Source organism: Dipodomys ordii, unplaced genomic scaffold, assembly GCF_000151885.1.
Source record: "Dipodomys ordii isolate 6190 unplaced genomic scaffold, Dord_2.0 Scaffold3, whole genome shotgun sequence".
Classification (NCBI taxonomy): Eukaryota; Metazoa; Chordata; class Mammalia; order Rodentia; family Heteromyidae; genus Dipodomys; species Dipodomys ordii.
The window spans coordinates 27,279,316-27,351,404 of NW_012267219.1; positions in this window are offsets into that span (position 1 = coordinate 27,279,316).

Sequence of the window (72,089 nt, forward strand, 5' to 3'; positions counted from 1 at the left end):
TCAAGTAAAAAGAAGCCATTTTCCCTGTCAGTGGTAACAGACTATAGCAAATCATTCCGAGAAGAAGTCTTTGCCTAACATCTATCTGCTGTTCCAGATGGGTGACCACTTTTCACATAAACAAAAGCATCCTTTAACCTCCCTGCCCTTGCCACTTTGTGATCCCAAGCACTGTCCACTCATTTCCATCACTGTCCTGTTAGCTACCCTCCTCCTCCCACTAGTTTGTGGATTGCATAAGCACAAGGTGAATCTTCGTGTCCCCATATCACCTTGGTGTCTGGTACAGAATATACACTCCATAAACAGTTCTAAATCCACAAGAATAAGAGTCACCAGACTCCGATTCAGAATGACACAAATAAAAAACATGCCCCCTTACTAAGTTGTAGCAAGTTTTATACAAGTTCTTAGGCCAGTGGTTGGGCCCTTCTCTCTAATTCTCATCAGGAAATAATTCCCAAAAGGAGTTAATTAAAACTTCTTAACTCCACATCCAAAAGGTCTGATACAAAAAGAAACTTCTGGAGATCACTTAACCTGACATAGGTGGCTTCTCACAGGACAACGTGGAGATATCCTTCCACTCAGAGTACATGCCAGTGGTTGTCCTTGCCAGGATGAAATTCTTAGAGTACCCCTACTCCCACCTTGCTGGTTTTAAGTTCCTTCAATAGGAACTTAAACATTCTGAAGATGAGCACAGTTCTGGGAGAATTTTGATCTTTAATTATAATCTTGGCCTGGTGGTATTCACTTAATCCTGTACTGTGAGGCTAAAAGCAATTGATGGATTTGAGACTAAATCTTTAAGGGCTACTGCCAATATATCAAGATTTAATTTCTCTTACGATCTTAGAGAAGTCACTGAAAGCAAAGAGGAAATGTCGGTCTGTCTTTTCTATCTGAGGAAAACCAGGATTTTATTATAGTGAATATTCATAAGAACATTAGAGCTTGTGAGACTCAAGGACTGGATTCACCTCAAACCTTCATTTGGATGTTTGCATCCAAATGAAATCTATTATGGGATGTCCTGGAAATGTCACTTTGGAACTCTTTCCTCTAATGAACAGATGAGAAGAGGTGCGTAGTCACAGAAGGACCATTTTTCTCGCCTACTGCCTTCCCATAAGGACACAAATGTGCTCAGAATATGATGTGGAAATAAAGGGACTATTTTGAAACAGAGACAAAAACATTTTGACTCATGCAAGGAATGCCAGTGATGTTTGAGAATTTCTTTTAGAAACTGCTTTAAAGAACTGGCCTTACTTTTCACTTAGGAAAAAAGAAATCTCAGTAGTTAGTTATGAGTTTCTTTTCTACCAAACTTTCACCTTTTTGGATTTTCTAGTACTAGAAATTTGAACTCAGAGACTTTCACTTGCCAGGCAGAGGTTCTACCAGTTGATCAATGCTCTGATTAGGACTACATTTTTGCCTGAGCTGGCCTAGACTACAATCTCCTGTTTATACTTCCTGAGTAGCTAGGATGATAGGTTTGCCATCATATTTAGCTATATACTCAGATGTGGTCTTGAAAAGTTTTGCCTGGATTAGCCTTGAGTGATTCTTCCAGTCTCAGCCTCCAAAGTAGCTACAATTATCAACATCCACTTCCACAGCCAGACAACCCAATTTTATTCTAATTGGCTTTGCAGTCCTCCCTTTGCCTCCCCTGGCCACTCCCATTGCACTTTCTGGGTACATACTGTCCCATCAAGTCATCTCATCCCTTCTGTACAATCACTTTCATGCTCTGCTCATGCATTTATTCACTCAACACGTGAACTGTGGGTCTACCACTGGCCAGATGTGGTGGATTTAGACACAGAAAGAAATCTACTCTCTCAAGGGACTTTCCGTGCCATGAGGAAGCTTTTCAGAAGCCATCTGGCAACAATACAACCTATATTAAACTTAAAGGTTGTATTCAACTTCTCTGGAGCTGTATCATTCCTCCATGCTGGAAGGTTCTGCTTAGCTGACACATTTTTATTACTGACTTGGTAGATGTTCAAAAGGGCATCTGAAAGCTAAGGGAAGATGAACAGAAGTCTGGAAAGTCCAGCAAAGAACAGGCATACATTCACAGGAAAAAAAAAAAAAAGAGGTGTGTTCTCCTCTCCTCTATTGTGTTAAGATATCTTATTCAACTCATTACAGGATTACCTGGAACAATGTACATTCCCTCCTTGGAGACACTCCCAGGCCAAACTAACCAGGCTTAGCATCAGCCTTCCAGACCCTCATGTGGCTCCCACAAACCATCTAGTTACAGCCATCCAGTGGCTCAATAAGAAACCAATTTCCTCCTGCGGTAAATGATTCCTGAAACCAAGAATGTTTACTCCCTTTGTGCTGGCTGCGAAGATGTCAAGTCATACAGAAGCCTACCGCTGAAATACTGAGCATAAAAGAGCATCCTGCATTTCATTTCTCCCTCAAGCCTACACTTAAAGTCAGCATCTGTGTAATGCTAATGATTATTAAATCAAAAGGCATTCCTTTGATGGAGTCATTTCAGGATCAAGCAGTAAATTGCCTCTTGCCATATTGCTTTGGGCACAAAGTGAGTCAACTATAGTATCTGTGCCTCTGCTGCCGGGCTCTGCCATGGTGCTGGGCATCAGGAGTCCTGCTGGGATTGCTAGAAATCTGGTTCCACTTTTCTTGCCTAGCAGAAAACAACTTTGGCCCAGAGGGGTTTACATCCCTCCTGCCCTGTCCAATCACTGTGTATAGAGAACCACACTGGTCCTCAATACAGTTAGGAGCTGGGAGTTGTAGATCTCACTCAGGTTAGAGGCAAAGATCATCATTTAGCAGTTATTCTCCAGGTTTAAAGAGAATGAGAATCTGTAGGGACTAGAAGAGCAGGAAGAAAGAGAAAACTCAGCACTAAGCCCTTGAGACAGGACAATTTGGAACATGTTAAATTTAAATTTAATAGCTGTGGCCTACAGCTATTCACACAATTTCCCCAGCTAGGCGCAACAGCTACCAGGCATTGTCTCACATGATAAGCCAGATTCCACTTAGAACCTGAATGTAGAGAACCTCTTTTTAATCTCACCACAGCCCTGTGGAGGGACACTATTATTGTACCCATTTTACAGAGCCCTAGTGGATTTAACTAGGTTGACTAAGGTCAACTAGCTAGTTAGTCTAACTGTGACCTTAAATTCAAACTCAAGTCTGCTTGAGTTAAGCACTCAATTTCTTTAGCCACATTGCTAAATGGTTGAGGGTTAATGCCAGTTAAAGAAACTGATTTTGAATACTAGTAAGAGTGTTAGTGCCTGGCACCAGTGGCTCATACTTGTAATCCTAGCTATTCAGGAGGCTGAGATCTAAGGATCACAGTTCAATGCCGCCCTGGGCAGGAAAGTGCCTGAGACTCTTATCTCCAATTAACCCCCCAGAAAACCAGAAGTGGAGCTGTAGCTCAAAGTAGTAGAGTACTAGTCTTGAGCAAAAGAGCTCAGGGACAGCACCCAAGTCCCAGTTCAAGCCCCATATGACCAACAACAACAACAAAAAAGAGTATTTGTGTTGGGCACCTGTAGATCATACCTGAAATCCTAGCTACTCAGGAGGCTGAGATCTGCGCATCGCTGTCCGAAGCCAGCCCAGGCAAGAAAGTCTGTAAGACTTTATCTCCAATAAACTATTCAGAAAAAGCCAAAGTGGCTAAAGTGGTCGAGTGATAGCCTGGAGGAAACAGCACAGGGACAGTGCTGAGACCCAGAGTTCAAGCCCCAGGGCAGGCAAATAATAATAGCAACAACAACAATAATAATAAATAAAAATAAAAAGAGTGTTTCCTTTAGTTCCCTGTTTCTAAATTTGGCTACTAATGGTTAGCATATGATCCTCCTTACAATGGATCATTGTAAACAAATTTTTCTGTTGGCTTTATAAAACCTGAAGCTAAGGAACCATTTCAAGTGCAGCTACACACAAACACTTGATCTGCTACACCCTACCAGAAAGGTAAAATGGCTAACACTCAGTATCTAGACAGTACAGATGCATACAGAAGCCAAGGACCTCCGCAAAAGTTCTAGTTACCCTGCTATGTGAAATACTAGCTCTAACACAACATCCTACCAGGCAAAAATCAGAAAAGAAGCTCTCATTCATATATTTCACTCAGCATGAAGAAATTATTAAAAATCCTAATTGTTCTGGAACTCTGGGAGTCTATGGCAAAAAAAAGTCCTATCCAGAATTTACTAAAACTGTAGGTATTGTACCAATGAACTCCTTGGGAACTTTCTAGCCTAGCTGTGTTAGGAACTTGCATCCAGTGGTAGACAGGCAGTCTCACTCAGCACGCAACCTCCCTCCCCGTGGTTTCTGGGCCATTAACTTTAACTGGTGCTTTTAATATTCAGTTTGTACTTTCAAACTTTTAAAGCCTTTATCAGATGTTGTTTAAAACCAAATGCATACCATTAAAATGCACATGTTTCCAACAGGATCAGATTTCTTTTAAATCTACTCTCAGGACCTTGAAAGGACAAACAGTGTATTTAATGATAGGAACTGCCATGGCGCCAGTAATGAATGGTTTTGTTTTGCTGATAATACCCAAAACTAAAACAATGGTTTTTGTGAGCCTTGGTTATTTTTTGTTTGTTTTTGTTTATGGTGGAGGATTTTTTTTTCTTTCTTTTCCTTTTTTTCCCCTTTGAAATAGGGTCCATATATCTCAGAATTTATATACCTCTGACTTTTAATTCTTCTGCCTCATCTTCCTATGGGCTAGGATTACAGGTATGCACCACCACTCTAGCCAAACCTTGTCTTATTTTAGGAATTTATGGTAAAGCACTTCCACATATATTATCCTATTTAGTGGGGTGAGTTTTATTATTCCCATTTTAAAATAAGAAAGCTATGATTGAGGGCATTTAAATGACAGATCCAGGCTTACATAACCAGTAAGTGACAGAGTCAGAGCCAGAATTCCTGCCCTTTGGTTTCTTGCCCAGTTCCACTCAGCTCTTTATACCACACAATATAACTTTTATTTGTATGTGATCTCTGCAAATAAAGGTTGCAAGTCCTATTGGTCTTTGGTTCACGGGCACCTGACTTGGGACAAATAAGAGTTTAACGGTGGACCACAAATAAAGACTTTTTGTTCTAACTTCTGATTTTCAGTCATTATGATAAGGTTATAGTGTTAGGTAATTTGAATATGCATGGGGTAGTGGGCTTTCATTTACTTCATGGTCACACAGAGGCTTCCTAAACACAACCAGTGACCTTACTAACCTATCTCAAAAGGGACCCAGCATGTGTAGGGATATTGGTCCACCGTACTACCTTAAATCCATCTTCCACGCAAGGACCAGAATCATCATATCCATAACTGACTTCTCAGAAATGTGCTCACTCAGTCTTTCTAGCAGGAGTCTTTGCAAGGTCTAATATAGTGATGGCCGTGATCTGTTTCCAGTGATTCCTCCCTGTCCTCCACTCTGACTAATTAGAACTGAGCTAGTGCTTGACCCAGCATTTGGCCTAATTCATTCTGTCAATGAATATTCAAAACCCTTTCAGGCCGTATGCACAAACAGAAGTGATGGGAATTTACTAAACCACTCCACTATTCCTTATTAGGAATAATTAAAAAAAAAAAACATAGCTGGGCACTGGTGGCTCACGCCTGTTATCCTAGCTATTCAGAGGCTGTGATCTGAGAATCATGGTTCAAAGCCAGCCTGAGCAAGAAAGGTCATGAGACTCTGATCTTCAACCAACCATCAGAAAACTGGAAGTGGCACTGTGACTCAAAGTGGTAGAGTGCTAGCCTTGTGTGAAAAGCTCAAGGATGGCAACTTGGCCCTAAATTTAAGACCCATGACTGACAGAAAAAAAAAGGAAAACAAGAAAAGAACAGGGAGATTCGGATGCAGAAACACTGTTGGTAGAATACCAAGTCAGGGAAGGTAGATGCCTCCCACTTGGGTTCCACAAAGAAAGATTTTAGTTAAGTTTGTACCATGTACATAAAGTTGATAAGACAGTCTTGATTTTCTCTTTTTGTTTTTTTGAAGGATAAAACAAGAAGGAATTATACCAGAACATAATGCTTTCAAATTTTAAGTAGTAAAGCCATCGTTTTCAAAGTAATTACATTCAAAGGCAAGAGATATCCTGCAGGCCATCATTTTAATATCTTAATTCCCAATCATAAAACTCCTGTATAAAAAGCCGTGCTTTAATGCATATCTTCAGTAGCTGGTACTGAAGGACATGGCATGCATGTTGTCATACAGCAGATTTTTCCTGTACAGGTCACATGCCCTGGGGTTATAAGGAAAAGAAGAATACATTCACCCACAAAGCACAACTTACGAGAGCCCACGTGTCTCAGTGATTCCTCATGGGAGCCAGAGACAGGCAGAGACACTGTGTTTCTATACAGAGAGTGCAAACTTCTCTCACTGATTGTTTTAAGGCCCATTAACAAGAAATCTGTGTTTGCCAGGTAGCATAGCCAAACCCTAAAAAAAAAAAATTATTCTATTTTTTTCTACCTCTTGAATCATTTAGCTTATCTAAGTATTATATCTTATTTGTATATAATAGTTGTATAAAATAATGAGCTTAAGCTGAGCATTAGTGGCTCATGCCTGTAATCCTAGCTACTCAGGAGGCTGAGATCTGAGGATCACGGTTCAAAGCCAGCTCTGGCAGGAAAGTCCGTGAGTCTCTTATCTCCAATAAACCACTAGAAATCTGGAAGTGGCTCTGGGGCTCAAGTGGTAGAGCGCCTGCCTTGAGCTGAAGAGCTGAGGGATAGCGCCCAAGGCCTAGAGTTCAAGCCCCTTGATGGACAAAAAATAAATAAAATAAAATAATAATGAGCTTCACTGGAACTTCTTTGGGTTTTGTTGTTGCTGTTGTTTGTTTGTTTTATTTTCAAACAAGTTCTTGCCGTAGCCCACCATGGCCTAAAATGCTTTATGTAGCCCAGGTTGGCCTCAAACAAAATCCTCCTGTCTCAACTTCCCAGGTAAGAATCAAAGGAGGGCCCACCACATCTGACTCACTGTGATAGTTTCATACATGCAATGTTTTTAAAAACTTCTTTTTAATGCTACACACAGAATATGTCTGTTGTATTCAGCATGTGCTTAAGATATGAAACAGTGGGGGCAGAAAACCCAGCACAGTTCCCATATCTGTTATATGCTGCAGGAAATGTCTAAATCTCTTAAGGAATTCCTTTCATTCCTTCTATATGCAGGAAATTGGGCTCCAGAGAGGGAAAGGGGCTTGACCAAGGCCATACCTCCTGGGTACCACCGAGCTGGCATTTGATCTCAGAATACTCAGGCTTTAAAGTCTGGCTCCTAGCCTCTTGAAAGCTCTCCTGCAACATGAGATCATGCCGAATCACCTGCACACTGCAAATCATGTGGTAAAAACCATTCTGCTTGAAGCCATCACTTGTGCAGAGTGCCATCTGGGTGTAACTGCACCTCTGGCCCACACCAATTTCAGTGTGTTATACATACAGACGGATTTTAATTAATTTGGTATTGTGAGCTTCTGAGCTTCCCCTTCCCCATTAGAGATCTGGGCCAGGAAGTGAAGTAACTTCCCCCCACTAAGGGGGAGGGCAGACAGTGGGTCAAAACAAGGAAGTAACTAGCAGTAGGCGGGCCAAGTTAAAGATCAGAAAGATGTGACATAAAACCAAAAGGTAGTGTTTGCCTGCTGTTGTTGTTGATGATGAAACCCAGGCCCTTGTCATGCTAGAGCATTTGCCCTAGCTCTGTTGAAATAGGCAGAGAGAAGTAGATCCAGAATAGAGACTTGTTTTATGTCTCTCTTGCAGGATGATCTGGGGTCTGACCCACAGTTTCAGGGTTTTGCTTTTTGTTTTCTATCTTTCCGTTGTGGGGCTTGAACTCTAGGCTCTGAGTGCTGTCCCTCAGCTTTTCAGTTTAAGGCAAGCACTCTACAAGCGTCACTTATAGTTTTCTGGTTATTGGAGATTAAGAGTCATGGACTTCCTTGTCCGGGCTGGCTTTAAACCATGATCCTCAGATCTCAGCCTCCTGGAGTAACTAGGATTACAGGCATGAGCACCCAGCTTCAGCTTGTTGTTGTTGTTGTTGTTGTTTACCTTCATCTTGCAAATGCCAATGCCAATGCCTGCCCTGCACCTACCATTCTAAATTGTTTTTAACAACAGAGCTGCCAGCTGGGTGCTGGTGAGTCACACCTGTAACCCTAGCTACTCAGGAGGCTGAGATCTGAGGATCCTGGTTTGAAGCCAACCTTGGCAGCAAAGTCCCTAAGACTCTTATCTCCAATAAACCACTCAAAAACCAGAAGTGACTCGGTAGCTCAACATGGTAGAACACTAGCCATGAGCAAAAAGAGCTCAGGGACAGAGACCAAGTCCTGACCAAGTCCTGAGTTCAAGCCCCATGACTGACAAGAAACAACAACACAATACACCACCACCAACAACAAAAACAGAAATGTTTCACACCTTTGTGCAGGCTCTAGGCACAGAGGGGACCTCTCTTTAGGCACACACAGAACCAGGACTAAAGGTAAGACCCTGGGATCCATCCAGCCCCAGGACCTTTATCTGATCATGGAAAGGTAATGTGTACATCCACACCCCGAACCCTACCTACCCCTGTGCAGCCAGCTGTGCAAGAGGAGTCCTAGGCGGTCATGGCCCCATGCACTGTCCCACCCACATTCTTTGCTAGTTCAGACTTTGATATGCTGCTGCCCAGGATTAGAACCTAAGAACTTAAGAAAGACTCCAGAAAGACATAGGGTGTTCTGTTGTTTGTTTTTGCTTTTTTTGTGTGTGTGTCTCCACATCAAGTAAACAGCCCAAGCCATTGGCTTCTAGCAGGTGACAACAGACACTCATGGAGCAGCAATTGAGGAGCTGTGTTTACATGACACTTAATACCCATGAAGGCATTAGGTATGTGGGGATGCCCAGGGCCAGGTAACCCAACCCCATGGACTAAGACTGGTGGGAAACATGAGACAATTTCCATCTTTGCTGGGCTGTCACCACTTCACTGTGAGAGAGGACCAGCAGTTCCAGTCAATGACCCCCAACCTCTGGAATAGAAAAGAATGTTGTATTATATGTTATCCAGCTAGTAATAGAGACAGGAGGTCTTAGCAAATACATTTAATGTTGGAAGGAAAGACAAAGCATATTGTACAAGACTATTTTCGTACTCATCAACAAATTAAATGACCAGAATTGAGGGATACAGAGAAAAGAACGAGCAGCCTGCTAAACTCTGAAACTTCTTCATTCTAATACCTATTGGGGAGTAGCTCACACGCCTATACTGCTTGAGGCTCATAATAAATATCTGATTAGCCTTCATGATAGCCATTCTCCGGCCTGAACTAGCTACATGACCTTGACAATCATTAACATCCCTCGGTTTTTCCTTTTCTAATGCCAAGGCCAAAGTTATCAATATGTATGTGGAGATCCTCAAGGATGACATCAAGGAAAAGACTAGATGGGAGCTGTGTTGGGGGGCTAAGGAGGAGAAGAGAACTTTTGAAATACAAAGGGAAGGCAGGGAGGTAACATAACTAAGTAGGAGGCAATCTCAGGAGAAAAAGAAAAGCAAATTCAATGAGTAGTTTCAAAGTATGAGCTCAAAACAAGGGTCTCTCTTCTTGGTAATATTACTGTTTTGTGCAGACTTAAGAAGCTAGACTATCTCCTGTCTGCTTCCAAAAAACAGACAGGATAACAGGAAACAGTTTTAGATTCCGCAATGATTATAGCTACTTAAGCTTGACTTACCAGATACTGTCTCAAACAGATGGTATGCACCATTTGATTAAGGGCTTAGCCTGCAAGCCAACAGGGAAAATTTCTTACCCCTCTGAATATGAAAAACATGCAGAAAAGAAGAGAACTAAGCTGACAGACGTGCCCACACCTCATGGATATGGCTTTGCCCAGTGTTATGAATTTCTTAAAGCAAATCTATGCTTATTTATTATGCAACTCAAACATAAGCTACATAATGTCAGCACCATGGAATTGAAGGATATTGGAGATCATCTAGTTTAAGCCTCTTATTTTCTAGATAAGGACACTGAAACGTAGGGAAGATAAGCCCATGTGTCCAGTCTTATTGTTAGTTCTCCTAATGCTTGCTCTGGCATTCACACTGGTCTTTTTAATGTTTTATAGAGAAGAAACATACAAATATGTTAACACAATTATTACTAAATTAGCACCAATCTATGATGAGCAATTATCAGAACTTGAAGCTGATGGGTAATGCCACTTGAGTTCAGTTAATGAGCCAAAAGCTGAGTTCTTCAAAATACTTAACATTAATCAGCATTTGGCTTCAGTTTGTGACAAGTGTTTTCAAAACATCGCAGACAATTAAAATATTCTTAGCTTTGCCTAGTGTAAATACACAATGAAAGAAAGTCAGAATCTCATAAATGACGGTCTCCAGAATGGAAATAATGAGTTCCACACAGAAAGGGTACAATGTGTTCATCTCTCTAGCAGGCCAAATGTAATTTTGGAACTAATGAGGTCATTGGGAGATTACAAAGACTAAGACTTCTTCTTGGGGAAGATAAAAAGTCCTATTTTTACAATGGCAAAGAAAAGCTCTAGCAAGCAGGATCAGCACTACAATGTAGAAATGGAGGAGTCACCCCAGGAGGTATACTCATCTCGGTGGTGTGGGTAATATCACCGAGGAAGGATTCCCTTAATAGGTACTGAGATACTAATCTGTGTATAAAAGCAGCACATTGAGAAGAGATGGGATCTTATCACATATTGCCTGGAGCAGAAAAAGTAGCAGGGGGAAAGAAAACCAGCAACTTAGGGCTGAGGATGAAGGCTTTAGCTCTTGGCTGCGAAGTTTCAAGGACATTCTCATGGAATTCTCCAGATTTCCTGAAGCAGGTGGATTGGGGACATACACAAAGCCTACACTGAGCATAAAAACAGTATCACAAAATCAAACAATGTCACAAGACCCACTTAAATTCAAGGAAGGGACAAAGGAATCCACCTCATAATAGAAAACACATGAACACAAGTCCACCATCCAGCCTATCTTCTATACAAGTGATACTAAAAGAGCTCAGGAAAAACTTAGGAGGGTCTGGGAATATAGCTCAGTGGTAGAGTGCTTGCCTAGCATGCATGAAGCTCCAGGTTCAATTTCTCAGCATCACATAAAAACTAAAAGCTGGAAGTGGCACTGTGGCTCAAGTGATAGGAGTGCTAGCCTTGAGCAAAAGAAACTCAGGGACAATGTGCAGGCCCTGAGTTCAAGCCCCATGGCTGGCAAAAAATAAATTATTATTATTATTAATAATAATAATCTTAGGAGGCAATCATTATTGCCAATTTCCATTCCTCAGATGAAGAAACTGCAACCTAGAAATGTTAAAAACTTGCCTAAGATCTACAACTATTGATGATAGAAGCAAGACTGAAGCCTCCAATCCCTGATCACCAGTCCATTGTATGATTCTCTCCAGCCTGGCTGGAAGCTTTCATTTTGAGAGAAAGTATGAAATATGACTACCCCCCAAAGGAACCTTATAGCTTCTTGGGGATATGTACCAAAAATCCACAAAGAATCAGTAATACAGGACACTAACCTACACTTGATAATTGCACTTAAAATATTACTGGGGATACATTTCTACAAATAACAACACAAATCTACAAAGAATAACAAAACAGTCACTAATTTCTAAATAAGAATAAGTAACAATACATATCATGTTTTCTACATAAGAAGTAAGGATAAAGAGAGCCAACACAGAAGTTACAATAAATAGGGTGAAACTGAACTGAGCTTTGAATGATATGGACATTGAACAGCCATAACGACATCCTCTTTACCTCCATGTACAAAGTACAGGTAGAGAAAATTAAATTTCTTTAGGAAGGCATTTAGGATTTCTAGCATATGACTATAGAAGCTAGCCGTTTATTCAGCTGCAAGCAACAGAAAGCCAGACTTCTAGTGACTTTGCTCAAATCAGGAATTTGTCAAGCACAACAACATCAAAAAAATGTAGGGCTTCACATTAGTACAACAATATTATTGAGGAATCCCAGATTCTTTCTGTCTTTTTAAGGGGCTGCTGGGAAGAAAGAGGAAATCTCCTCTACTCTCTTAAGGACTTCAGCTGCTCCAAAGAAATTGTAGTGATATCTCTAGGAGACATACTGTCGGATGGTTCTAGTGGAAAATGAAGGTTATTTTAGGAAGTTTGTTTGTACAAATGCATTTCAAAGTCCATTCCCAGCCTTCTCTTGCTGGTACATGGAGAATAACTGCATCTGCTGCTTCTTGGGTGCCCACAGACTAATCAACCTGACAGAGTGGCATATTTTGTGGTGGCTTGTCCTGCACTCCCTCAGAGCAAATGACTGGCTCAATGGTAGTATCATCAAAAAGACCAAGAGGTCACTGAATGCTGTTCCAGACTTGTTCAGTATGAGCTGATCACTGAACTCTCAAATAGAAAGTTAAAAAAAAAAACAGCATCTGGTTTCAGAAGAAAGGTCAGAGTTTACATTGTAGATTCCATGCAAAACAGAGAGGGTAGAGGATTTCATGCACTGTCTAAAAAGACAATGTAGAAGGGAAGGGTGGGGTCCAAAGGACAAGTATATGTCAAAAGCAGTGCTGTGGGCTGGGAAGGTGGCTTAATGGTAGAGTGCTTGCCTTGCATGCATGAGGCCCTGGGTTTGATTCCTCTGCACCATATCAGCAGAAAAAGCTGGAAGTAGAGCTGTGGCTCAAGTGGTAGAGTACAAACCTTGAGCTGAAGAGCTGAGGGACAGTGCCCAGGCCCAGAGTTCAGGCCCACAACCAACAACAACAAAAAAAGCAGCGCTATGCACTGACATGGATCTGACATCACAGAAGCTTGTGCCAGACAGGGGGTCCTGGCCAACAGCTCATCCAGGTTTCTGTGTCCTCGTGAAGAACAGCGGAGATCAGAACTAAGCAAGTATACTCCATGTAAACTCTAAATTTCAGACTAGCTCTGTATGGACATAGCCATATTTACTACTATGAACAAGTAACAGACACATGTACTAGTCTAATCTCCTAACATTGCAAATTTAAGAATCTTAACTGAACTTGGCTTGAAGCTGGCTTATGAAAACAGAATCTGTTGGGTCATGAGAAAGGAGGGACAGCTTTGGTTTCATGTACGGTTGGATTCAGGGTCCAAGGAATCTCCTTAGGACCCTGCCTCCCTCTGCCCATCTCTTACCTTTTTTATTTTTGGTACTTTCTTAATATTAGATTCCTTGCTTATTACAAATGGCTTTACCCAGGCATCCAGATAAGAGGACAGAAAGTAACTCCAATCTACTTTATTGGCTTGTGATCCCAAACTGAAGAAGACCTCTTCTCTCTCACTAAGCACCTTCAGAAAACTGGGTTGACTTTTCTGTGTTTTCCTGCATTTCTCCAGCCAAGTGAGTGAGTTATTTTGATTGGTTGTATTTAGGGCATACTCTAAGTTCTATGGGAAGTTAGAAAGTTCCTTTGATAAAAATAGTTCCAGTCACAAAAGATGACGACAAGGTTATTAGATTAAAAAAAAAAAAAAAAGGACCCAGGTCTTCCTTAATAGGATCTGTGACAAACAGACTTTAACCATTTGAGTGCTGTGTCCTATTAGTGGATCCAGACATATGGAACCTATTGATCATTGGACTGTGAAGACTTGTTTGACTCATGGGTCTGTTCAGCCAGCAGACAGCCTCATTACCTTACAGACACATCCCAGGCAGGGGAACTGGTTATTTTCAGCAACTGGCTTCTTCCCTGTAGCCTTATAATTTCATCTTGTCTCTGCTCTTTCATTGAATAGCCACCTGTATTAGAGCCAGTTACAGTGAGATCTTGAGCTCTGTTCAATTGCTAACACTTCATACTCCTGAGTGGTTGGTTGGACCAATCTGAGTAATCGCCAAAGGATGGTTCAGTGTCTGTGTCCCAGGCCTCCATGGCCAATCTCCAAATGTGACAGCTGCTACCATCCCTGAAAACATTCCTTAGCCTCTAAATGTACATGGTAACTAGACCACATAGACAGCATTTGTGTAAGCATCTATACGGTGTTTATTGCATTATAAACATTTGATCTGCTCTGTGGAGCCACATGTAAGTAGGAAGATTCCCAACTCTCATATTTCTAGGCTACACTTTGTCACCTAAGCTTTTAAAGAGCTTATATTGTTGATTAACTGGGCACTGGTAGCTCATGCCTGTAATCTTAGCTGGTCAGGAGGCTGAGACCTAAGGATCACAGTTTGAAACCAGCCCTGACAGGAAAGTCCATGACCGCTTTTTTTTTTCTTTTCTTTCTTTCTTTCTTTCTTTCTTTCTTTCTTTCTTTCTTTCTTTCTTTCTTTCTTTCCTTTTTTGTTGGTCATGGGACTTGAACTCTGGGCCTGGGCACTGTCCTCAGCTCTTCAGCTCAAGGCAAGAGCTCTACTTACTTGAGCCACAGTACCACTTCCAGTTTTCTAGTGGTTTATTGGAGATAAGAGTCTCACTGACTTTCCTGCCTGGGTTAGCTGTGAACCACAATCCTCAGATCTCAGCCTCCTGAGTAGCTATCCATGAAACTCTTATCTCCAATTAACCACCAGAAAACAGGAAGCAGTGCTATGGGTAAAAGTGATAAAGCACTAGCCTTGAGCAAAAGAATTCAAGGACAGCACCCAGGCTACGAGTTCAAGCCCCAATGACCAAAAAAAAAAAAAAAAAAGTACTGGATCTCTCATTAAACAGATCTTGCCCTTTGTTCTTGAGTTTGTTTTTCCATTGAGCTCAGATCTAGACAGAGAATAGTTACCATCTGGCCCTTCTATTTTTTCCCACATCTCTTTCTACATTCTTACACATAAAAAAAATCCCTTTCCCTTTCCCTCAGGAAAAGTGAAAAGAACCCATGCATATGAATGCATACAAATAGACTCTTTTAGGTCTGCCCCATTAACTTTTCAAACATGCCTGGACATGAACTAGAGCAGAAGAATAGACCTAGGTTCAACTTGAAATCACTGCCACAAGAATAGGCATGTTACTGAAAGACTGTTTCCCTGACCAAGTCCACAGAACCAAAACATTCTTGGTTTGTGTACTGGATACCGTTCTAGCCCCACGTCATCTGTCCCCTCCCTACCTCCCCTTATAGCCACTGCTGTGGCATTAAGTTTCAAGCAGTCTGCCCAGCTTCACATGGGTGTACTGATTGGTTTGGGGTTTTGCTTGGTTGGTTGGTTTGAATTGGTCTAGTTTGGTTTGCTTTTGGTGGTACTATGGTTTGAACTCAGGGCCTGTGCTTGATAGGCAACCACTCCATAGCTTGAATCATACCCCAACTGTGTCTTACCAGGGCATCCACTATGCAAGTTTTGCTCCCATGCCAGGACCTTTCCCATGCCATGATGCAGTAAACCTAGAGGAACATGCTTGGCAGTCACGTATTACAATTCAGAAGTCAGAGGAACTATGCAGTAGGGCCACCTGTGACCAACAGATGACAGGAGTTAACAGAGGCATGGTTCCTCTGTGGTCTGAAAGCATTTTTGAGACACAGTCTATGAGGTTTCTCAGATGAGTTCCACAAGATAGGCAAAAATTGTCTCTAGTAGCAGCCAAACCAATACCTCATCTTTGTACAGGCTTCCCCCCCTTTCTGGTCTCACACCACATTTCCCGAGTCATTTCAGGCATCATGTTTCAACCAAAGTACCCAAGGTTTTGTTTTCAGGAAGCCAGAGTTAAGAAGGTGTATCAAGGCTAACAAAGAAAATAAAGCTTGGTTCCAAAGAGACCTAGTTTTAAATTCTGTTTAGACACGTATAGACATGTTACTAAGCCACTTTGAAACCCAATTTCCTCTCTTTAAAATAAGATAACAGATGGGCTGGGAAGGTGGCTCAGTGGTAGAGCGCTTGCCTTGCATGCATGAGGCCCTGGATTCAATTCCTCAGCACCACATAAGCAAAAAGAAAAAAAAAGCCAGAAGTGGCACTGTGGCTCAAGTGGTAGAGAGCTAGCCTTGAGCTAAAGAGCTGAGGGACAGGGTCAGGCCCAGAGTTCAAGCCCCATGACCAACAAACAAACAAACAAAAAGAAAGAAAAAAACAAAATACATCTCAAAGAAAAGTAGAAAGAAGAGGGTCTTCTATAGGTGGTGTCACACAGCTGGATTACACTGGGTCTGCTAGATCTCTTCAAAGAAACATTTCTCAAATGCTGTTAAAGATGATTACCTCACACGTCGCCTTTCTCTAGTGCTAGAGTTTGTCCTTAGCATCTTGCCATTCTAACACCAAGCAAACTAGAGAGAGCAGGAAGTGGAAGACAGGATCCCCTGTGCAGGGCAAAAGCTATCACTAGCTCATCTCAGTTTTCTTTGCTCCCCTCTTACCTATTAGGATGACAATTTCTTGAAAGTCATTGTCACATGACAGCCACACACTCAAGTTTGTAATAGGTTTGTAGAATGGACCATGTGATCCATCAATACCAACAGGCACTGAGTACATAGAAAAGCTGTGCTAGACTGAATTGAAGCAGGTAACAGATACAGTTCTTGTGCAAAGGTACTCACAACACAGTTGGGAAAACAGCAAATGCAGTCCAGGAGTGGCCCATGCCACATGAGGAGCCCAGAGAGTACTAAATAACCTAGAAACAGGGAAGGAAAGAAATATTACAGGGGTGATTTGGTTAAATCATAAGCTTCTATGGTACATACAGCAACCACGGATGGTCTCAAAATGCCAGTAAAACTGCCAATGAGTATAGAAACAAACAACTCTGTATTAGAGATGGAGCCACAGTATGCCATGTTGTAAGAGCAGCATCTAGAGGTCCATGGAAAGTGAGTGACCTCTGTAGTCACAATTCCTCCAAATACTACAACATGCCATTGGCCCTTGGTTATCCACCACCCATATTCACCAACCTACCACCAATGTTGCCCCATAATACAACATCAACAGTGTGAGTGGACTGCTGACACGGGTGGAAAGATAAGAAACCCTGGTACTTCCTTCTCCCTTCCCCTGCCCAAGATATGGGGGCTAGGTCCTGGGAAAGGGGAGTGGGAAGCTGTTGATGGGCCAAAAGAGAGCCTGTTTTGTGTTTGCGCCTCTAATATATTGAGATTTCTTGACCACTGACTGAAATATCAGTGATGAAAGACACATGTACATATATTACTATATATATATATATGCATAGATACAAATAACAATAGATTAAGAGTTCATATATATATATATATATATAAACACACATGTGTAAGTGGTATGTGGTATGTGTGTGTGTCTGTGTGTCTTGTGTGTATGTGTGCTGGTCCTGAGGCTTGAACTAAGCGTCTGGCCACTGTCCCTGAGCTTTTGTGCTCAAGGCTAGCACTCTACCACTTAAGTCACAGCTCCAGTTCAAGGCGGGGCCCGGGTAATGGTAATTGGAGATACCAGTCTCACTGGCTTTCCTGCCTGGGCTGGCTTCAAACCACAACCCTCAGATCTCAGCCTCCTGAGTAACTAGGATTACAGATGTGAGTCACCAGTGCATGGCTTCAATTGTGTGTGTGTGTGTGTGTGTGTGTATGCGCGCGCGTCTGTCCTGGGGCTTGAACTCAGAGCCTGGGTATTATCCCTAAGCTTCTTTTGCTCAAGGATAGTGCTCTACCACTTAATCCACAATACCACTGCTGGGTTTTTCCGAGTCATTGGAGATAAGAGTCTTATGGACTTTCCTGCGGGGTTGGCTGCAAACTGCCATCCTCAGATCACAGCCTCCTGAGTAGCTAGGACTACAAGCATAAGCCACGAGCACCCAGTTTAAATAATTTTTCTGAGGATAAAAATAGCTATATTTGGGCTGGGAAGGTGGCTCAGTGGTAGAATGCTTGCCTTGCATGCATGAGGCCCTGGGTTCAATTGCTCAGCACCACATAAGCAGAAAAAGCTGCAAGAGGCACTGTGGCTCAAGTGGCAGAGCACAAGCCTTGAGCTGAAGAGCTCAAGGACAGCACCAGGCCCTGAGTTCAAGCCCCACAACTGGCAAAAAAATAAAAAATAAAATAAAAATAGCTATATTTGCTGAGATATATCTAGTATACCCCATATCTAACCAAGTAATCCATTTATTTTCACACTAAATACTGTATTATCCTTATTTCTCAACAGAGTTTAAGAAGTTTGGGTAGGCATTGTTGTTCACACTGTAGTCCCAGATACTAGTGGAAGGCAAAAATCAGGGGTCTGTAATTGGAGGCCAGTCTAGGCAAAAAGTTAGCAAAAACCCCATCTCAACCAAAAGCTGGGCATGGTGTTGCATGTCTGTCATCCCAGTTACACAGGAAGCATAAATAAAATCTAAGTCTTGGCTGGCCTCAACATAAATGTGAACCCCAGATCCCCAAAATAATTACAATAAAAAGTTCTGAGGGGAAGTGGCACTGTAGCTCAAGTGGTAGAGCGCTCGCCTTGAGCTGAAGAGCTGAGGGACAACGCCCAGGCCCAGAGTTCAGGCCCCATGACTGGACCAAAAAAAAAAAAAAGATAACAGGATTAGCCCCTTTATGTTTTTCTAAATATTAAATATGAGGGTACAGGGTAGCATTCAATAATTGTTCATCTTCCTCTTTATTCTGAGTCAGTGTTCTGATAGAAATAAGAAATTAGCCATATACCAGTCACTCATACTTGGGAGACTGAGATCAGAGAGACAGAGGTTCTAAGCCAACCCAAGCAAAAAAACAACCTTGACATCCTATCTTCAATGAATCAGCAAATGCTGTCATGTCTGGTGCTGTGGTAACTCTCACAATCAATCCCCTCCCCCCACCCCCTACCCCCGGTCAAGAACGCCTGTCCAGGAAGGGAGGTGTACCCCTCTGTTGTGGAAGGAGCACTGCAGACAGAAACTATCTTAGCTCAAGTGCTTCTGAAGTGTGAAGAGGGCCTCTCCAATATGCCAAAGCACATCTTCAAGTTCTCTTCCACTCAGTGTCCACCAATGAATTCTAATCTACCAATTTTGTGGGTATGTCTATTCCTTGAAGCTAGATGCTCCCTGGGAGACTGTAGCAGATAGCAAATTCTTTGTCTATCCACACCAAATTCCCATTCAAATACAAGAGAATCTATATATCCTTTCTTTCTCTCCTATTTATCAACATCTCTCTTCCTTTATTCCTCCTCCACAGTTATTGCCATATCATCAACTCGCTTAACAGTGTACTGAATCTTACATTTATCTTCTCATATATATATATGAATTGATATATATTTTATATATGAATATTATGTTAATACACATATGAATGATGTATTTTCCCATATATGTGAAAATAAATGTAATAGAGATACGTAGATATATCTAAATATAGATATCTATATCTATAGATATCTATATCTATATATGTCTATATAGAGATAGACATTTATATCTATCTATATATGTCTATATATAGATACCCTGTTTATGTGGCCTTGTGCTTGGTTTGGGTAATAAAAGTTGAAAAGTATTTGTTCTTTGCCCTCGAAACACTTTTTTGCAAACAAGGATGTCCAGTTTCTTTGTTTCAATTGTAGTTGGACATAATAATAACAGCTTTAAAAAGGTTGAAAGGATAAAGTTAAAAATCATCTAGAACATGCTTACTGTAGCATTTAGCACATGGAAGACATGCAATTTCATTGAGAGGGGTGGAGGTCAAATGCTGGCTAGCTTCTTGGTAGGCGTGAATGGTGGGCCATCTCTTTCACCTTGCAAGAACTCCCATTACTTCACCTTGCAAGAAACATTGCCAGGCTCAGCGGATTGATGTGAAGAGCAAATGAGATAAAGAACGTAAAGATTTGGAGAGTGTCATGCTTTCAATGCTTTCCCCAATGTTCATGTACTAGAAACTTAATTCCTTCCTAGTATTCAAATATGGTTTGTCCTTGTCAAACACAGGATGAAACAGTATGGAAGTGGGACTAGCAGGAGGAGCTTGGGTCATTGTATCCAAGCTCTTGTGCATGGATTGGTGCCTTACTTGAAGAATTGGCCATTGCAGGAATTTGTCTCCCTTTCCTCTTTTCCCCACCAACCCATTTACCTTCTGCTTTCTACAGCAGGAAGTTCCCACCAGAGCTCATGCAGTTGCCATTTCTATGGCCTTGGACTTTTCATACTCCAGGACTGGGAGCTTCTTTGTCTTCTAGAGTACCTAGTCTCAAGGGTTCAATTATAGCAACAGAAAACAAATTAAGATTCTCCAAGGCAAAAGTGCAAGAGTGCTAAAAACAGAAGCTTAGGAGGTGATTAGGTCATGAGTGTTGCACCCCCTCGGCAGGTCAGTGCTATCACAGGTACAGCATACGGGATGAAGCTGAAGACACCAGGGCAAAGGAAAGTTCCTGGCAACAGGTGAGCTAGAACGCGAGCTAACCTCCACGCAAGAATGGAATTCTGGAGACTGACTACTCCATTTGAGCAGCAGATAGAAAAAAAGAATGTCTGCTGCAATGGAATGAGAAGGAAGAGAAGGCAAAGTGATAAGAAAACCAAGACTCTGGTGATTCCAGCTCTGCTGGGATAGAACCAGCCAGGACAGAGCAAGTTTCTAAGATGAAGAAGTTGTCAACAAAGTCAAATGTGGCAGAGATATCAAATAAGTAAAGGACTGAAAATCGCACACTACGTTTGGCATCTGGTCTGTCACCTGACATTAGCTGGTATAATTTGATGGAGTGTGTAGAAGGTAGTGTGGTAGGCTACAGAACCTCTCTTTTCCCCACCCCGCCCCCCACCAACTTGGTTCGGAGGAAATTATAGGCCCACATAACTGTAGCCTTTCCTCAGGAAGGTCAATGCTCAGAGAAATTTACATCCTGTTGTAATTATTGATGATACAGCTCAAAATACAGGTAAAAGAAGCATGAATATGACTAATACAGCAAATATTTTCCTGGATTAAAGATGCCTCAATTCCTCAATGGAAATACAAGCCTAATTAGTGTGCCAATCAATAAAGGATGAATAAATTAACACCTCTTTCCTTTTTCTCCTTCCCTTTCCCTTCCTCCTTTTCCCTCTTCCTTTTCCATGATGATATCTTTTCTCTTTTTCTTTCTATTCTTCCATCTTTTGCTCATCTTCCTACTCCTACTCCTTTTCCTCGTTCTCCTTTTTCTTTTTCACAGAATCTTTCCATGTAGCACAGACTGACCTCAAACTCACCAACCTCTTGCCTTAACCTCCTGAGCTCTGAGATTACAGGACTTTATTTCTTCTATTTACATCTTGCTATAGCCAGAATAACTTGCATTACTTCAATAAATACTCATTGTTTTGTTCTTTTCTTACTTCAATTTTATGGAAATAGACAGAAAGTATTGGTCTTATTAATACCCAAATAAGCAGCAAACAGTGGAGTAAAAAATATCTCAAAGGGGCTGGGAAGGGGGCTCAGTGGTAGAGTGCTTGCCTTGCATGCACTGGGTTCGATTCCTCAGCACCACATAAGCAAAAAGAAAAAAAGCCGGAAGTGGCACTGTGGCTCAAGTGGTAGAGCGCTAGCCTTGAGCTGAAGAGCTGAGGGACAGGGTCAGGCCCAGAGTTCAAGCCCCATGACCAACAAACAAACAAACAAAAAGAAAGAAAAAAACAAAATACATCTCAAAGAAAAGTAGAAAGAAGAGGGTCTTCTATAGGTGGTGTCACACAGCTGGATTACACTGGGTCTGCTAGATCTCTTCAAAGAAACATTTCTCAAATGCTGTTAAAGATGATTACCTCACACGTCGCCTTTCTCTAGTGCTAGAGTTTGTCCTTAGCATCTTGCCATTCTAACACCAAGCAAACTAGAGAGAGCAGGAAGTGGAAGACAGGATCCCCTGTGCAGGGCAAAAGCTATCACTAGCTCATCTCAGTTTTCTTTGCTCCCCTCTTACCTATTAGGATGACAATTTCTTGAAAGTCATTGTCACATGACAGCCACACACTCAAGTTTGTAATAGGTTTGTAGAATGGACCATGTGATCCATCAATACCAACAGGCACTGAGTACATAGAAAAGCTGTGCTAGACTGAATTGAAGCAGGTAACAGATACAGTTCTTGTGCAAAGGTACTCACAACACAGTTGGGAAAACAGCAAATGCAGTCCAGGAGTGGCCCATGCCACATGAGGAGCCCAGAGAGTACTAAATAACCTAGAAACAGGGAAGGAAAGAAATATTACAGGGGTGATTTGGTTAAATCATAAGCTTCTATGGTACATACAGCAACCACGGATGGTCTCAAAATGCCAGTAAAACTGCCAATGAGTATAGAAACAAACAACTCTGTATTAGAGATGGAGCCACAGTATGCCATGTTGTAAGAGCAGCATCTAGAGGTCCATGGAAAGTGAGTGACCTCTGTAGTCACAATTCCTCCAAATACTACAACATGCCATTGGCCCTTGGTTATCCACCACCCATATTCACCAACCTACCACCAATGTTGCCCCATAATACAACATCAACAGTGTGAGTGGACTGCTGACACGGGTGGAAAGATAAGAAACCCTGGTACTTCCTTCTCCCTTCCCCTGCCCAAGATATGGGGGCTAGGTCCTGGGAAAGGGGAGTGGGAAGCTGTTGATGGGCCAAAAGAGAGCCTGTTTTGTGTTTGCGCCTCTAATATATTGAGATTTCTTGACCACTGACTGAAATATCAGTGATGAAAGACACATGTACATATATTACTATATATATATATATGCATAGATACAAATAACAATAGATTAAGAGTTCATATATATATATATATATATAAACACACATGTGTAAGTGGTATGTGGTATGTGTGTGTGTCTGTGTGTCTTGTGTGTATGTGTGCTGGTCCTGAGGCTTGAACTAAGCGTCTGGCCACTGTCCCTGAGCTTTTGTGCTCAAGGCTAGCACTCTACCACTTAAGTCACAGCTCCAGTTCAAGGCGGGGCCCGGGTAATGGTAATTGGAGATACCAGTCTCACTGGCTTTCCTGCCTGGGCTGGCTTCAAACCACAACCCTCAGATCTCAGCCTCCTGAGTAACTAGGATTACAGATGTGAGTCACCAGTGCATGGCTTCAATTGTGTGTGTGTGTGTGTGTGTGTGTATGCGCGCGCGTCTGTCCTGGGGCTTGAACTCAGAGCCTGGGTATTATCCCTAAGCTTCTTTTGCTCAAGGATAGTGCTCTACCACTTAATCCACAATACCACTGCTGGGTTTTTCCGAGTCATTGGAGATAAGAGTCTTATGGACTTTCCTGCGGGGTTGGCTGCAAACTGCCATCCTCAGATCACAGCCTCCTGAGTAGCTAGGACTACAAGCATAAGCCACGAGCACCCAGTTTAAATAATTTTTCTGAGGATAAAAATAGCTATATTTGGGCTGGGAAGGTGGCTCAGTGGTAGAATGCTTGCCTTGCATGCATGAGGCCCTGGGTTCAATTGCTCAGCACCACATAAGCAGAAAAAGCTGCAAGAGGCACTGTGGCTCAAGTGGCAGAGCACAAGCCTTGAGCTGAAGAGCTCAAGGACAGCACCAGGCCCTGAGTTCAAGCCCCACAACTGGCAAAAAAATAAAAAATAAAATAAAAATAGCTATATTTGCTGAGATATATCTAGTATACCCCATATCTAACCAAGTAATCCATTTATTTTCACACTAAATACTGTATTATCCTTATTTCTCAACAGAGTTTAAGAAGTTTGGGTAGGCATTGTTGTTCACACTGTAGTCCCAGATACTAGTGGAAGGCAAAAATCAGGGGTCTGTAATTGGAGGCCAGTCTAGGCAAAAAGTTAGCAAAAACCCCATCTCAACCAAAAGCTGGGCATGGTGTTGCATGTCTGTCATCCCAGTTACACAGGAAGCATAAATAAAATCTAAGTCTTGGCTGGCCTCAACATAAATGTGAACCCCAGATCCCCAAAATAATTACAATAAAAAGTTCTGAGGGGAAGTGGCACTGTAGCTCAAGTGGTAGAGCGCTCGCCTTGAGCTGAAGAGCTGAGGGACAACGCCCAGGCCCAGAGTTCAAGCCCCACGACCGACAAAAAAAAAAAAGTTCTGAGGGTGTAGTTTAAGTGGTGGAATACCTCCATTGCAAGTGCACAATCTTAGTACCACCAAATGCATACATAAATATAGATGTGAAAATAACATAAACCCACTCAAAATTGTTTGAAAGAAGCAGTGATAAGGGACAGAGGTTAAGAAAGAATACTCAAGATGGAGACAATTTGACTGGGTACTCTGGGGGCTCATGCTTGTCATCCTAGCTACTCAGTAGATTGAGACTTGAAAGATGGCAGTTAGAAGCCAACCCCTGGGCAGAAAAGTCCTGAGAATCTACCTCCAATTAACCAACAAAAACTGGTGTGTAGGCATGGCTCAAGTGGTTGAATGGCGGCCATGAGCAAAAAAAGCCAAGCAAGTGTGTGCAGGGGCACACACACACACACACACACACACACACACACAACACACACACACATACACACACAAAGCTGGGGTGAATTTGACCAAAATACATTGCACTCATGCTTGTAAATATCATCATAAGCTCCTTTATAGTTAAATTATTTAATTTTTTTTTTGCTAGTCCTGAGGCTTGAACTCAGGGCCTAGGCACTATCCCTGAGCCTCTTTGTGTTTCAGGCTAGCGCTCTACAACTTGAACCACAGCCCTGCCACTTCTGGCTTTTTCTGAGTAGTTTATTAGAGATAGAAGTCTCACAGACTTTTCTGCCTGGGCTGGCTTTGAACCATGGATCTCAGATCTCACGCCTCCTGAGTAGCTAGGATTACAGGCATGAACCCCTGCCAGCCAGCTTCTACTATTTTTGAAGAGATTTATATCACATCTAAAGTAGAGGATAGATGGCTATAAGTTGCCACGTTTCAGTGTGCTGTCTGTAGATGGCAGGTATATTCAGTACAGTAAATTTATATACTTTGCATTTCCTTATTGTTTTTACAATTTCTTTTTTAAAATCCTAATAACTATCCATATCAGAAAACTGTTTGACTTTTAAAAGGATGTTTTCACTAATATCTCTTCAACTTCTCTTTTTGTTAAAAGATGATGTCTTCTGACCCTGATCATCTTCACATTCTGATTGTGGTACACTGTCACCTGCATTTCCTGCCAACTGTGTTCACCATGTGACCCCTAAATTTAGCAGGAAAATGAATTTTTGGTTCCCTTTTCCAAGTAGGATCAACAGTCCACTTTCAGTAGAAAGCAGCTATACAAGATGAATCATCTCTCCTCTCGGTAACCCTTTTGGGATTAAAATAAGGGAAATGAAGTAGGATAGCTAGAGGAGACAGGGAGATTATATTATTTTGAATGAATATCAAAAGGTCTAGACTCTGAAGTTAAAACTAGGAAGTAAATTAAAAAAGCAGATAAGCTCCCTCCCCCATCAGAGGTCCTCATAAATGTTTTAAAAAGATTAGGAGAGATAGAGGGAGCTACGTAATATAGGAGAAGCTAAATAGAGGAGAGGCTACCTAAACCAGTCTTATCCTTTGAACTATCCATTTCAAAGGATATGAAATGGGAATTCTTTATTGGTGAGTAAAGACAGAAAGAATAAAAGGCCTGTCAGGGGGAAAAAAAGAGAGTCCTGAAGGTTACTTGTGTTTTGTGTGAGCCTCTCCCAACTTACACATTTAAAATAGTGGTCTAAGGATCAGGAGTTGGTAGGTTGACCAGATCACATGTAATGCCTAGCTGAGAAAGTACAATCGCTAGAGATAAGAACCACCACTTTGAGGAGGGAGCGGAAACAGAAAATGTTTCTCTTTTGCCATTTCTCTCTATTTTAAGCCCTATTATATTATAAAATAAAATCCTTGCTAAAACTTTTTAAGGAGAGTGGGGGAGGGGAGTGAAGTTTATGTGAGACCATACATTTTAAATGTTGAATAAGTGACGGTTGGCCTCTTAATCTCCACTTACAGTTTATTATAACACAGGATTCGTTGAGCCATCTTGTCCTGCTTTCTACTACCTCATTTTATAAATGTTTAAACTTAGTTCCAGAGAAAGTTAAGGACTTGACCAAAGTTGTGATTATTTAGTAACAGCGAGTTGCTAACATAAAACAGTCTTCTATTTTTATTACAGGGCTTATGATAAGCCTACTTTAGAAAGAAAGAAGACATTGCAAGCTTGCCTACCAACATTTTATTGGGCTTTGTTTAGAGCAACAGTGGTCCTTATCTGAAGAGATCATAGTACCCAGGAGCTGGCAGATTCCAGCTTATGGTTTTTATCGAGGGAGTGGAAGGACCTTGTAAAATTCTAGCATTCTTCTGAAGTTCAAAGACACTGTTGCCCTTTCTGCCACCAGCAGTGTGACACTGAGTGCTTTCCCATCCCTTTGCCGAGTACCTCATACATATGAATCAAAGAAATATGTTCTTTCCCCCCTCACCATTGTAAGCACACTAATAATGAATGTGTGTGAGTTGGTGTTTCCCCGCTAATTCATTTCTGTACAACTTTAGTTTGCCTCTGCAGTTTGAACACTTACACCAGCCCCAAATCACCTACTCTGAGCTAACCACCATGACATCATGACCTCTCAGAAGAGGCCAGGGCTTTCCACATTGATCTCTCTCCACCTGTGTTTTGCTTGTTCCCTTGTTGGTGTTATTACTATTGCTCATACTCTGGTTTCTGGACCCCCTACCTCATGATGAGTTGAAGGGCAAGACCCTGCTGGTCCCTTCCTTGCTGACAGATGGTGAAATGGTGTTAATGAAGTGGGAGCTTTCTTGCCCTCACTTCTGTTAAATTCTTTTTTTTTTTTTTGGTCAGTTGTGGGGCTGGAACTCTGGGCCTGTGCTCTTCAGCTCAAGGCTAGTACTCTACCACCTGAGCCACAGTGCCACTTCTGGTTTTCTGGTGGTTTATTGGAGATAAGAGTCTCACAGACTTTTCTGCCTGGGCTGGCTTTGAACTGCAACACTCAGATCTCAGCTTCCTGAGTAACTAAGATTACAGGCGTGAGCTACCAGTGCCCAGCTACTTTTGTTAAATTCTAACCCACCACCCCTCACCTGTATCCCAAAGTCTAGTTATGCCTGGCAGGTAGTCTATGCCAGCCAGGCCAAGCCTGACCTTGTTCTCTGACCATCTGAAGAGGGAGTCCTAAAAGGTAATACTGCTTTCTTCTAAAGTTGCTTTGTCTTCATGGGAAAATTCTTTTCAGAGAAAGGTAAATGTAACCAATCTGAGAAATCTTGGTTGATTATTTACTGTTATTTAACCTTCAAAAGATTCCATTGCCAAGGGAGAGAGCAGACATTTATACAGCTCACAATCCAGGTAACTGCTCTTACCTACACAACCAGCCACACAAAACCAGTTAGCTCAGGCTCAGATGCCAAGACCAATTCTGTGACCTATCCACTGGTCAGAATGCCTCACCATGGACACCCAAAGCAGATGATTTGGTAACAGTAAGGACGAAGGAGTTAGGTTCTACATCTTCCTGAACTATTGAAGTTAATGAGCTTTGCTCAATTTATGGATTGAGACCTTTCCGAATTAGCTTTTGTGGTAATCATGACTAGCCTTGACCAGCCTTTATAGCACAGAAAGGACACTGTCAATGTGGTTTGGAAATATGGTTCTGGCATCATTTTATAGCACTTGAGTTTTCAGGTGAAGTCTTTATGCAGAAGTAAGAGCCATTCTGCTATATAAATATCAATGTCACTATTATGATGATGATGATGATTATTCTGAAACAACTCAAAATATGTAAATTCTGCCTGTAAAATACTATACTTAATAGCACCATGCAGGAACATAGGTTAGGCTTGACATTTCAAAGTATATAGAGAACACCACCCTCCATTCCCAAGATCTTCAGAAAACAGAGTAAGTAAAAGTAGTCATTTGTGACACAGGAAGCAAAAGCAAAATGGCATGAGGAAAAGAGACGAAACCACACAGGAAAAATAACAATGCGCTCATTAGGGCTATCTCATAGTAGCAACAGCAATTGGATTCAAATCACAGAGACCCAACTCATGGCTAAAGCCAATAAATGATTCTTCCCACATATAAGAATATCTGTAGGTATTCAATTCATAGTACTTGACATTCCTTTCCTATTTTTCTTTTCTACTACCCATAACCACGCTAGGTCGTTGTTGAAGCCCCAGCAATCTCATCCATGACCCAAGAGAGAAAAGACAGGAGAAAGCCTGGCACTGGTGGCTCACACCTGTAATCCTAGCTACTCGGGAGGCTGAGATCTGAGGATCGCAGTTCAAAGCCAGCTAGGGCAGGAAAGTCTGTGAGACTCATCTCCAATAAACCACTAGAAAGCCGGAAGTGGCGCTGTAGCTCAAGTGGTACAGTATTCGCCTTGAACTGAAGAGCTGAGGGACAATGCTCAGGTCCAGAGTTCCAAGACCCACGACTGGCAAAAAAAAAAAAAAAAAAAAAACAGGAGAAAAAAATGCTTTAAAAAAGTGTGTCTTATTCTGTTTCTCAAAAGTCCTACGCTACACACACCGGAGGGCTTGAAAGAGTTGGCAAATACAAATACAAATCTTTTATAAACATGTTTATATGTATCCTTACAATTTAAAATGATTGGTTGCCTACATTCTAATTTAACTAACCATTCTATATTTTATCTGACACTCCTGACCACCTTTATGCAAGGGAGGTTAGGTGATTCAGTCTTTCAGCTAAGCACATTGCCACAGTGAAATTGTTTGACCAATGAAGAAACAAAACAGTACAAGTAGCCATTGGTCTTTGCTGGAATAAAGATGACATGGAGCAGGTGACAGGATCGTCTCCATGCCCGTATCCTTGTGAAGAATCCCTGTTGGCATCAGCCAATCAAGGGCACTCTGATTCCTTACAAGGTAAGACAGGAAACTGGGTTGTAGGGAGGGCCAGGGATAACTTGAAAATGTGTTCTCTCTGTGAAAAAATTCAATAAAGGCCACTCTACATCTGATGGGCTTCGTTCCTCCCGAGAGGAACCATCACGAGAACAAAGTTTATCTTCAGAGGTCAACAGTGCTGGCCAGTGGGGACAGGACTGACAAGAAGCAGCTGGTTTAAGAAACTGTCCTGGACAACCCAATGGCCTGTCAAAACTCAGTCATCCGAGGCCTGGTCGGTGTCACAAAAGCATAGTTTACACTGAGTTCTGTAAAGGACAGGCAGGGAGCACTTGGGACAGTGGAGCTGAATTAAAATCCTCTTCATGGTTCCCTTGAAACTTCTCTTTGAAGGCCCTTTTTGCCTACTGCAACTGCCACCAGTTTCTACCTAGGGAAAGCAGTGTTTCCGCACTTCGCCCTGGCTTATACCTGGCTGACCCCGAGGTGTCTGGCAAGGACCAGTCTGTGCTTCCAAAAGACACTTAATCCTCTCCAAGCTCAGATCCCTTTCTTGGGTTAGCTAAGTGCTCTACGAACTTTCAAGAGAAAGGATTTTTTTTTGTAATATTAAGCTTTAACTGCTTCCCTTCCATGACCACGCGCCTTCCCTGAATGGTTGCTGAGCGAACATCTCAGTGCGGGTACTGTTCACAGTAAACACAGTGCTCGTCTTCGCCTGGGCTTCAGTCACACTCATTCCTGGGTTTGTCATGTGCTCTCTCGCTATTTATACTGCTGTGGGTCGGCTACTTGATACTTAATAAAATTTGTCTCCAAGGGAAGATGACCTATCTGGGGGTGGAGTGCTGTTCCAGCTTCATAACCTCTGCCGATTGCCCAACGTCCTCTGAAAAGGTTACAGGTTGGAGTGAAGGGAAGGGCCAGGCTACTTTCTGGCTTGAACAGGACCCAGTGCTTTAGTGTAAATATCATTTTATCCCCTGCTTTCCTCCGAATCAACTTTCCTGGGATCAACAGTAGATGGCGTGAGCAACGTAGAAACTCAGTCTCAGCCCAAGGTCAGAACATGTTGGGGTCACTAGTGATGATTTCCCAACCTATCAGTTAGTTCAGAAAGCAAGAAAAGAACGTAATTGAGGTAGGCATGGATCTATGGGATGGAAATAATGAGCCATTTATAACCCAAAATGAGACTGCCAGGAAAAACAAACACTAAAACGGTACATTTTATCAGAAGCTCTGCTGCCCAAGGCTCACAGGGGGACAAGGTACTGAGTGTTCAGTTGCCTGGGCCAAATGCTACAGTAAGTCCTGCCCTTCTGTCCTGTCAGCCCTATCAAAGGGCCTTAACCACCTGGTGGCGAAGAGCTTTCATGCTGTCTGTGTGTGCCCTGGGTAGATGCTTCACATTCTAGATAAAGAGGTGGGGTCATGTTGCCACGCTTAACAAGGGCTTCTACGCAAGAGTTGCGCAACAGTGAGAAGCACCAGGTTGCGTGCATCTGTGTTGAAGCCAGTAACCTGTGGCTTATGTAATGTGTGTGCAGGCTTCCAGGGTTCTCCTGGTAGGCTTTGAAAGAATGTTCAGGATCTGAACTTGGCCCTGGTTTCTGGCACTTCTTTGTCCCCAAAGGTGTGTGGAATGGCTCAGCTGTCAGCACTTGCTGGTGAGATTAACAAAAGTGCCACAGGCTGGTCCTCTGCTGGCACCAACACCAACGAGGTTGGTGATGGGGCCCAGATGGTTTAGGCCCACCCTCAAACACCCCAGAGGGAAGGACAGGGAGAACTGTTCATCTGAGGAACTGTAGGCATGGAGAGTGAACTGGGACTGTTCGAACGACGGACAAACAGAAAGTGGATTTCCCCAAAGCAGGAAGTTCTCTCTACAGCAGAAGCGCCCTACCGGGACTGGCAACTGGGTGCTCTGCTCTCTTCCTTAGGCTTACCTGGAGCAAAGTAGGTCAAGTGGCTGTTTACTGCCCTCTCACCTCCAATCACTGTACTGTAGCTGGCTCTGTTTACGAGTTTTGAGCACCTGTTCTATGCCGGGTGCTGGGCCAAGTGCTGGACATCAGGCAGAGCTTTCCTAACACTTGGTCACCCCCTATGGTGCACAGGGCTAGTCCTGCATAGACCTCTTTTCCTGTCACTTTCAGCTACTCATGCCCCCACACCACCCCCTCCATTCACTTCCTGTGACACTTTCTCTCTCAACCTTAGTGTGGGGACTGTTTCTTTAGAGTTCTCATTAGACAACATTAACAACTCAGTCTTATACAATGGTAATATATATATACAATAGAGGCGCCTCTCAGGTGATTCTGCATATTAACACGTGATGGTGTGAGCAGAGTGTGGGGTGGACATCTCTACCCCAGCACTCAGGGGCTGTGGCAGAAAAAAACGTGAGTCCAGGACAGCCTGGGCCCCCATAGTAGGACTCGATCCCCAAACAGTGTAGTTCTACAAACCATCCCTTCCACAAGCAAACAAGGGATTAACTAGAGAATCTGGAGCAAGAGTGGACAGGGAAGTTCTCATAATCTGAGCAGAAGTTTTCCCATTTTACTAGGCAAATTTTACCTCTCCACATTCAGGGGAGCTCTGTGTGTGTGTGTGTGTGTGTGTGTGTGTGTGTGTGTGTGTGTGTACACAACAGTTAAAAGAACACAAGCTCAAGCTGTACTGAATTCAAATCCCAGCTCTTCAAATTATAATCTAAAAAAGTTATTTGATTTTTTTTGTTCCTTCATCTTCTCAGATTGAAAAAAAAGATCATAGAAATAGTAAAGCACATCTCACCAAGTGGTTTGCTATTAACATAAATGAATATGTATGAAGTTTCATGGTAGTGTCATGTATCATAAGTACTCTATAAATACTAATTTTGGCTTGGCAGGAAACCAACTGTATGATTTCTACTTTGCAATCTTCCCATGGGCGTCATTGCATTTTAAACAGGTGACCTGTTATGTAGGTCCTCATCTGCAAAATAAGAAGTGGTGATTGGATGAGGATGTGGAGATGGAGGACCAATCAGGTGACCATCCTCCGGCCTATGAGCTCTACTGTTGCTGTGCCTTGAGTAACACTACCCATCCCAGAGACTGACCTTGATCTCATTTCTCAAACTGTGCCCCTTGGCTGGTCCATATGGAAGATGAACATATTTCCTCAAGAGTATACAGCATAGGCCACTGTTGGGCCAGAAGAAGTATCACCTCTTTGTCAGCCCTAAAAAGATATCCAATTCCCAGGTCCTGAGATGTCTATTCTAAAAAGAACATATATACCTAACTGCTAGTGTTAAAGTGATCTTGAGAAATTGTCTGGCAATTTTCTAAGAGCTCATCAGCAAAAATGTAATGCATACTCACAAAATCTGGCAGCATACTGAGATCACAAGCTAAGCCCTTTCTCAATCAGCATCCTCTCAAGAAGCTTCTATGATAATAACATCAAGAGACAAATCTGAATAAGCTCACCAGACTGTGACACGACTCTAAGACTACAAGCATCCCGAAAGCAAGGCATATATCTTATTCCTCTTAGAAGTCCCGAGGGCTTAATTCTATAAGTGGATGGCTAATATTAGACTTACAACTTAAGGAATATACAGTCTGAAAAAAAGAGAATGCATAGGAGAATGTAGGGCTCATCAACAATGGACTTAATATTCTAAGAGCTAACTCAGACTAATAGAAAGGTTCAGTGAAGGATGTACTGTCATATGTCCTTGCCCAAAGCACTCAGTGTTGATTGAGCAGCAGATCTCACAAAAGAATGTGTAATGGCCCTTTTTTTGTTCTTACTTTTTCACCTATGAGCCTGACTTCAAAGAGAAGTTGCTAGGTAGGTGTCATGAGACTGGTTGCTAAAGGCCACTGTGTTTATTGGTTCCTGGGAATGAACAGGGTATTGTTTAATGTGAATAAATCAGTGTTTATCCTTCCAAACATTCTTCCCTCATCCTCAGGCAAAAAGAGAAAGGACATGAAAACTCCTGAAGAGCTCTGGAACTGGAGTAGGGGAGAAAGGCTGGACACCTTTAATGAATGGTTTTGTAAGCTTTATGGCTAGATGACCCCTCAACATGAAAGGGCCTTTGGCATAACACTGGGGAGAGGCGCTGGGCTTCCTATACAGCAATCTAGGCTCCCAAACTGTCAGCATAAAAATAGCAGCTCAGATCAATGCCCTCTATTATTCATTAGATACCAAAATACTTTTCCTAAATATACTCTTAACTGGAAAACGCTTTCTTCCACAGTTTTAAACCATTTTTAGTTCATGAATTACATTGTATATTTCAGTCTCTTTCAGTGAGCACTGATACCATCTGCAGCAAAATCCTAATTGGGAAGAGTGACATGTCCATTGAAATTCTTTTGAAAAAAATAATGTATGCACCTGGCCAATAACAAAACAGGGCAAAACAGTAGGGAGTGGAAATTTCTTTTGACATCTGTTACTGAATCTTCCACTATTTTCCACAGAAGCAACCACTGTTAAATGCATTGGATATGCTCCTAGAAATAGGGAGTAAACATCTACAAACATCTGTGCACATTTATGCCCCCATATCTTGTATATATTCTTATGCTCCTTAGTGAAACTTCACACACATTCCAGGACAGATTGCAAATCTATATAGCTGTACTACATACCTTAATACCAACGTCTTATAATTATCCCAGCCCCTTTTGATAAATATAATGATGGTTTCCAAATTATTTCTTCCAGGAACATATTTCTGTCTATACATATGAGTAGGACTAGAGGATCCGTTCATTAAAGAGGAATTGCACAGCCAAAGAACATGTGGACTGACCCTTCAGATGTTGCCAAATGATGACACTTAACCTTTGATGAGGATTGCCCAAAGTAAAATGTTTGTTGATGCCAAGAACAAGATTTAAAGACAGTTTCACTAAACTTTAATACCTTAGGCAAGCACACAGCACAGTTATTTTTGAAACTTTATTTGCCCACCTAAACATACACACACACACACACACAGGATTATAAAACCATGCAAAAGATACTGTGACAAGAGCTAACTAAATGAGGAACTTGCCAGAAGTTCCTTACTTCCAAGTTGCTTGAGATCTTGGTACAATGGGTTATCTCACTAATGTGACCTCTCCATTTTGTTCTCATTACCCTTTGTGGTTCTATTCTTTACCACGACTGCCTTATTTTCCTTTTGTAAGCAAAGGTCACCCTGTGACTTCAAGTCCTCCTTCCTCTTCCACACACAGGTGGCCACTCCTCCCCACTGTTCACTACACAAGTATCTGGTACCACTACCGAAGTAATATGCAGTGTCAGCCAGGTGGATGACTGGCAGGCACCTCAGTGGGGAGGACTCCAGCCCAGTGGAACTTTGTGTTTGTGATTACCCATGGGAGAGAGTCAGTAAACAAAGCCCTGTACTCTGTTCAGCTGCCACTTCCCTGGTTGGATTCTTCTATTTTAAAAAAGGGGACCCAGAACATTCTCTAGTTTCTCTCATGTTTACCCAACACACACTGTGCTACACTTCGGCCTTCTTTCCTATTTGTTCTTTTAACCTGAGAAGCAGTGTGGAGGTTGGATGTTTGTTTTGTAACCAGCTGTAACCATTTTCTTCTCTCTGATTCTGACTATAAACACATTACCTTCCTGGTAACCATCAAAAATCTACATGTGGCCAGGATGAAACTAAATGAGGTCATTTGGTTCCATTGGTAACAACCAATTAAATAACTATTATGCTTGCATTTAGAAAGATTTGTAAATATAAGATGACTTAAGTTCTGCATATAATTTTTAATTCCATAAATTCATAAACTATATCTATGAATTATTAAGATGCTTCATTTTTCCACTTTAGGGACCGAAGCTGGAGGGAAATAATAAAGTTTAAACTGTGCAGAAGCCACTTCAGTATCTTCATAGTCCAAGTCACCAAGTTACTCAAGCAATGGGCAGAAAAAAGTAGTATCTGCTACTTAAAAAGTACAAGTCAACACAAGAAGCACACTACAACTTTGACAATGTGTTATAACTTCAAACTCAAACTAGCCAATCACCTGCCTGCCCATCTGGGAGGTAAGAGGTTGGTACAATGACTTTTGGTCCTGCCATAAAAAGTCACCAGAAAATAGGATCCTAGCACTCAAGGAAAAGGATAGGATGGACAGCAGGCAGGATAGTCAGCAAACTATTCCACATGAAGCTACTGAAACCTTGAAAGGAAAGCTCCTGACCAAGTCCCTCCACACAACAGTCTTCAGCAACCTTTGCAAAGACAATTCCTCCTTATAGAACAGTAACAAGAAAGACACAATTGTATCTTGGCAACAAAATTTCTTTCCTTAGTTTGGTCTGCTTTTATTCAACAAGCATGTATCAAAGTGTTTCATGGGCCAGACTTTCAGTTAGATGTTACACAAAGAACAAAAAGTAATTGCTTCTGTCCATAAAGTTAGGTGAGTGGATTGGAGGGTACATGCTACATCAATGAATTAAGCTTACAATAAGATTGGGGGAAACAAACAGCTTTAATTTTCCCATACCAATGAGGGTGGTATGTACAGAATACAGTGGTGAGTCACTATCCAGGGAAGCAGTGATCTGCCCTAGATTTGCAGTGACAATTGCAAGGCCAGATGAAATGGGGTTGAAGAGGTGTTTAATGTAGATAATTGAAAGACCATAGCATGAGCCAAGGGTAAAAGCAAAGATCAGCACATTACAGCCCATGAACCAAATCCAACTTGCTGTGTGTTTTTGTAAATAAAGTTTTATTAAAACACAGTCATGCCCATTCATTTACATTTGGCCATGGTGCTTTCACACTACACAGCAGCAATACTGAGTTGCAACGATGCATGGTTTATAAAACAAAAATGCTTACTATTTGGTCCCTTACAGAAAATATTAGGTCCAACCCTTGGCCTATATGTGCAGGTCTGTAAGGAAGTCTAACCACTGGATCTTGTGGCTCAAAGAGGAAGTGGGTGAAACATAAGAGAAGGCAGACAGGGACCAAACCCCATGCCAGAAATTTGGTCTTACTCCTTTAGGAAATGGGTACAATGACAGTTACATTTACCTGTCATGAGGATAGCCAGGAGAGATGCAAACTTATGACTGAATACCATCTCTCCAAACTTTAAATCTCGCAAATTCCTTGATTTAACAAACATGAAAGAGTTTAACTCTTGTCTTTCCACATGCGGCTCTAAGCTTGAGAAATGGAGCCTGGCACAAAGAGGTGCTCAAATATCTTTTTTTGGGGGGGTGGGGGTGGGGGGTCAGTCATGGTACTTGAACTCTGGGCTTGGGCCTGGGCGCTGTCCCTGAGCTCTTCAGCTCAAGGCGAGCACTCTACCATTTGAGCCACCATGCCACTTCTGAGGTATTCAATATCTATTGAATTAAAGGAATTAAGGAAGGAATGAAAATATTTGAATAGCACCATTAAAGGAAGGTTTTCTTCACAGAGTCCTCTGCTATGAAGCAAACAAGCCAGGATACCCACTTCTGTCCTGCAGGCAGTGAGTTCTAGATATGAGCAGGTTAAAAGTGAAATAGAAGCCAGGGAGGAAATCCTCCCTTTCATCCTTGTTGCTAAATCATCAGGTGCCAGTCACTGGCCAAACCTGGATTTAGTCCATGGCCTTTTTGGCCTAGTGAGAGGGGGTGGGACAAGAAATAGCTCTGCTAATAACAGTCATAAAAATAATATCACTCAGCTCCATCTGCCTCTTCCATTGGAAGAACTTTAGTCATCTTTTCCTCTTGTGCAATTATCATTTCTAATTTTATTTCCACTAAAGGAAAACTCAGACTATTACAGACAGGTTTGTGACTTGCCCAAGATCACTGAAAATAAACTGAAAAGCAGTTTTGAAAAGTGGAGAGAGAGTATCAACATATTTGAAATCCCTTCTCCTTCTAGACTAGAGTGAGATGGGTTCACAACTCAGAAAGAAACACAGCAAGCTCTGAGCTCAGTTTTCTAAAAATGAGTCATACAGTTGAGTGCTGGTGGCTCATGACTGTAATCCTAGCTATTCAAGAGGCTGAGATCTGAGGATTGTGGTTCAAAGCCAGCCCAGGCAGGAAAGTCCATAAAACTCTTATCTCCAAATAACAACTAAAAAACAAAAAACCTAAATGAAGCTGTGGCTCAAATGGTAGAGCATTAGCCTTGAGCAAAACAAAGAGCTCAGGGAATAGCACCCAGGCCCCAAGATAAGCGCGTGCGCGCGCGTGCGCTTGCACACACACACACACACACACACACACGGGAGAAAGGAAGAAAAAAAAATGTCATACGGAGTGGAGATTGAGAACGCATGGTCTGTGTCAATGCATGTTTTCAATGGTCACATTGTCCCTGACATCAGATTGGACCAAAAATCATCTCAGGACTTCTTCAAAGATCCAGCCCACAAAAGTTTCCAGTTTGGGTTCCCCGTTTGGGTCATAACGGATAGATAGCTTTAGTGCTGACCCATTAGGAGGAGGTTTCTATGATGAATCCACAAGCCCTCGTTTCCCTACGCTGTCCTATCACAGCCACTTTGGTTTTATAGAACTAGAATGTGGAACTCTGAGCAGACCTAAACTCCCAGCCAGTTCCAGATCTCCTCCAAGAGGAGATCCACCCTGTGTACCCTGTGAGTGTAAGCAAGGTGCCCACCTTTGGTCCTCAGCTCCTCCCAGATCTGAGCTCTTCCCTGTCCTGGTCCTGCCAAAGAGCTGGCCCCTCCCTCTCTCACCCAGACCCTGCTGCCACCTAGATAGTGGAAGCTGCCATATGCTCTCTCTCCGGGGGAAATATAGCTCCTCTAATAAACCTTGTAATAATCTTTCTCCTGTGTCTGCCTGCCTCGGCATGGTCCTCTAGCATGGATGTGACAGATCCTTTCACTGTTCCTTTCACTGAGGTTCCTGATCAGAAAGTGTGATGGATCCCCTCCATCACTTCCTCGACTTACACAAAAATCTGTCCTGTTCTCAAGAACCAGAAAAAAAAGGAAGCTGGAAGATGTCGCCCAGAAATAGAGCACTTATATAGCATAGTCAGGTTCTATGCCAGCACTGGGAGTAAAAAAAGCTGAAAAGTCAACCCTCCTATTCCTAAGAGAATTTCCAAAGTCCTCTGTTCTACAGTTCAAACACTACACAAACCAGAAATAAACACGCCTGCAGCTTTGGAGACACACACATTTATATTCTGGTCTGGGCTCCCTCACTCCCCAGCGAGGTAAGCTTTCATAAATACTGCTTTAATTTTATTTAAATTCTGAGCAGACCTTACCTGGGCCAATAGCATCGTGCATTCTCTCATACTAACTGTGGGGCTCACCTAATTATTCTCCAAGACTAGATGCCTATGGTGATATAGCAATGACAAACAAGTGGGGTGATCAGCTAGAGTTTCTGAGAGAGCTTGTTAATGGGGACATATTCAACAGGACTTTTTCTTTTAATCTCGGTCCTCCTTTTTGCTTTTTGCTTGAAAATCAGCTACAACACATGAAATTAAACATCCCATTGTAAACATGACAAAGAAAGCTTCTAGTGAAGGAATCTGGGTTCCTTGTGTCATCAAGGGGTCCCCATATCTACCCTAGAGTGTTGCAACGACTTCTATTGCATGGAATAAAGTAAATCTTTTACATGAAAGTTGGGTTTCTGCTCCCTATATTCAAACAAATCCTAAATACTAGAGGATTGTTGTGAATATAAATGGGCTTCCCACAGTACCCAGCACAAGATAAATACACAGTGAATGACTCAATATTAGCACTGTCACGACCATGGTGATGTCAGCCATTGTCAAAGATGTTACAGACAGGGTAACAGTGACTGGGGTGTTACAACAGTCCCTCTGATCACCAATGGCACTGATAGAATAATTCCTGTGGTATTTGGGTCAGAGCTGCAGAAAGCTAACTCAACATATCAATACATATGTGCTTGCCATGGCACAGTTCATAATAGCCAAGTTACAGAATCAGCCTGGTTATCTATCAACAGATAAATAGATCAAACAGATAAAAGACAAGGTGGTTTATATACACAATGGCATATTATTTAGCCATAAAGAGGAACAAAATTATGATGAAATTGGAGATCATTATGTGAAGTGAAATAAGAGACTCAGAAAGACACACATTGCATACTTTCTCTCCTATATAGAATTTAGATTTTTTTTAAGCCTGTTGACAGTAAAAGGGGAACTCTTGGGGAATGTAAGAGAAAAGATAATGAGAGATACAAACACAGAGGGCGAATATGATTAAACTATATACATTATGAAAATTAATGAAATCCACTAGTTTATACAATTAATGAGCACTAATGAGAACAAAACATATCCATGATCTCATAAAAACACACAGCCCACAGTGTCACATGTTTGGACACTTGCCTTACTGTTACTGGCTAATAAACCCAGTTCATTAAAACACAAGATCCCAAGAAGCCCAGGGATGAAATTCCACCTAACTGGCAGGTCAGAAAGCAAGCTCTGGCCTGCTGTGAAACCCTGCTTGGTTTCCTTTCTGAACAGGTAATTCATCCATGTGTGTAGTGTGCTTCCTGAAAATCCTGTCTTCTCCGACTGAAAGGTACTGCCCATGTTTAAAGACGTTATTATTTAATGGAGACAAAATTTTAGCTGAGAAACCAAAGCCACATCTAAATCTAGCTAGTCATAGGACCACATGTTCAAACACAGCATTAGGAAGTATAGTCAGTGTTTCTGTAACCTGACTCAAACACCAGCTGAGATCAATCAAGGATGGGACTGGCCATACATTCATCTCCGGAGTTCATCAAGCCATTACAGTATACACTCACATCCATCTACCTTTACCTCAAGTCTGCAAATACAGAGAACAGTGCCGTGAAAACCAGCTTAGCAAGCAAGAAAACAAATGGTGGATTTTATATCCAATAGACCAAGGGTTCAAATCCCAGGGAGTCACTGAATCATTTTTGGTCAACAGTTTTCCCTCTACACAAGTAGTTTTTGCTTCTGTAAAGTGGAGAGGAATGCGGCACTTCCCAGGTTTTCAGCCTTTAGGAGCCAGTACCTATCACCTGGTTAGCACGAGTTTCCCTTCCTTCCCTATCAGCAGATGACCCTGGTTGACTTGCTTTATTCCTCCTCCAAACACGAAGAGCGAACCCAGCCCAGGTCATTGCCACAGAGTTCAGCTTGTTGGTTTCTACCCTGTGTGTCATGACTGAACTTTTGGGGCACCCTTGAGGTGCCAAAGCCTTTCCTGAAGCTGAGGTCATGAAGCAAGATATAGCTCTGCTTTCAGAAAGCAGACTTGATTAGCCGAAAGCAGAGCCACATCAGTAATCAATTTGCTGTTGAGTACGGGAGTCCCTGGGGGAAACCCTGCAGGACAAGGCTGGCCCATTCCATTCTCAGCAGACATTCCACCTGGACAAAGAGCTAGAGAGCAGAAAACTGCTACCCCTAGTCACCCTGTTGTCTGGATGGAGCATTCTTGGACCTCAGCGGCTGGCAAGACAGAATGGGACAGTCACAAGATTCACACTTCAAGCTGTGCAACATAATCTTCTTGCTACATCTGGCCAGTGTCCTTTGCAGTTTGCTTCTGTAGCTGCAATGATATGCACGGTATATTCCTCTCACCTCTGTGTCAAAAGAACTGTTTCTGTTATTTCCTCCACTTTTAACCTTTGCTTATCCAGGGACATCAAACAGGGTTGTGGACATTGAGACTGAAATATTTGTGTACACATTTCTCTGTAGCTCCATAGGCTAGCAACGTAAAACCGGGCAAATGCCAAAAATTTAAGTTCCACATATCATGACTCAACACTAAATGTGTCTTGTCACTGAGGATAAAAACAGATTAAACTAGTCATACCAAACAGCAGGCATTAACCCTAAGGCAAGCTTTGTGCTAAGCCTGTTTATTACTATTATTATTATTATCATTAATCCCATTTTACAAAAATGGAAATCTTTATTTCTTTATATAAATTTCAGAATAAGTACACTGAGATCATTAAGTACTTGAAGATGTTGACAATGCTTTTCAGAAACTGCATAGAATTCAAGGTTAATTCTGAGGTAAGCTAATATACTTGTAGGTCAAAGACATTGTATATCTATCTTTCCATGTATTCAGATACTTTCAAATATGTAAAAAAGGTTTAGATTTTTCTCGGAAGTGTCTTCTAGATTATTTCCTACATATTTTATAGTTTGAGGATGGGTTCATATTTTCTGATACTTTCTAGATGGTTTTGATAAATTGGATAAGTGCATAATTTAAAAAAAAAAAATCAGAGCCAGGCGCCAGTGGCTCATGCCTATAATCCTAGCTACTTAGGAGGCTGAGATCTGAGGATCACGGTTCAAAGCCAGTCAGGGGAGGAAAGGCTGTGAGACTCTTATCTTCAATAAACCAGTCAGAAAACCAGAAGTGGCACTGTGGCTCAAGTGGTAGAGTGCTAGCCTTGAGCTGAAGAGCTGAGGGATAGTGCCAGACCCAGAATTCAAGCCCCATGACCGACAGAAAAATAAAAAATAAGCAATCAGGTATTCATTACCCTTGCTGACATGTCCAATTTTGCTTATCTATTAGTTAAATATTCCATGCTAGCTTTTTTCTTTTAAATCTTTTTATCTTGACCAAAAACTCCTAATATATCAAACAAAGATATAAAAAAAAAGGAAACCAAGAAAGAGTAGCTTTATAATAAAGTACAAAATGCACTGCAGAGACAGTTAACTGCCATTATACAGTACCAGTAAAGGCAGGATGGAGCTGTGTTCATATTGGGCAGCTTTTCATCACTACAACACACAGCTGGGAAAATCAGTCCCTAAGACAGAAGCTATAGTTTGGCTCAGTCTCATGAAAGCTGGTTCTTTCACTGTGGGGCTGGGGTAAAAGATCATGGTATGTGTTTATGGCCAATTATAACCACTCACCTTATTGGCCAGAGAGCAAAGAAAGCGAGGGAAAGGAAGGGTCCCTAGTCCCTTCTCACAATGCTTCAACAAGATGAAGGCTGCACCCCTACTAGGTCTCACCTCCTCCCTAAAGCAGTTTTCTGAGGCCAAGCCTTTAACATACAGTCCTTTGTTCCTTTGAAGAACACATAAGAACCAAATGATAACAATATTTACACTTTGTTTTGAAATCACATTCTATGACCCTTTACAATTTTCAAATGGCATCCATACTCCTTATACCACTTGCATTTCATCAACACTCAATGAGTAGGGAAAACATTTAAAAAGAGAACTCAGTCAAGTGCCAGTGGTTCACACTTATAATTCTAGCTATTCAGGAGGCTGAGATCTAAAAATCAAGATTTGAAGCCAGCCTAGGCAGAAAAGTCCATTAAATATTCATATCCAATTAAGCAGCAAAAACCCAAAAGTGGAGGTGTGGCTTAAGTGGTAGAGCACCAGCATTGAGCTAAAAGCCATGAGAGTGTGCAAGGCCCTGAATTCAAGCCCAGGACCAACACAGGAAAAAGAAAAAGAAAAACCAACTGAAAATAAATGTGCTAAGGTTTCAGAGTCATGTGCTCACATAAATTGGAGTTATGATTTTACCTTGCCCATGTAATTGAAACCCCTCTGTATGGTATTTTCACAATAAAAAATTAAAATAAAAAAAGAAATTGGGTCTACCAGCAATCCCACTTTTGGGCATTTACAAGACCATATTAAAGCTACCAGCACAACTATGTTTATTGCAGCATTATTTACCATAGCTAAGATATGGAACCAACCCAGATGCCCCTCAGTAGATGAATGGATCAAGAAAATGGGGTATATACACACAATGGAATTCTATGCCTCCATCAGAAAGAATGACACTGCCCCATTTGTTAAGAAATGGAAAGACTTGGAAAAAATTATATTAAGTGACGTAAGCCAGGCCCAAAGAAACATAGGTCCCATGGTTTCCCTTATTTGCAATAACTAGTATATGTCTGAGACAAGCAGAAAAGGTCAGATAAGTTGATGTTAGGCGAAATGAACCCCAAGATAAGGACACAAGTGGTTTGATTATTTCTTGCTATTGTTTCTAATGTATTTATAACGTACCACATGATTTTTTTTGTTGCTTTGTATGTCCCTCCCCCACAGTAAAATCTCTGCTTTCACTGTATTTGATGTCGGTATAAATTGTGGAGGGAAAGGGAAAAAACAAATCATTTAAATAGGGATACAGGTGGACCCATTGCAACAATGAGATGTACAAGTCATTATGTTGAAAACGAACTTCACAACTTTGGTATGGGGGGGGGATTGAGGGGGTGGAGGGAGGAGGAGGATTGGGTGGGGGGCAGGGGGAGGATGGGAAGGGATGGGTAGGGGAAACAAAGGAGGAGGCTACAATGCTTGATAAGAAATATACTCATGGGCTGGGAAGGTGGCTCAGTGGTAGAGTGCTTGCCTTGCATGCATGAGGCCCTGGGTTCAATTCCTCAGCACCACATCAACAGAAAAAGCTGGAAGTGGTGCTGTGGCTCAAGCGGTAGAGCGCTAACCTTGAGCTGAAGAGCTGAGGGTCAGCGCCCAGGCCCCAGAGTTCAGGCCTCACAACCGGACCCCCCCCAAAAAAAGAAAAAAAAACCCAAACCACAAAATGCTCTCAAAAACCCTTTGGAGCCTCAACAATTATTTCCCAAGTGGAAATTTCTACACTATCAAAGTTTTAGACACAATAGCTCCAGGACTGGCTATCTACCTACCTACCTACCTATCTATTTATCTATCTATCTATCTACCTACCTACCTACCTACCTACCTATCTATCTATCTATCTTAGATAAGAAATAAACAGGATACATTTATATTATATGTGAGTCAAATATGTAACAAAATACTTAAGACTGCCAATTTAGAAAGAAGAAAGATTAGGTATGATGTTGCATGAGTTCAGGGCCAGCCTGGATTACACATATAAGTCTTGGTTTAAAAAAAAAAAAGGAAAAAGAAAGAAAAAGAAAGGGTGGGAGGGAAGAAGAGGGGGCCGCAGGAGGATTTATTTTGCTCAGAGTTTTGGAGGTCCCTGTCCAATTGGCACTGGTGCTCTGGAGCCTGTGTTAAGGCAGACTGAGAGCATGGTGGAGCAAAGCTGCTCACTTCACAGTGGCCAAGGAGTGAAAACTAGAAAGGGGATTTGGATGAGGTCCCACACACCCTTGCTGGAATGTGTCCAACAACCGAAGCTCCCTCACTAGGCTCCTTCACTTCTATGTTCCCACCACTTCCCAAGGGTGCCACACTAGGAACTAAGCCTTTAATACATTTCAGACCCAAACTACAGCATATGGTGAGCATTTTAACTTTAATAGATGTAAATATAATTATCTATCTGTGGAAAATTGTAGTTCTTTCATTCACTGTATGTTCACTGGCAGGGATCTAGAGTCATGTTCTGCTTTCTAAATCACATCTGTAAAATCTTATTTTCAATTTTTCTTCTTTTATAATATGTGAAAACTAAATAGGTAGAAATGGATTTTTTAACCAATCCTTTATCATGAATTTGATATCCTTGAGTCTAAAACATTTCAGTAAAGTTTCCTTTTAATGCTTTTCTCTTCACATTCATATAGTATTATTTAATGTCATTTTACAATAAAGAAATTATAATTTTTTGTTGGTTGTGGGACTTGAACTCTGGGCCTGGGTGCTATTCCTGAGTTCTTCAGCTCAAGACAAACACTCTACCACTTGAGCCACAACACCACTAAGAAATTATAATTTTAATAATAAGTAAATGTTAGGGAACAAAGAATTCTGGCTCTGAGAAAGCACAGAACTCAACTCCTAGGAGCAGAAATGAGCCAGCAGTCACAGAGAGACTGACTATCCATTGTGTTCTAGACATACACTTTGTCCTTACAGAGTCAATTAGGGGAGAGTTGGTTGGAAAGAACACCACTGTAGCTTTTAGGCTTGGTTGTTACTATTAAGCAGTGTGTTTATGAACATGACTGCTAACAGTCCCAAGTAGGAGTTTAAGTTTTATGTATTGTATTTATGATCAAAACTTTAATCTCATTTTTCCTAGCCAAATGAACTCCCAGAGTCTGAAAATCTTCCCACCCAGGTAATACATTTATCTTGTTTCTAAATCCCTAGGAGACCCCATTATTCACCAAGGCAGGAAAGGAAAAGGAAGGAAAGACTAGTTAAGCAACTAGTCCCAACTTCTATTTTCTGCCTAGTACTTCTACACATCATAAGCTTTCTTATTATTTCTCTCTCTCTCTCTCTCTCTCTCTCTCTCTCTGTCTGTCCATTAGAAGTCAAGTTCTGGGACAGAAAGATTTCATTGGCCTTATCTCCCTCTGCATATGTGATACAGCTGGGACAGTGTCTGGGTCAGCGACAGCATGCAATAATGGTGTATGAGTGACTCCCTTGATCTGGGTATATACAATATAAATGTCTTCAATACTAATTTGTTTCACTTGAGTTCACCTAATTACTAACTTTTTATTTTCCTGTCTCAAACAAAGATTAACACTGCTGGAAGATCCTCAGATTAGTTCATCAAAAAATACTACTTATAGAAGGCTAGACTCCAATCTGGTATAAACATTTCAGAAAAATCACTACAACTCAGAAAACACAAAGGTGATCTAATCACCAGAGTGGCATACACACTATATCATCAGTTGTACTAAGGGACTTAATGTGGTTTTTCACATTAAAACACTGTCCCCAAGCCCTTTGTGGACCTTCTATTGCACTATGGTTCCAAAGTATTAGCAGACCCTAAAGGCAGAAAAATAAAACATCCTCACATGGCTTTCCAAGGCTCTAGCCCTATGAATGCCCCATTGTCTATAATAGAATATTTTCAAACTATCATGAAAAAGGAAGCATAGAAAAGTATGAACAAGAGATTCCTATGAATCAGGTCTCGAAGTAGAGCTTCCTATTTCATTCCCATTGGCTGGAATATAATCACATAACTATATCAACTGCAACAGCCGCTGGGAAACATAGTATAATCATTTGAATGACTGTGAAGCAAACCTTTCTATATCCATCATTATTATCCTCATTGTCTTTCTTACCAGCTTTCTGGGCTCTATTTCTGCTCTCCTATGATGTCACCAAAGCCCCCCCACTGGTCTTGCCTCCACACATTTGGCCATACCAAGCCCAAAGTTAAATATCTAAACTATAAATCTAACCATGTCCCTTTGCCACTCTACAATTTCCAGGTTGTTATCACAGTGGTCTGTGACCCCATGGATTCAGGGTCTGCTCAAAGGCAGAGTCCTCAACCACTTAGTCCCTCCACATCCTCTTAGTCCCTTCTACAAGTTACCGATTACATGACGGCATATGCAGTCAGACATGTACCTAGTGCCCACAACTGTGCCAGACACAGAGGATAAACCAAGGAAGGAGACAGAGTTCTTGAACTATAGAGTTTAAATTTGAGTGAAATGCCCTAAAAGTAATTAAACAAATAAATAGACACTACTAAGCAGTAGGAATACTTAGCTTGGTGTGGCAGTACATGCCTGTAATCTCAGCACTCAGGAGGCTGAGGTAGGAGGATGTGAGTTTGAGGTTAGTCTGGGAGACACTGAGTTCAAGGCTACCCTGGGCTAGATAATAATGGCACCTGAACTCAGAGTCTTGGGCACTGTCCTTGAGCTCCTTTTGCTCAAGGCTAGTGCTCTACCACTTGAACCACAGCACCACTTCCAGCTTTTTCTGAGTAGTTTATTGGAGATAAGAGTCTCATTTTTCTGCCTGGGATAGCTTGAAAGCCATATATGAATCGTGTACTTCACCTTCATATAATTATATATACTCTGTGATTGCCTATTACAAGAGTTCTTATCATTGACCTATATTGTAATTCTTTGAACATCTTTTATGACTGCTATTCAGGGAAATCATACAGCACACTAAAGATTGCCTAGCATGCTATTTGTAGGAAGTGCTGGGAGACAATGGAGTTTGTTACTGTCTCATAAGAGACAATAAAAAGAATTCCATTTTTGCCTACAAGCTTCTTTGAAATACAATTTCAGCTTAAAATATATATTTGCCAGTCCTGGGGCTTGAACTCAGGGCCTGGGCACTGTCCCTGAGCTTCTTTTGCTCAAAGTTAACACTCTACCACTTGAGCCATGGTGCTACTTTAGGCTTTTTCTGTTTATGTGGTACTGAGAAATCAAACCCAGAGCTTCATGCATGCTAAGCAAATACTCTACCACTAAGCCACATTCCCAGCCCCTTACAATATTTTTAATCAAGTTTTATTCAAGTATATAAAACTACTTTTTAAGAAATGCCTGAACCGAGCACTGGTGGCTCACACCTATAACCCTGGCTACTCAGGAGGCTGAGATCTGACGATCACGGTTCAAAGCTAGTCCAAGCAGAAAAGTGTGTGAGACTCTTATCTGTAATTAAATACCAAAAAATAACTTTTTAACTTAAAAAATAGCTGGGGACTGGGAAGGTGGCTCAGTAGTAGAGTGCTTGCCTTGCATACATGAGGCCCTGGGTTCGATTCCTATGCACCATATAAGCAGAAAAAGCCAGAAGTGGTGCTGTGACTCAAGTGGTAGAGCACTAGCCTTGAGCTAAAGAGCTGAGGGATATTGCCCAGGCCCAGAGTTCAGCCCCATGACCACCAACAACAACAACAAAACAAAACAGGAACAGTGGAGCGTTGGTGGTTCTCGCCTGTAATCCTAGCTACTCAGGAGGCTGAGATCTGAGGATCATGGTTCAAAGCCAGCCCGGGCAGGAAAGTCCTTGAGACTCTTTATCTCCAGTTAACCACCAGAAAACCAGAAGTGGCGCTGTAGAGCACTCACCTTGAGCAGAAGAGCTGAGGGACAGCGCCCAGGCCCAGAGTTCAAGCCCCACAACCAACAAAAACAAAAACAAAAAAACAAAAACAAAAAACAAAATATCTGGGAGTAAAGCTCTGGCTCAAGTGATAGAGCACTAGCCTTGACTAAGAAAGCTTAGGGGTAGCACCCAGGCCAAGTTCAAGTCCCAGGACCAGCACACAGACACACACACACACACACACACAGACACAGACACACACACACACACACACACACACACAAAATTGCCTGGACAATATTACTGTCACCTTAAAAACTGTTCCATAATATAGATGAGGAAAATTTGGTCAAAATATACTACATGCAGCCAGGCATCGATAGCTTATGCCTGTAATCCTTGCTACTCAGGAGGCTGAGATCTGAGGATCTCTATTCAAAGCCAGCTCAGGCAGAAGTCTGTGAGGCTCCATCTATAATTAATTTGCAAAATGGCAGATTAGAGGTGTGGCTTAAGTGGTAGAGTGCCATGAGTGAATTAACTGAGAGAGGCCATTAGTTTAAAACCCAGAACTAGCACACACATACAAAAAATGTATATTACATCCATGTTGTAAATACAACAACAATTAATTTATGCTAATAAAAAATCTTAAAAACAATGTTACATGCCCAATAATCTTGTCCTTTTATTCATTGTAAGTTGTCAAGTCCAAAACAGGTAAAGTTAAAGGTCTCCTTGTAGATGTTGTTTGCTCAATAAGTTTCCACCATGTATTACTTAATAGTGAATTATGAGCATAAGCCATGATATGGGAAATGCAAAAACAATGAAGTTTCTCCTTGACTTTTGCTGATAAAAGTTTGAAACTTGTGTGTGTAAAAGAAATATGGAAACGATCTGTTAACTATTTAGAGAATAATTAGAATTGATATACAACACAATGAGTAAAACTCAAGGTTTCATAAAGGAGCAGCTATGTTGCTATTCTCCTGTCCTCAGTCCATATTAAAAAAAAAAAATGACCTAACACGGTTGCTTGAGCTCCAGCTGTTGTAAGTAAATGCATTTCAGCAAACAGAAGAGGAGATGGCTAAAGGGAAGCATTCCCTTGTGGTGGAAAGAACAATGGCAACAAAGCAAAACAAAACAATGGCCTGATAAATATGCCCACATCCTAATACATGAAACGTGTACGTGTTACTTGTCACAGAAAAAAGAAGACTTTGTAGATGTGCTTCAGTTAAAGCACTTAGATGGGGAGAACTGTTCCAAATTTTCTAGATGCCCCAACGTAATCACAAGACTCTAGTTTGACTCTTGTACTTCTAGCTTACTCTTCTATTTCTCCAACTGTAAGAAAATTGAACTTGGGTCATTGTAAGCCATTCATTTTGTAGCAATTTGTTACAGCAGCAGTAGGAAACTAATACCTCTTCCCTTAACTTAGCAAGAAATAGGGCAATAGTGATGAATAATGGGCACAACTCACATATTCTGCCCACAATGTTTAGACAGACAAACAGACAGACAGACAGATAGATAGTGTGTGTCTAGAAAACAGATTTTTAACATAAGAAATAAATACAAATTGGGCATCCATATCTCACACCTATAATCCCAGTTACTCAGGAGACTGAGATCTGAAGATTGTCACTCAAAGCCACCAACAGAGGCAAGAAAATCCATGAGATTCTTATCTCCAATTATCCACCAAGAAGACAGAAGTGAAACTGTGACTCAAGTGGTACACTAACACCCTTGACAGAAAAAGCTCAGGGATCGCACCCAGGCCCTGAGTTCAAGCCTCAATATAAGCAAGCGCATGTGTGCACACGTGCACACGTGCACGCATACACACACACACACACACACACGAATCAACATAAAGGGGAAAAAAGGTGAACTGTGTGTTTTTATAAAAGTAGAGATACACCACCACCATTATCCACTCTTCACACCCAGCACCCAGCACCATGGCTGGTTTTCTTCTTGCTTGTCTAAAACAGAGACACTTCTAGAGGCAGAACACGGCTCCTGCTCTCTGGGTCTCCTGACAACTTGGCAGCATGATGTTTCTAGGCTAAAATCCAACCTCTGTGGATTCAAGCTGCTTCAGTCTCAAATATTTACCTTGCCTGGCTCCTTGGGCTAATTAAAGAAGGAGGCTGTATTCTCCCTGGCGCTCCCTAAATCTCTTTTCAGAGACAGAAGCAGCAGCAGACCAGTTGTGACAGCCCCATCATTCACCTCTCTAGCCTCTGAGACTCCTTTTACAAGTGTGCTTTTCAAATTAGAAGCAGTTCAGTTTGCCACACTCTGCCCTGGCTACCCTCAGCTGACCTTGATGTTGCCCCCAGAGACCATATCTCCCAAAGCCAAAGCAATCCTCCATAGTCTATCTTACCTGACCTATGGCTGCCCCTGGAAAAGATGCTCAGGATCAAATGCTGACAGCTCATTCTGCCGTGCAGAACACAGCATTTCATTGTGAATCTTCCTTTTTATTATCAAAATTACATATACTTTTAAATTTAAGATAAATTCAAGATGAAGTCAGACTTTTTTTTTTCCTTCTCCTTAGAGGACCTGTCACTGAGCTCAAGACTCTCCAGTTCCTGGTATCGTGTTACCAGTTTCAAGGATTTTCTGTTCATCTACAAGAAACTAGAGAAACCCACATAGACATTTAAACGGATCACCATCATGACTTTAAACAGGCAAGTCCAGATTTGAAAAGCCATGGAAGTGATGGAGTCAGTTCGCAGATCCCATCAGGGACTTTTTTTGCCTTAACACAAAAGGCTTGGCCCTTCTCACAAAGCAGACTAGCCACAATTCACAATAGGATCAAGAAATCAAAATCAAATTACTGAACCCAATTAGAAACGAGATACTGAGAGCTTTCACTAAGGGAGGAGAGAGATAGAGAGGGAAGTGGAGCCTGAGATTGGGCTCGAGCGCTGGGGCTGGTCAGGAGGGAGGATAAACAGACCCCAGGTTCCATGTCATCCCCGGGGTAAGGAACAGAGAGCAGCATGAAGAACGGTGCCAAGATGAGTTGCCTTATAGCAAAGACACCACTGGGAAAGCACGCACTTTGAGACGAATACGAACGCCAGTGATGGAGACTACCTGACAGGTCTCCGAGAAGGAAAAAGTGATAGGAAACATGGAGACAGAGGAGAGAGAGAAAGACAGAGAGAGGGAGGGAGAGAGGATAAAGAGAGAAAGACACAGATCTCCCTGTTCCCCCTCTTTGAAAGACTTGTAATAATATTATAAGTTACCTCATGGGATTGTGTTCATTTTTATTGCCCCAATTTTATTTTTTTGTGGGGAAATGGATATAACATGATATTTACCATTTTGACCTTTTTTTGTTTTGGTTTTGCCAGTTCTGGGACTTGAACTCAGGGCTTGGGCACTGTCCCTGAGCTTCTTTTGCTGAAGGCTAGCACTCTACCACTTGAGCCACAGGGCCTTTTCCAGCTTCTTCTGTTTATGTGGTACTGAGGAATTAAACCCAGGGCTTCCTGCATACTAGGCAAGTCACTAAGCCACGTTTCCAGCCCATTTTAGCCATTTTAATGTACAGTTGAGTGGTATGACCTGCCTTCACGTTGTTGTTCACTGTCACTTACCTCCAGAACTTCTCCATCTTCACAAAATAAAGTACCCAATAAACAATTACTTCACCAGACCCCCAGTGACAACCATTCTGTGTCTGTCTCAGTGCATTTGAAGCTCTAGGTACCTCAGATGAATGGAATTGTACAGCACATGTCCTTTGGTGCCTGGCTTGCTTCATGTAGCCTATTTTCCTCAAGGTTCATTCATATTGTAGCACGTGTTAGAACCTCATTCCTCTTTATGGACAAACACCATTCCATTGGAAGGGTATATACCACATTTCCTTTAGCTGCTCATCTGTGGATAGACATTGCTATTGCTTCTGGGTTCAACTACTGTGGACAGTGAGGCTATGAACACAGGTATACTTGTGGGTGTATTTCTAAGTGAACTGCTTCAAGACATAAAGGATGAACAGGACTTTGTCATCAAAGAAGGGCATTGGGGTGCGGGGTGGGGGACTATACAGATAAAAGTAGAGTAGGGAAGCATGGCTTGTTCAGTGAGTGGTAGGGCCCCATGCGCAGCAGCCTGGAAGAGGGACAGAGTAAAGGTGAGACAGAAACGAGGTGTGGGTCAGGCCACTGAAGTCTAAAAGTGTAAATCAGTTTTCCACTATTGTAACAGATTCCCAAGACAATCAGCCAGTAAAGACAAACGATTGTTATTTTGTAGGAAGTTCTATTGTGTAGGAAGTTCTAGCCCATGTTGGACTGACCCTGTTGCTTTGGGGCCTATGGTGAGACAGCTTACCCAGAAGGAAGTGTGAACAGAGTGAAACCTCTCATCCTATTGGTCAGAGAGAGCATGGGTCTAGCACCATACTATCTCTTTCAAGGGCACTCCTCCAGTGACTTCAAGGCCACTGCTGGGCCCTACCTCTTATAGGTTCCACCACCTCCCCGTGGCACCGCTCTAGGGAACAGCACTTTAATATAAAGTCCTTTGGAGGACATTCAGATCCACACTACAGCACCACCTCACTGTCATATCTTGATATTTGGTCCTATTTGCTGGCTTTTAAAAGATACAGCATTACCGACACAATTGCTGTGTCTTGCATACCCTTCATTTTACTCCCTTCATAACAGAACTCATTATCTTGAATTTAAAGTTCAGATTTTCAATGCTTTATGATTTTACTACATATATAAAACCATGTCGTGTTCTACATACTTTGAAGCTTTATGAAAATGTCATCTTACTCTATATTTATCCCTATGTTTTCACTAACATTATGTTACAAAGACTTACTTAGATTATTTCTCAATTAATATTCCACACCATATTTTTGTACCCTTACAAGCCATGTGGTGATGAACATTCTTGTTCATTTTTCTTATTTACACATGTAAGATTTTCTCTAGTCTAGGCTGTGGGCCAAGATGTGAAAATGCTAAGTTGTAAGCTAATGTACATCTTCAAGTTTATCTGCAAAGTCAAATTACTCTCTATCTCAGTTGTTATACAAGCCACATTTAACTGTTTTGAGTCTGCTAAAGCCTTGCTAATAGTAAATATCATCAAATGTTTACATTTAACAAGTTGACAAAATAGTGATTAAGAGTCCCAATTTTAAAGCCAAGACCTGTTCAGACCTGGCTTTTAGTACTTGCCGACTGTATGAGTATGGCCTTATTTTCCTATGAGGTATAGTGATTTACCTTATGCAGTTATTGCTAGGATTATGTGTGCTAATGTATGCCAAGCACTTGGAACAATATATGGTTAGGGCCCAATAAAGCTTGTAGAACAATATGTCGTTGGTGTTCATCAAGGGTGAGCCTTGCTTTAAAATTCAAATTTTGTACTCTGTGAATGTCCTTTTCCTATCCTTCATCAGAAACTCTTCTTTTAGGTTTATGCAATTTCTTTAAGTACTCTGGGTAATAATCATTCATTGGTGATTGTATGTGGCAAATATCGTTCTTAGCCTATGTTTTATTTTTTAGTTAGTTAGTTAGTTTGTTTGTTTTGGCCAGTCCTGGGGCTTGAATTCAGGTCTTGGGCACTATCCCTGAGTCTCTTTGTACTCAAGGCTACTGCTCTACCACTGAAGACACAGCACCACTTCTGGCTCTTTTTGAGAAGTTTATTGGATATAGGAGTCTCACAAATTTTTCTGCTCTGGCTAGCTTCAAACCACAATCCTCAGATCTCAGTCTCCTGAGTAGCTAGGATTACAGGTGTGAGCCACACACCAGTGCCTGGATAATCTCAACATTTTAAAATTATCTTTTGTTTGTAATGCCATGCTGCAACTGATCATAAAGAAGCTCCATTTTTTTGTTTTTTGTTTTTCAGTTTGGGACTTGAACTCTGGGCCTGGATGTTGTCCCTCACCTCTTCAGCTCAAGGCTAGCATTCTATCACTTGAGCCACAGTGCCACTTCCAGTTTTCTGGTGGTTTATTGGAGATAAGAGTCTCATAGACTTTCCTGCCTGGGCTGGCTTTGAACGGTGATCCTCAGATCTCAGCCCCCTGAGTAACTAGGATTACAGGTGTAAGTCACCAGTACCCAGCAAGAAGCTCAGTTTTAAAGCAGCTTTGTTAGCCAATGCTAACAATAGCCTAGAGTTATGAAGCAGGAATAGAAGCAGAAATAGCACTAGAATTATTTTCCTACCATGTTTGCCTACTCTCCCCCTAATTCTTGCCTGGGAGTCCCATGATTTCAGTTTCATACTTGCACCTACTCTTTTGAAATTCATCTTCTTACATAAGTTCAAAGTGGTAATGTTCTATTTTCTCTAATTGCTCAGACTATTCAACAAACCAGCAGGACACAGTGGCACATGCCTGTAATCCTCATTACTTGGGAAAGAGAGATCAGGAGGATCACAGTTCACGGCCAGTCCAGGCAAAAAGCTTACAAGCCTGCCTCAACCAATAAAAAGCCACAAGGGAAGAATCAATAGGATCACAGTCCTGGATACTGGGGCACAAATGCACGACCTTATTCAAAAAACAATGAAAGCAATGAGGGCTAGTCCAAGTGGTAGAATACCTGTCTAGCAAGCTCAAGACCTTGAGTTCAAATCCCATGCTGATGCTAAATCCTGTTAGTTGTACAATCCACCATACATTTGGGTCTCTCTCTCTCTCTTTCCCTTTCTCTCTCCTCTCTCCTCCCTCCCCCCCCCCACACACTGTTGAAGACAACCTATCCCCAAATAGTCCTACAAAATGTTTCCATCCCACAGTTCCCTCATGTATTAACTGGCAGAGAGAAGTTAAAGCATACTGGAGTCATGAGCAAGAAGCTATTGAGGGATACAACTCACAGAACACGGAGTGTGAAATAGTGAGCAGGCTGGCTATCCACAGCAATTCAGAGGAAGACTTCTTTCTCTATAAAGGAAGTTATATCTGCTGTGTTACACCATAGTCTAATTTCCAGGAATGAGGAAGGAAAGAGAAATACCATTGATTGAGACCCAAAGGGTGCCAAGTTTGTTTGGTGCTTTCCAGAGTTTACTAAGGGCTTTAGCCCTCATGCAAAACTGGAAAAAGTAGAGGGTGAACATATAGAGATATAAATAAATAAATGCCAAGTAACATCTCCCTGTGACGGATGAAGAAGCCAAGATACATAGTGTAATACAGCTAACCAGTAATGGAGTTATTCACTTCCCAAATCTGTGAGATTTCATCCCCACCATCAGCTGGGACTGAATGGCCACAGGTGGAAGAAGCAGCAAAGTATCTTGTGCTTAGCTTCCTAGAGGACTTTCCCTAACAGAAACTCTCTTATTGGATTCTCATAACATCCTCTTCTGCCAGGTGGAGCAGGTGATAGGATCTTTATTTTCTAGGTAAAGATTATAGAAGTCAGAGAATCCAGGACCTGGTGGGACAGACTTTGAGCTGAGCTCTCTGGCAGCCTTTGCAGGACAGCAGGGGGGTGGGATGGGTGTGGGCCAAACAATGGGCATGTGGGAGAAATGGCACTCAAACTCTATCCTTACCAAGAAAACGTAGGGCTCTACTGCCCTTTGGATGATTTCTTTGTCTTTGGAATTATGAAGACATACAAGACAAAGAAACTCCTGGCCCAGCAAACTATGCCAGACAACCTTGTTGCTGCCTCATCTCTTCAAGATCAAAGTTGCCTTTTAATGATCTTGATGCATTAGATTCTCACAGACCTGAGGCTATCAATCAGAGCCCAGAGTGCCTACTCATCTTCCTATGATTTCTTCAGCAAAACCAGAAGACACATAGGATTACTATCAGCAAAAAATCCATAGGACATTTATTTCCCCAGCTTTTTTCTTTTTTTTTTTGTCAGTCGTGGGGCTTGAACTCTGGGCCTGGGCACTGTCCCTGCACTCTTCAGCTCAAGACGAGCACTCTACCCCTTGAGCCACAGTGCCACTTCCAGTTTTCTGGTGGTTTATTGGAGATAAGAGTCTCAGGGACCTTTCTGCCTGGACTTTTCTGCATTTGAACCATGATCCTCTGATCTCAGCCTCCTAGTAGCTAGGATTACAGGCGTGAGCTGTCAGCACCCTCCCTGGCTTTTTAAACTACATGTGAACCAAGCATCAACTTACTCAAGCCCTTGAAATGGATTTGCCTCAAATCCATACTCTTTAAAACAAAAACAACTTGTGTTTCCTTCATAAACTGCCGTGCCTGTGGAAGTACACATGTGCATTTCTCTTTGTGTACTTAGGACCTCCAAGCACTGTCATGCAGGTTGTCCATTGCCTAACATACTACATCTTTAAAGGCATGCTTCACATTAGCATACCATAGATGCATTGGTTACGGCAAATGTAAGTGGCAACAAGATGTCTTGTTTTAGCATAGCATGCTTAATAACTTAATAACTTTCCAACAGAAGCAAACCTGTTTTAAGCTTGTATTTTCCATAGCTGTGACAAAGACCTAAGTAAAAGCATGTAAAGGGGGGAATTATTTACTTTGGCTTATAGTTTTGGCATTATCGGCGCAGTCATTGGCTCAGTGGTTCCGGGTCCCTGATGAGGTTCATCAGACCAAGGGGACAAGAAACAGAAAGAGAAAAGACCCAAAGAGAAAAGTGACCCAAAACAGCCTTTTAAAACTATGCAACCCTATCCCCACCTCCACCCCATGCCCAACTTCCTCCTGCTAGGCCCCAAACTCCTAAGGCTCTATCACTTCCAAAACCGTGCCAGTTGGCACCCAGACATTCAGCACCTGAGCCTGTGGGAAGGACTGTTCATATTCAAACCATAACCAGGCTAACAAGGCTCTTTTACTAACTTATACTACCCCTTTACTGGCTTGTTGGCCAGCATCCCCCAAATTCATTCAGTATCTAATAAATTACTCACCCTAAACCCAAGTCTCTTCCTCTATAAAATGGAATGATCCTAATTCCCAACCCTGAGAGCATTGTTCAAGCATTAACCACATGGGAAAGAGTGCCTGGTACATAATAAACCCTAAGCACTAGAGATTAGCTATTCTCATCATAGCAATTCACACAGATCATGTGTGACCTATGATATCTGTATGTGATTTCATAGACACTATAAAGAAACTGATGCAAGAGGAAGGGGAAGAGGAGGGGGGAAGAGTAACAGTATAACTGAATAACTGTAATACATTGCACGTATATAGGAAAACAACATGAAGAACCTACCAGTGAAAGCTGTTGTTGATCAGTAGCGGGTGGGAGCAGAGAGAAAGAAACAGGCTCTGGATGGGTGTGGGAGAGAGGGATATTAGCCAGAAGGGGTTGGACTAAAAGTAGAATGAACGAGGTTGAATATAGTTATGTTTAACTATGAAAACAGAACAACAAAACCTGTTGAAATTGTTTGGAGATGGGATAAAAAAGGGTTATAGAGTGTGATGGAGGAGTGACATTACTTGGAATATAATATAAACATGTATAGAGATGTATCAATGTAATCCCGCCCCCTTGTATAACTAATTGGTAAGCTAATTGAAAAGAAGAAAATTTTATATGGACAAACTATTTTACTAATCTAAGCTATTTTGAAAAGAGGACATTTTCCTAACCATCAGCTTTAGCACAGACAGGAAAAGTAAGCTCAGGTAGATTCCAGGGCTTCTAAGCGTCCCCTTAAAGGAGCTGTGCATTTGCTACACAGGACAGAAATCCTGGGTTTTTTCCACATATCCCACCACGTGGCCAATGATGGGAAAAGATCCAACAGAAGTTGCCAGCCACAAAGGGGGTATTACCCCATAGGCAGAATAGAGTCAAAATACTTCAAGAGGTTAAAAGTCTATTTTTAAAGGAAAGAGCACAGCATATGCCTGTAACTTGGCCTTAAAAATAAACCCAGTTGCCTTTTCCACAGGGAGACCTTCTCACCCGCCTCCCTCTGTCCTTCCTTAGCCTGCCTGCCTGCCAAAGAAAGAGCACTGTGTTTCATTTTGTTTGTTTCTTCTCATGACTTTTTCTTCCTGCTTTGCTTTCTTTCTCTTTCTTCCTTTCACTCTTAGCCAAACATGAGCTTCTACTCCAGGACACAAAACAAGCTATATTTTCTCGAAGGAAAGAAAGAAGGAAAGAAGGGGAAAAAGAGAAAGGAAGGAAGGAAGGAAAGGAAAGGAAAGGAAAGGAAAGGAAAGGAAAAGAAAAGAAAGGAAAGGAAGAAACAAAGAAATTCCTCCAGGACCGACCTCCCCCTCCTCCCCAGAGACCAGGCTGGATCATAATTTAGAACTAACCAAAGGTAGGGGCTGAGGAAAATATCCACATTGAGATAAGCAAACTGGAACTGTGCCAGTTTTCCCCAGTGCTTGGGAAGTGTGTGAAGGGGACATTTATTCAGGTCAGAGGGCCTGCCCTGAATGTTGTTTTAATGTTGAGTTTAAGCATAGACCTGCCCTGAGTAACAAACATGGAAACATATTTGCCAGATTGGTTGCAATAAAATCCACTGAACAACCATAAGCATCCTATAGATAAGAAGGGCCAGGTTTTGTTTATTATAAATACTAATCAGGAGCCTGGCGCCAGTGGCTCATGCCTGTAATTCTAGCTACTCAGGAGGCTGAGATCTGAGGATCATGGTTCAAAGCCAGCCCAGGCAGGAAAATCCGTGAGACTCTTATCTCAAATAAACCACCAGAAAATCAGAAGTGGCGCTGTGGCTCAAGAGGTAGAGCATTCACCTTGAGCTGAAGAGTGCAGCGACAGCATCCAAGCCCAGAGATCAAGCGCCACAACCAAAGGGGGAAAAAAAACTAATCAGTTTAGCAGAGAAGCAGGGGTCTGGAATGGGTGGCCTGCATTGTACATTGTAGAAGGATTCCAAAGACCCCAGTGAGAGCCAAAGATGTTAAGGAAAAAAACAGACTCAAGTCTGTGCATAGTGTGAGGATCTCTTGGGAGTAAAAATGGTATACTACAAAACAGTAGCTGAAAGTTCAAGCCTTTTTTACTTAAAAACATCAAAGAAACAGACAGGCAAGGTAGCATAAACCAGTGCTTCTAGCACTCTGCAGAGTGAGGCAGACAGATTACAAGTTCAAGGTCAGCCTAGATTATATTAAGAGATTTAGTCTCAATGAAGGAAAACAAAATAAAATGCAAAGTAGGTAAGTAGTTCTTGAATCCATGGAACAATGCAAAATACTATCTAAAAATTAACTAAAAGCAAAATGAGCTAGGGGAATGGCTCAAATGGAAGAGCACATACCTAGCAAGTGCAAGGTTTTGAATTCTAACTCCAATACAGAAGAAAGAGGAGGAGGAGGATGAAGAAGAGGAGGAGGAATAATAGAAGGAAGGAAAGAAGCAGAGAGAGAGAGAGAGAGAGTACTCCAATGCGTGAATCTCTTCCTGCTTCCTGTCTAGCAGTAAGGTCTCTGCCCTCACAGGTATCTCTGCCATACTGTCCCTTTCTCCATCAAGTTCATACTGGAGCTAACTAGGCTCCTGGCAGTGTTATGCACTTGCAACTTCAGAACTTCAAGCTAAGCAAATTTATTTGCTCAATAAAACCATTCAGTCTCAGGTATTTTCTTACAGTGATACTGGGGGTCTCATTTGCAAAGCTCAGCCTCTCAGGGGTCTAGAGAGCTCTTGCAGGGGGTCTTCCTATACCTCTGAAATTCTTCAAGACCCAATGAAGGGAAGTGGGTACAACAGTAGTTAAGGATACACACATGCACACACATAATAGGTCCAAACTGCCATTTAGGAGCTGTGTGACCTTGAACAAATAATAATTGCTCTGAGTTATGCAGGAGGCAAGAGTGACCGGATTGGCATTGGGGTTGAGGCAGGGGAGAAAGAGGCATCGAAGTGATGATTTGGGTCAGTGCCCAGGAGCAAGCTGCATGGCAGAGTGGCTATGAGTGTGGGATCCAGTTTAGGCAGCCTGCATGCAAACCCAGCTCTACGCTCCACTAGCTGTCAAGCCTAAGGCAAGGCACCAACTTACTCTATACCACCAAAATATTCAAAATGGGGGCAATAATTGTGAGTTCCGTGTTGGGTTGTGGAAAAGATTAAATGAGGTAAAGCATGTGAGATGCTTGGAGCCAAGCCTGGAATATCAGAAGCATGATCACCTCAGCCAGCAGTAGAGAGACAAGGATCTTGGGAGAAGGCACGATCTTGGGTTGGGAGTCTGACTGGGCCTAAGGCTAGAAGAGATGTTGATTTTGCTTGACAGTAAACTTAATAAATGAAGTCATAGATGGGATTGTCCAGGGAGCATAGAAAAAGTGAAAATAGATTAGTACAGTAGGTAACAACCAGGGTGCATGTCAATATTGAAGTGATCAATCTTAAGAGACCAAGGAGGTAACTAGACAAACAGCGCGAGAGGTAGGAAGGTGGCTCTGCAGTAGCCACAATCCAGCTGTAGGCGGAAGTCAAAGACACAAGCCAACAGGAACTGGGACTGACAGTAGTGTCACATGACTCTCCATCGTCCTCTCTAGCCAAAGGTCATGTGACATGACAGCAATAATCCTTCCTCTGTGAATGTGTAGAAACAATGTGTCAAACATCCGTGGCTGACCTAAGCTGAGCCCTAGCCTGTGTGTAGCCTGCCTCAATAACCGGAAATGCCACAATCTGATTTTTCTGGCTGCTCTGTGGAAATCACTGATCTTTTCCAACATATGGCAGATTACACAGCCAGTGCTCCTACTAACTGCTACCGTGGAGAGCAAACATGAGTGTGGTATCCACCCACTGCACATTGCGTCATTTGTGGGTTCCTCACTCCCTTTCCGATGCCTGCAGACCCCTCTGAAGATTGCAACTTCATGTTTCATTAAAGACTGATTCTAGAAAGCTGTGCAGTGTTTATTAGATTCCCAAGGTCCAGCCCCGGGCCTTCCTCCCAGGATTCTGATGGGGATGCCAACGTACTGCTGCTCCAGGGAAAACTTTGCTAGAAGATAGCAGAAAGTTTGTGAACTGTGGAGCTGCTTTATATTCTGCCCAGCATGTGCAAGTAAGGTTGTTATTTTTACAATCAATGCTAGAGCTTCTGCTTTATAGTTTTGAGGAGTGTTTTTCTCGAACTCACTATCCGAAGTTTTCTGTAACAAAGTGTTTTTTTCTTATTCTGTTGTGTCTGCTTCTGTTTTTGTTTTGTGTTGGTTGGTCAGTTGTTGTTCTTTGAGACAAAATAGTGCTATGCAGTCTTAGCTGGCCTTGAACTAGACATCTTTCTGCCTCAGCTTCCAAGTGCTGGGATTCTAGAACACTTGATTTTCTTAGAGAAGTTCAGCCATGAACTCCCTGAAGCACCATGAATCAGTAGTGAATTACATAGCAACTTCTTACCCTAGGGGGATAAAACTACTCTGACAAAATGGACCATGAACTGGCTCCATTTCTCAGTTCTCCATTTGCAAAGTGAACTGGGCTGCTGAACTTCCATAAACTGTAAGAAAAGTACTAAATGGTGCCCAACCCAGCTAGCAAAGGGCATCAGAAAAGCCAGAAGCAAGATCATCAAAGTGAAAACAGACTAGCAACCCCGAGTATCAACCTGAGACTCATAAAAAGGAAGTGTTATAATTTTTAAAAGCACTCCATGAAGAAGCCATATTAACATAATGACCTTATTACTCAGCTTGTACATCCACACAATTCACTTTCATAGAATATTCATGTGAAAGTCAGGAGTGATGACAGTACATCCAAATAAAACACTAGTGGAAGCCCTAAATGCAGGCTGTACCTAGCCAAGATATCAAGAGCCTGCCTCAGCCATTAACCAGACCAAACAGAGCAGGAAATGACTTTTTAAAATGCAAGCAAAAGCCTAGGGTGAAGTTCAAGGCCAGCCTGGGCTATCTAGTTAGAGCCTTTGTCAAAAGCTAGATATATAAATGATAAATGATAGATAAGATAGAATAGATAGTTAGAAAGAGAAAGAGATAGATAGACAGACTGCCAGACAGACAGACAGACAGGCAAAGAGGTAAAAAGGTTCCTTTGAATTTTATTTGCCAGATCTCAAGTCACAAGAAAGGGCTCATCCACCTCATGGACTGTTTGTGATTCCAATATTAACTCTACTGCTTTCCTTAAATGCATGGAGAAAAAAGAAATTCTTCCTTTAAACTTTGAAGTGTTTTGTTGAAGTGGGTAATTCACAGCTAGTAAGTGGCATTTGGTTATTTAAAATAGTTTTTACAATTTGGCTCTGACATCTGCTGCATTTGCACAATGAACAGAGCTGCTCTTTCGATTCCTCCATGGGGACTGGGTTCCTTTAGCATTTTGCAAGAGTTGTGCTTGGCATTAACTCAACAGCTATCCTGTGTTTGCAAAACAAAATTCGTTTTTCCAGTTTCAGCTTTGCTTGTTAACAAAGTAAAGTAGATACTTCTCAGGCCACAAATTCCCTTTTGTTTAGGGTTAGAAATTTCTGACCCAGATCAGAAAACAAAACTCACTGATGAGTACAGAAAATCACCAGCCTGCAGAACTCTTCCTTTACAACAATCCCAGGACACCCGGAGCCACTGTGATCACTAATGTACTCAAGAAAGTCAACAGTGGCTATTTGCATTTGGCCCACTCCCCCCTATTTAGAAGATTCTTGCAGCATAAATAGTCTAGAGGGCTTGCAAAATGTATGTTTATGGTTGACCTTTATGCTTTTCCAAGTTTGCTTGGAGTAGGAAAGCATGCTCTCCTGCATGTGTTGATTTCTTTTTGTGCAAGCTCTGTTGAAAACCAGGGGCAACAGCCAGAGAAAGAAAGTCAAATACAGGCCCTGGGTAGACAGAGGAGGTTACTTCTTGGCTTAAGGCCAGAGTGCTCTTCACTCTTCTTTGCTGGAATCTCCAGGAAGCTCTCACTACCAGAGAGAAGTCAGATCTATAGACATCAGCATAATAACTTTTAGTAGGCCTTAATTATTCTCACATAAAATCCCTTACCCTCGTCAGCAAAGTCTTGCACAATCAAACCCATGCTCAGACCTTAAAGGATGAATTGTGTCCTCCAAAATTCCTCTGCTGAAGTCCTAACCCAAGTACCTCAGAATGTCATGATATTTAGATATGAGGCCTTTAAAGTGATAATTGGAGTAAGACAAGGCCTTATAAAGGAATTCTAATCCCACATGACTATTGTCCCCAAGACAGAAGAAACAGGACACTATGAGACATAGAAGAAAGACCATAGAAAAGCAGAATGAGAGGACAGCCTCTGCTAACCAAAGCACCGAGCCTCAGAAGGACCAACCTTGCGGGTACCTTGATCTCAAGCTTCTACAACTTTGGGAAATATTTATTTTTCTAGGTAAACCTACAGCTCTGTGGTGCTTCGTGATGGCTGTCCTAGTCAACAAGCATGCTCCCTCTCAAGCTTTTTGCCACACACCAGCCATCCTTGCCTTCCTGTTATTTCTTTGAACATGCCAATGTACTCTCTCTTGGAGAATACCATCTGTTTTTTTTGTTGTTGTTGTTCATTTATGTGCTTTTTTTAAAAAAATCCTTGGTATCCCCTAGTTATTACCCTAATAGACATAGTGCTTCTGCACATGCAGAAAGTGACAGCAAGAGAGACTGAGTAGCAAGTATGGCAGCCTGTCAATCAACCATCATTTGGCAGCTGGATCAGGGATGCTATGTCCTAGGACCATGGGAAGTTTTCGCCGAGATGTACCCTGTGGCAGACAAGAAAGCAGTATTCCACAACATGCTCTAAATAATGGAGAGGAATTGCTCAAGATCTCAGAGAGGACCTCATTCTAGATCCAACTCATCTGTAAGAATCCATTTCTCCAACTCTAAAGTGGTCAAAGGGAAATGTAGCATCTCTCTACCAAATGAGTGAGAAATTTTAAAACAAATGTAGTGGCTCTGAAAGTTAAGCTTTTTCTTTTTACTGAGTAAAACACATATTGCTTGCCCTCCTCTCTGAGATGTGAGTTATCAGGTTTTGGATAGGCCCCAGAGTTACATTTCTAAACAATGTCATAGGTGGTACCCATACTGCCAACCAGGAACCCCTCTTTAGGAACCACTTGCTGAAGCACACATAAATGTCAATGCCCAGCCAAGAGGCTAGCCCAAAGTGAACAATGAAAATCATTTGGTTTCCTAGAATATGCAAGAAACTTTGACACACACACACACACACACACACACACACACACACCACATGACCTAATCAGAGCTTTTTGTGTACACATGTGTGTGTGTGAGTGTGTGTGTGTGTGTGTGTGTTTATGAATTTAAAAAGATGCTTGTGATGCCAATAGCTAAGTGCTGTGATTAGGTTCTCAGAGTCAGAGAGAGTTGAGATTAAGCAAATAGACATTTTCCTACAAGTTCTGTCCCCTACCTCAACAAAAATATAGAGACCAAGTGTCCCTTCCCCTGGAAGGCTCTCTGCCCTGTGCCTTTGGCTTTCCTCATTCTCAAATGAGGAATCCATCCTCTCATTCATACACAACAAAGAGAGGATCAAAACTGAGGGAGGTGAAAGTCTTGAGTGGCCACTGTCTGTGCTAACAGTGCTTCCTAGAGGAATAAGACCTTATAGCTTCCTGCAATCAGTACAGTCTGGTTTTGGTGAATGAACAGATAAATGCAATTACCTTTCTCCTTCTCCTTATTCTTCTCCTCCTCCTTCTTGTTCTTCTTCCTCTTGAAATGGATACTGGGGTTTGAACCCAGATCCTCATGCTTTCTAGGTACATGCAAGAAGATACAAATATGTCAGTGGAACAGAAAGGAGAGCTCAGAACTTGACCCACACAGATAGAAATATTCACCTACACTTTTACAAGGGGCGAGTTAATTGAGAAAAAGACTATACAACTGAATATAAATATAAAAGAAAAAGAATAGAAACCAAGACCTTACAGCTTTCTCAAAAATTAACTCAAAATAGATCATAGACCTAAGTGTATACCTCAAACTCTATCTATGTCAGCCACAGGGAAACAAATAACTGATGACTACTAGGGAAAGTATCATGCTAAGTGTCCTTCAGTGCTTATGACATTAATCCTTAACTCAGTGTAGGCATGTCTATCCCCAATTCACAAAGTGATCTGATAGTGAAGTATATTTTTTCTGTGTTACATCTGGGATTGAAAACGCTCTCTCCTATGAAAAGGAGAGGAATCATTCTGTTTATCTACGGGGTAGACAATGACCTTGAAGGCACCCTCCCTCATCCTCTCTAGGAGCAGAAAGAGAAGCTTCATGAAGCTTCAGAGGGTGCCCTGGTAACTTTCTTCCTTCTTTCCTGTGTTCATTACCTCTTAGCATATAAAGCTATGGAGCTGTGCTGGGAAAAGGCTGAATTTCATTGTGAAGTTTACAGAGACCATTCTCAAACTCTTTGGTGAGTGAGTCGAGTCTCTGATTAGGCACAGGGCATAAAATACATAAAAATACAAGTAGTATTTTTCCACTCATTTCATCTAGGGCTTGACTGAACAGCTAAAACTAGGTGATCTTTTGGTATAGAACATGTGATCTACTGTATACCCTGGGACAGACACCCAGGAAGCCTGGCCAAGACAAAAGCAACATCAAATTGCCAAATAAATTGCACTTGTAGATATGCTGACGGGACATACTGTCAGCAAGAATTCTCCCAAAATGTGTTTTTGGTGAAGTAGAAGGGAAGAACTGATAGACTGAAATGATGTCTGAGTCAATGACACAAAGTATGGTAAAATGTCGGCTTTTCTAAAATAGCTCTGATCCATTTTATGACTCCCTCTTTCTCCCTTGTCACCTTTTTTACCCACAAAAGAGGTTCTTATTCATTAGGCTAAGAGACCAGCCAGTATAAAGTTGAAACTGAGTGCTAGAAACTTGTGGAGGAGAGATTCATAATTAAACTAAGCAAGTAGCTCCTGGAAATTACCTGATACCAGCTCAGAATATTGCCCATTATGGAGCTATAAAACCTCTATCTTACTTTTTGTCCATCATCCCAATTCCTTCTCAAGACTTCAATCTCTCCTCCTCTGTTCCACCTCACCCTACTTCTTATTTCATAAAACTATTTTCAAGAAAGGAAAGAATCTTAGATTAGTCATTTGCACTTTAGTGTGAATTAAAGCCAGTGTGTCAAATCTCACAGAAATGAATATTTCAGACCATGGCGCTAACTGTGGAATGATGGTCTTTTAAGGGTATTTCCTGGAACAGCTAAATACAAGAACAAGAGGAGAAAATGCCCAAGTCTCCTTAGGCAGGAGAGCAGCCTGGAATTCAGTCCTGAGAGGTGACAGCCTTCAGCTGCCACTCTGAATGCAGAGCGAATTCAAACTAGTTCTCAGCTATTAAGTGACAGTTATAATTTATTCTTTTAGGGACTTACTGGCTTTAATACCTTCCTCTTCTCCCCTTGGCCCAGGAAACAGATCCATTTCTAACAACCTTCATAAGAGTCCCTTCTCATTTGCCACCTGGCCTTTCCACTCAAGATGCCTTCCCTCCTCCCAGATTTTCTTTGAACAGACAGCCCATAAGCTGCTGGGGTCAAATGTGCCTATGAGTCCTTCCACACACATTCAGTGAGCACGACCCTTGGAGCAGAAAGTTGATATCGCCCTGACACATGGCTGGTGCCCTGGAGGCTGTCACTCCTCTCAGCCGGAAGAACTTCGAAACTCTGAGCCAGTGGAAAATTCAATCTGTTCCAGGCAAGAGACACAAGTGTGCTCCCAAAATGAATACTGGTATTTGGAAATGCCCCAGGGCATTATAAATATAATCATCCTGAGGTGAGAGTATGTGTCAGGGAGAGAAAGACATGGAGAATGTGTGTTCGTGTGATGACAGATAGGGGAGCAAGAGCAGGCTTGGAGCCAGCAAGTGTTAGTGTGAGGAACACAAGGCCAGGCAGAGTGGCATGTACACTATGGACCCAATGACTGGGACTCCAAATGGTCTGCTATCTTGTCCCCAGAGAAATGGGGAAAGAAATTAGAAGAACAATAAAACAGTGTGTGTGTGTGTGTGTGTGTGTGTGTGTGTGTGTGTGTGTGTGTGAAAGAGAGAGACAGACAGAGACAGAGAAAAGGAGGGAGAGAAAATGGAAGAAATGCAGTTACTAAATGGCCATCAAAAGACTGAGACAAGCTATTAATAAATCATAGCTTCCACCACGACTTCCAAGTATTAGTTTCTGCATTCATTATATATTGCTAGCCACCATGTGTCATTAAATGGTCCACCCCTCCCATAATGCAGTGTCAAAGCTTATCCACCATCCATAGGGAGTTTTCTCCACTCCACATACCCTCACATACCCTTCCACCACTGAGCATAGAAGCCCAGGTCTCATCCACGCAGTCTCTACCACTGAGTAGAGCTCTAGCCCTGACATTCTTTTTTAATTGATTCATTATTTGTTGGTTGGTTGGTTGGATGGATGGTTGTGGGACTTGAACTCAGGGCTTGGGCACTGTCTCTAAGCTCTTTTGTTCAAGGCTAGCGCTCTACTACTTTGGGCCCCAGCTCCACTTCAGTTTTCAGGTCATTAATTGGAGATAAGAGTCTCAAGGACTTTCCTGCCCTGGCTGGTTTTGAACCATGATCCTCAGATCTCATCCTCCTGAGTAGCTAGGATTACAGGCATGTTTATCAGCACCAGCTCTGTCACTCTTTTTCTTGCTCAGCAAGGTAGTTTTATTAAGGTTGATTTCCCTCTTATGTCCCTGAAGAAGACAATGAAGGGAAGAAGTGAAGTGAATAAACCCTATAAAGGGTCTTTAATCAACATGGCCCCAGAACAAAGGCTCTTAAGATTTTATTCATGTGGCCCTTTTGGCTAGCTGATGAAGCCAACAGATCTTTTCAGAGTGAGTTTTTAAATCATAAAATAAGGCATGAAATAGTAATATTTGTTAGGTTTTTAAAAAGAGGTAACCGAGTAAGAACTGCACCAGCACGCACGTGGTATTCAGGTAAGGGGTAGGTTTATTCAGTAGACCTGCTGGGACCAGGCAAGGTTGGCACTCCACGTGGCTGGGAAAGAGAGAGAGCAAGAAAAGAACAGAGAGAGAGAGCTAGAATAGAACAGAGAGAGCAAGAAAAGAGCAGCAAGAGCAAGAGAGCGTCTGGGCCTGGGCTAGGCCTTATGTAGGGTATGGGCGGGGAAAGGTGTGGCCACATCAAATTCAGATGTGACCTCAGCGGATGCAGATGTGACCTCTTCCAGGTGTCCCAGTTGCCTAGGTAACGCAGGTACTGGGTGGAGACTTTGCTGCGAGGAGGGTGGAGTCTGCTAGCCATCCAGGAGCGGACCTTACAATATTTGTCCTTTTTTTTTTTTTTTGGTCGGCCATGGGGCTTGAACTTTGGGCCTGAGCGCTGTCCCTCAGCTCTTCAGCTCAAGACAAAGGCTCTGCCGCTTGAGCCATAGCGCCACTTCTGATTTTCTGATGGTTTATTGGAGATAAGAGTCTCATGGACTTTTCTGCCCGGGCTGGCTTTGAACTGTGATCCTCAGATCTCAGCCTCCTGAGTAGCTAGGATTATAGGCATGAACCACTGGCACTCGGCTATATTTGTCCTTCTTTATCAATGTTTTTAATAAGAACCTCTGGTGAAGTATTGTCATTTCAAAGAGCAATTAGAGAAACAATTTTTCCAAGTGTACACAATAGCTGGCGGGTTATATGAAATGATCTGTGACTTCTATGTAGATCAAGTCACAGGAGCTCCTCATACCACTACATCCTTCAGAACCACTGCTAGCCCTCGGGAAGAGGTTAGGTCAGATAAAGGCACTTATTTTCCCATCCACATTCATATGCCAGAGCCAAGAATATAAAGGGAAGGGGGTGGGGGGGTGGGGGGTGGGGGGGAGGAGTCACAAAGAATACAGAGGGAAGGAGATCCCTGGGGATTATAATGGCAGTAGCATGAGCAATGATAACAAGCAACACTGGCTGTAAGAACAATAGCAACCATGGTTGTCACTTCTTCCCCAGGAAGCCCTGGGCCAGGTGCTTCCCAGGCATCATTCCCTTCATCCTCACTCAGAGGAAGGCATCATTTTGGACATTTTTACATGAGGAAACTGAGACTTAATAGATAGCAGAAAGTTTATCCAGGATCACAGTAAATATAAACTAAGAATGGAAGTCAAGGCTGGCAATAGAACACAACATTCACCCTCATGGATGAAATTAGCCCCCTCATTAAGAAAATGAAAGGTGCCTTTTGCCCTTCCAAATTCAGCAAGAAGACATTACTGGAATAAACCCTCCCCAGACACACCATATGCTACAGTTTTCAGAACTGTGACCCAACAACCTTCTGTTGTTTATAAATCACTCTGAGGCATGTTATAGCAGCACAGATAGACTAAGGCAAACTAATTAGCACCCAAAACCTGTTCTGAATAAGTAGCAATTAGGGATATGGAATGTGGCTTAGTGGGAAAGTGCTTGCCTAGCATGCATGAAGCCCTGGGTTCGATTCCACACTACCACGTAAACAGAAAAGGCTGGAAGTGGTACTGTGGCTCAAGTGATAGAGGGATAGCCTTAAGCACAGAGAGGCTCAGGAACAGAGTCCAGGCCCTGAGTTCAAGCCCCAGGACTGGCAAAAAACAATAGCAATTATCATCAAGACAAGAAATGCTTCTTTATATTCAGCTATTGTCATCCCCAGGCATTGCCCGAGAACAAAGTAGCTGCCAGACCCATCCACAACATGGCTCCTGTTGGGTGAGTATAAGAGGCTGACCTTGCCCCAATTCAGACATCTCAGATGGGCCATGCTAGCTCAGAGTTCCCATGTGGGACTAGGTAGGGACTCTAGTACTATCATATGACAAAGTCCCCCTGCATGCAAATCTGATTCTTTCCATGTGATCCAACTGCTGAGGCTCTACCTGAACAAGTCACTGATTGATCTAGACAAAGTAGAGATGAGGGGGACCAGCCTTACCCATGTGCCCCACCATGATAGAAGGTTGGCTGGAATAGATCTTAAGACATAACTGTACTGTTTGCTATATAATGCAACATGCTCAGTGATTTACAAAACAGAATGAGCAACAAACATTACTGTCTGATTGGTGTGGTATTGATGTAAAGAAAGTGGGGAAGGAGGAAGCAACCCTCCACATCTAGAAATAATCACAACTAGATCTCAGTATTCTAAGCTTGTCTGACATGCATTGCCCCATCCTTTGCTTCTCCTGTTGGACAAGAGAAATCTCACCATCTACTAGCCTAAGACATGCTTACTCTACACCATGATAAAAAAAATTTTTTTAAGCAAAGCAAACTCAATTCTTTTTCTCTAGGCACAAAAACAAAGGTCACTTTGCCACCTGCTAGATCCTCAGTAATAAAACTACCTGGTTTTCTGATGGCATCCAATCTAAATCAAAGCTCCAATTTCTTTTATATATATATATATATATTATTTTGGGGGGGGGTCCAGTCATGGGGCCTGAACTCTGGGTTTGGGCACTGTCCCTCAGCTCTTCAGCTCAAAGTTAGTGCTCTACCACTTGAGCCACAGCACCATTTCTGGCTTTTTTTTTTCTTATGTGGTACTGAGGAATCAAACCCAGGGCCTCATGCATGCAAGGCAAGCGCTCTACCACTGAGCCACCTTCCCAGCCCCCAAAGTGGTAAAGTTCATTTTCAACATAGTGTCTTGTACATCTCATTATTACAATGAGTCAATCTGTATTCTTACTTCAGCTTTTTCTTATTTCCCTTCCCCTCCCCAAATTAGAAAAATGTATTTATAAGATGCAGGGCACCAGAATCAAATACAGTGAAAACAGGGGTTATACCATGGGGGTAGAACATGCAATAGAAACAAAAAAAATCACATAGTATATTATAAGTACATTAAAAACAACAGCAACAAAGATAAAACCTCTTGTTGGGGTTCATTTCGCTTAGCATCATCTTACATGGTCATACAAAGCTCCAATTTCTTACAGCCTTCCCAAATCACCCCACCAAAACCTAAAACTTAGAGTAAGTTCCTAATTGTTGCTAATACAGTGTCTGCATTCATCAAGAGGAATGAACTAACCTCCTTTTGGTTCTGTGCTCCAGTGGCAAATGCTGAAGAGCACGGATGGTCCTTCAGGAGTATTCGTGCAGAGAATAGTTGAGTGTACAAACACACATGCTGCTGCTCATGCTGGAGAGGTGTCATCTTTAAGAGGGATGGAGCTTTTCCAGGCAAAGCAAGATCAGAAAAAAAGTATTTCCAGGCAAAGGAAGTTATGTGTATTCAGTTAGCATCATAGGCATAAGGGTTGAGGGTCCATGGAGTTGGGGATGGGATAGACTAGAATGAAGCTATGATCAAATGTGAAGATCTTTGCCGTTCACCATCCTATAGATTAAGAGGACAAAGAAGTAGGAGATAAAACTTCTAAATATGAAATCTAGTTGAAATTCACAGAGTAGCCAAAACTTGTATTTTTTTCTAAATTGTTTTTGTTTGGTTTGTATGTGCTTGTCTTATTGGTTGTTTTTGAGGTTTTGTCTGTTTTGAAGAGGGATGATAGGAAAAGAAGGAAAGACTTGTTTTAACCTAAATCAAAACTGCATATTTGTGTCGTCCCAGTTTTTCCAACCTGAAGTTTAAGCCCCTGGATGGACAACACTGAATCCTGAACACTGAATTCTGGGTAGACATTGTGGCTTTCTCTGCCTGACTTAGTAACTAGCACTTCACAGCAGAATTCCTCTTTGTTCTTGAGAATGAAGAGCAAATTGGTTAGTCACTTCCTCTATAGATTGTAACTAAATAGCTTGTCATATGTTCCTCAACCAAATGAGTCTGCCAGATATCCTGACAGGGAATGCTAACATCTTCCCAATTCCTCGGAGGAAAGGAGTGACTGAAGTGTTGACGTCACAGGAGGCTTAATACAGTCTCTCTGTGGGCCTTGGCCTGCTCCCACGGACATGTTGGCCTTTCTTTAACTCTCAGTTAGTGGTCCCTTCCTGACATTCTTCCTCAGGAAGTTACAGTTCTCATAGCTCCCAGACAACAGGACTCTGAGATCCCTCTTTCTGTGTCCAAGTCCTGCTTGTCTACACTAACCTTTCCACCCTATGGAGTTCCTGTTTCCTTCTGCTTGCTTTGCCGTGCCCTGCCACAAACACTGGCACATTT